We start from the raw sequence: 72,089 nt of genomic DNA, 5'->3' as shown, positions 1-72,089 counted from the left end.
GCTTCCAAGATCATTGAAGCGTATCGGTATGTTGAACGGGAACAACAACTGGATGTCATTGCACGCACCAAAGCCAATCAGAAAACAACATTCAAGGCCGTACAATATCTTGGATTTATGATTCAGAGTTAAGAGTTTGTATTTTCAATATCTTACTAACGTTCTCTCACTGCCGAGGTGAGACGTGCAGACGCTCGCCAATCGGCTGTTTATCAACCGTGGTGGAAATCGATTAGCAGGATGGTTTCATCAGCATAAGCTCTTCGAGGTCAACCAAGGGTTTAAATTCTTTAAACCGCATGTTCCAACCCGAAAGTATATTAATGAAGTCAATCCTCGTACGGGTTAGAGGAAATGTGTTCTTAAAGTTAAGCCGCCAAAGACAATGAAACGAGTACCGGTGAAGACTTTTCGTAGAATTTTCATCTATCGTTCAATCGCTTGTACTATGACAACATAACAGGCGAGGCGGTCATCGTGTTGGGAAAGGGACTGAATACTATTTTTATACGAGTCAAAGACCCAATGTGGCTCTTGAATTTATCTGAAACTGACATGATGTGTTATTCGAGAACAAGTCCTGTTTGAAAGGCAAGAAGATTATGACCGAGCTATGCAATTCCAACGTGTCTTACAGGTGTGTCATGCGTTTGGGATTCATAGTTTTCGTGATTGAAAGGCCAAAAGTTTCAAATAAAGTAAAGACAAAGAGCTCAAGATGATGGGGTGTTTGTTAGTGCACGCTTTTTGTCATCTCGAGTCTTTGTATTCGTTATGTAATTTATTATTATTTTAATGTCGAGGGAAATTTAGTAATTATATGTCCCATGCGTTATATAATGGCTCATTCGTTAAAGTTGTTTAATGAATGAGGCCAATCGTGCTTAGGGCTGTTCAAAAAGCTCGAGGCTCGAAGCTCGTGGCTCGCTCGATAAAAGCTCGAATAAAACTAGCTAAAAAAGCTTGATTTGAAACATCCTGAGGTGAGTTGGCTCATTTTTGTGACCGAGCCAAAATCGACCTAGGCTAAACTCAATCATGGCTCGGCTCGTTGACTCGATCTTAATCTCGTTTAACTTCAAAATCAAGCTATAGCCTTAGTTGAGTTGCCTCGTTTAATTTCGAGCCGGAGCTCAAAACCACCCTGGCTCGACTCGGGCTCGACTCGTGAACAACCCTAATCGTGCTTATTATGGTTCATTTGTTAAGGATGTTTAACGAATGAACCTTAATCGTTATTGTTATATGTCCATTCATTAAGGATGTTTAACGAATGGACCTTAGTCGTTATATATTATATATATTCGTCATGGAATTTTGACGAATGGGGTATAGCGAATGAGTCATTCGCTATACTATGACAACATAACAGGTGAGGCGGTCATCGTGTTGGGAAAGGGACTGAATACTAGTTTTATACGAGTCAAAGACCCAATGTGGCTCTTGAATTTATCTGAAACTGACATGATGTGTTATTCGAGAACAAGTCCTGTTTGAAAGGCAAGAAGATTATGACCGAGCTATGCAATTCCAACGTGTCTTACAGGTGTGTCATGCGTTTGGAATTCATAGTTTTCGTGATTGAAAGGCCAAAAGTTTCAAATAAAGTAAAGACAAAGAGCTCAAGATGATGGGGTGTTTGTTAGTGCACGCTTTTTGTCATCTCGAGTCTTTGTAATCATTATGTAATTTATTATTATTTTAATGTAGAGGGCAATTTAGTAATTATATGTCCCATACGTTATATAATGGCTCATTCGTTAAAGTTGTTTAATGAATGAGGCCAATCATGCTTAGGGCTGTTCAAAAAGCTCGAGGCTCGAAGCTCGTGGCTCGCTCGATAAAATCTCGAATAAAACTAGCTAAAAAAGCTTGATTTGAAACATCCTGAGGTGAGTTGGCTCATTTTTGTGACCGAGCCAAAATCGACCTAGGCTAGACTCAATCATGGCTTGGCTCGTTGGCTCAATCTTAATCTCGTTTAACTTCAAAATCGAGCTATAGCCTTAGTTGAGTTGCCTCGTTTAATTTCGAGCCCGAGCTCAAAACCACCCTGGCTCGACTCGGGCTCGACTCGTGAACAACCCTAATCGTGCTTATTATGGTTCATTTGTTAAGGATGTTTAACGAATGAACCTTAATCGTTATTGTTATATATCCATTCGTTAAGGATGTTTAACGAATGGACCTTAGTCGTTATTTATTGTATATATTCGTCATGGAATTTTGACGAATGGGGTATAGCGAATGATTCATTCGCTATACCATTTTGGTTGTTTATATAATGAAGACGAATGAAAGCCATTCGTTACGGATTGTGTAGAGAATGACATTCGTCTTCTATATATAGGCTATTCAGCCAAAGCATAATTTAAGTGTTTTTAAAGTTAATTTTCTGTGTGTCGTTACTCTGATAAATTGTTCTCTCAAGCACTTCGTTAATATTAATCAGATCCAATCTAATATATAAAAACACATATCACATAACTAGATCCGGTATTCAATTGATATGACGCATTTAATCAATTGAAGCTCTATAGTGTTCTCACTTGTTGTTAGAAGACTGGTAGATGGAATGTTGATTGCAAAGAGTAGCTAGGAATAATATGGGATGTAACTTGAAATGAGGCAAGTGATGGTGTTTGTGAAGCCAAAACTGTCATTGAATGGATGCATTAATGGGTATTAGTTAGTGAGTTGATGGAGCATGGGTTTCATTTCGTGAATACTAATATAAATTGATGGGTTATTATTTAGTATTAGTTTAAATTGATGAGTTATTAACTTTCATCTATAAAGATTAACTACTTGAAGTAAACATTTACATAACTTGGTAGTTTTTCTAAGGGACAATTACATACATCCCCGTAAGAACTTGATACAATATCATAATTACCAATTAAAAAATAATCGTATCAAAAATACCCATTTTCAAATTTATGAGATTTACAGTATTCCCAAATATTGCTCTAGGATATGAGAGTTTAGTATGTAAAGAAAAAGAAAGTAAGTAAAAATTCTGATTATATATAAGAGGTTTATTTGATATTAACTCTTTTGATCGACCAAGTATGATATTCTGCAATTTTGAAAGGTATATACGAAATTGTCACTTTCTTGAATAAACACATTTTAGGCGTGGGTTTTGGGCAAATAAATCGTTCTTGTTATCCAAAACTAATGACTTGACACCTGAATAATCATATAATTAACCAAAAACATAAAAAACTAATCACAACCATTTTAAGTCGTATTAATAAGAATAATTTGTTTAAATATGAAAAAAAATGTAAAGAAAGAAGGTAAGTATAAAATTCAAATTATATTAGAGGTAATTTGATATTAACTCTTTGGTCAAATATGATGTTTTGCAATTTTTAGAGGTATATATAAAATTGCCACTTTCTAGAATAAACACTTTAGGCTTGGGTTTTGAGCAAATAATCCTTCTTGTTATCCAAAACTAATGACTTGACAGATGAATATTTATATAATTAACCAAAAACACAAAAAACTAACCATTACCATTTCAAGTCGCATTAATCAGAATAATTTGTTTAAATTATGATAAAAAAATGTATAGAAAGAACAATACCTGCAATTTGAGTTGACACCTGAATAATCATATAATTAACCAAAAACATAAAAAATCAAAATACCCATTTCATTAATCGAAATAATTTGTTTAAGTTATAATAAAAATATAATAAAGAACAACACATGAAATTTGTTTTTCTTCTTTAATAAAATGAACATCAAACAATCTTCTGGAAGATGAATTGATGAAAAAAAAAGATTAATACAACAAAATTACACATTCATTAAGTACACATTGTATATGAAAAGGTATTGCATATTATTTTTCACCTCGTGTACCTCTTAGAATCAATTAATTACACTTATAATTATACACCCTCATCTTCAAGATCATCGTTATTATCATCATATTCATCATTCGCCCATGCACAATGCATAAAAAGACCCGAATTTAATATTTAATAGAATGTTTTTTGTGACATGGTGTGTTTGAACCTGTCTTTGCGCAAACTAATTTGCATGGACCATCTACTTTAACATGAAAATGTGTAACAATGAACATTTAATCAAATACATTTACAATATATTAGAATATAAATTTATGATTATGAGGAGCTTTTCAAGGGCGAGACATCAACAAAAAAAATGACTTACTAGTTACCACCATGACAAATAACAAAAATGGTATTATAATTTCTAAGTCCATGTTGGATAATATAGGTGACAGTTTTAACCTAATGGGTATATCTGGGTTAAGTATCATCTCTAAATTGTCGAACCAGTTAAAAAAAGGTTGAGAGTCACCCGAATTTGATTTTAAGGCATAAAACTCCCCGAATCACTTTAAGCTTCTAGATTAGCATACCCACTTTAAACGGAGAGACACCTTCTTCTCAATGGCAAATTGGCAATAGGCATCAAGACATGTAAATATGAATTTCCAAACAAAAATGTATAAGTAAAGCGTGTAAACATATATAAAAGACTAGTATATGCAAAAGTTCAAATGACTCCTCATATCAAGGAATACATTTATGGTCATAGAGATCACAGTTGTCTATTCTTCAACATCAACATAGTAAAAAAAAACCTTACGCTGCCCACATTCCTCAACAGATTCCTTAGATAATTTAACAAAAATTGATGTTAAAATTGTAAATGTTGTTATTCAAAATCAGAGTATTTTGGTAGTTGGTTTAATATCTAAAGTCAAATCAAACCTCTTGGTCAAGTTTTATTATTTTCCTTATTTTTGTTCGAAAGTGCAATAAATGAAAAATGGATCATCATAACATGACAAAAACGAAAAATATCACAAACCTTGAGGTTCATGTAATCACTACTAAGTGTGTATCTTCTAGCCCTTCCAATATATATGTATATATATATATATAGGGTGAGGTTAAAATAAGAAGTGTGAGAAGTAATATCGGGCATTGGATTTGATCATCTGATGGTGGATATTGTTAATGTGTTTTTTGTTCGGTGTGTTTTATTTTGTTAGTTCGGTGTGTTTTATTTTTTTAAGGGTAAAAACCACTTCTTACACTTCTTAGGATAGTTTTACTTCTTATTTTAACCTTGCTCTATATATATATATATATATATATATATATATATATATATATACATATATATATAGGGAGAGGATCATGAGAGAACTCCATTTTATGGAGAGAACTAGAGAACTACTAAGTTAAAGGGGTAAATATGTAAAACAACACAAACTATATATTTTCCCCAAATCTTGATTCCCTTATAACGATTTCCTTCCCTTATAAATATCTCCTTCCATGTCACGATCCCCTATTCAATCTAATCCACTAATACCCATATCAATTACTTGAATCGTCATAATATAATTGAAGAATCGAGGTCCATTGATCACGCACATTGTTCATCCCGTTCTTCCCTAACATGTTGATTGAAGGTTGTGTTAGGTTAAATTCGTTTTACTACTTTAGATTCAATTCTAATCGTGTTTTGGTTTTGTTTAATCAGAAATCGACTCGTCTGGAAGCATTGCTGCAATTAATGGTGCAATATCGGTTCAATTGAACGATTCTATGTCAAATAAATTTGTTACTGCAACAAACGGTGATGAAGATGCTGAATTAACCGACTCTGTATCAGAATCTCGTGTCAATCAATCAAGTATTTCACATTCAGTGTCATCTGGCGATGGTGCTTCAAGCTATTGTGTCCAAACCGAGAATAATATGCAATATGTTGGTGTTGAACATCGAGGTAACATATTGACTTACATATTGACTTTATGGATCTGCACACACACCTGTTATTCAATGCGTATATGATACATATTACGTATGTGTTTTATATTGCATATATGTATTATAACACCTATTCCCCATATTATGCAATACACATGTGTACTATATCTGTTAACACTTCGTCTTACATGCCGTGTTATCTAATTGTTAACACCATGTGACATTTGTTACAATCACGTAACGCATCTTAACTGTTAATGTATTTTTATATACGCCTTTGACACGTGTGATACATATGTGCTACGAGTGTTTACGTTGATACGTTAACATGCAGAATATTTCTGGAGGTTCAAAAGGAAATTTACAGAAGAATGAGACAGTGTTATATTACAAGTTCTTCAGAATTAGACGACATTAAAAAATTCAACATTGCACATACCAACAAAAGATTCAAAGCAGTCAACAATTATGTGGTACGTTTATTTATGTTTTTTCGGTTATTTTTATGTTTACATGTTAACGCTTACATTCATCGGCATTCACCTTATTTTTTCATTTTATATTTTTGTTGGTTAAAATATGTAAGTCGACTTTAATGCACAGGATACAACTGTTTCTTGCTCGTGCATGGGGTTCACGCGTGTTGGATATCTGTGCAGACATGCTTTTTGCGTGTTTAGGTACAACGAGGTCGAAATGATACCTAACAAATACCTGCCTGCTCGATGTATGAGAAACGTGCTTCCGGACAGGGTACATGACATCACGAACAGATATTCGGCTGAAGATGACGAAGAGTCCGTTATTAGACGCAACATGTTTGAATTATTAACCGAATGCGCTGACCGACTGAGACACAAACCGGATTGCCTCAATTCCCTTTTTGTCCAGCCTAAAGAAATAAAAGACAAGGTGTTTAAAGAGTGCCCGTCTGAGCCACTTTGTAACCGTAAACGTTCGATTAAAAGTGAGCTTGTTGGACAGCCCGACACGGTTGATGTGACTATCAAGCCACACACTGGTATTAAAAACAAGGGGTCGGGTACTAAACGTCAGGTCGGCGTAGTTGAAAAACTGCTGGAAAACTGTAACAAAAACCCAAGGTTGTGTCACAAATGCAACAAATACGTGATCAATCATGACTCCCGTAACTGTGAAAAAGTCAAGGCTGCTAAATAAGCCGCCGCCGCTGCTGTTAGCTGATATCGCTGTTGCCAGGTCATCCGCCGACCGTTCTATCAATCGTTGTGTCACACGGTCCAACCGTGTTGATTCTGCTTGATTTTATGCATTTTATATTACATGCACGCTTTATTTTATGCACTTTATATTACATACGCGCATTGCATTGTTATATATTCAATGAGCACATCTCACGTTTTTGTATTAGACGATTCTGCCTTTTAATAAATTTTGAAATGACTGTTGGTACAACCCAATGAAACTTACGTTTGTGTAATACATATTAATATTTTGATTTTTATACTTGCGGTTAAACCGTTTTAGACGGGTGCACTTGCGTGATATATATCGTTTGCGCACGTTTTTTAACGCTTGCATTATCATTGTGTGTTGTATGGTTTATATACCTGTGTTTTTTTACATTCTACGTTCTGAATATTGTATTGCGTATACGCATTTACACACGCCTTTTGACGCTACACCGATTATCAGGTTGCGTGTACACATTATAATGCGTATTCGCATTTTCATTATTTTTTATTTGCACCTCTTATTTAATACAACTATAGGTGTTTTTTAATCTCCAATTGTATAATGTAATGTATGGTCACTATTTATCCTTACTATGTTTTCGTGTTACATGTGTGCATCCCACATTGGTCCCTATCTATCCTTTTTTCATATTACACGTGTGCATCACACATTGGTACCTATATATCCTTGTTATGTTTTCATATTACACGTATGCATCACACTTTCCATGTATGTTGTATCAGTCACACATTCTATTTACATGTCGAACATCGTATACGTGCCCTCTACGTATACATTGCACATTCCCTATACATTTTTTACACACATTCAACTAACACATAAACACTTGCACCCATACCATTCAACTGTTCCATTCACTTGCAAAAATCAAAACAAACAAAGCAATCAAGACAAATGCTTTAAACCATACCATCCAACTGTCTAATTCACTTACACGTGTCAAAACAAACAAAATAAGCATGTCATAAACTACATGACACCATATGTTTTTACACGATTACCGTTTATTTCATTCTTAACTACCAAGTATCAACATTTATCTATCAACCCTCCTTAAAACGAACCTTTTTAACCACAACCTGCTTTGGTTTTTTGCTTTCCCAATCTCTAGCATCCGCCAACATGCCATCTCTTACATTGTTTACTCCCGAAAGCAATATGCGAGCTATGTACTTCATCCTAAGAATATTGATCTGCTTTACCTTTTGGTCTTCTTCCACGCTGAAGTCACACTCGACACGATGTCATCTTCTATAGCACTTCATGTGTCGCATCGTGAATACTATGCACAATCTGTTACGTTGCTTGATGTTTTCCATGGTAACTTCACTCTTGTTGGAGGCCATGCACGCCTACTCTCTTTAGCCTTTGGGTGTCCAACCAATCTTAGGTACCTGTTGAATATGTCAATCTGTGTAAACGAAAAAAAATCATTATAACATACCAATAACGGCATATGTTGCTTCGATTTAAGTGTAATATACCAATTATCCATGTAATACATATGTGCAATCGCACGTATACGATATATTATCAACATATTGTTACCCGATTTTCAGATATAGAGCATGAAAAACAAAGTATAATGCGTATGTGGAGTGGTATACACAAAATAATGTTTGATTTACAGCCAACACGCAATATCATTTGATTGCTTCTATTATGTGTAATATACTAATGATTCATGTAATAAATATGTGCAGTCACACGTATACGAGCTATTAACAACATATTGTTACCCGATTTTCAGATATAAAGCACGAAAAACAGAGTATAATGCGTACGCGTAGTGGTATACGCAAAATAATGTTTGATTTACAACCAAAACGCACAATAATATCATATGTTTGCTTTGATTATGTGTAATATACTAATGACTCATGTAATACATATGTGCAATCACACGTATACGAGCTATTAACAACATATTGTTACCCGATTTTCAGATATAAAGCACGAAAAACAGAGTATAATGCATATGTGTAGTGATATACGCAAAATAATGTTTGATTTATAGCCAACACGCAAAATAATATCATGTGTTTGCTTCTATTATGTGTAATATACTAATAATTCATGTAATACATATGTGCAATCACACGTATACGAGTTATTAACAACATATTGTTACCCGATTTTCATAGATAAAGCACGAAAAACAGAGAATAATGTGTATGTGTAGTGGTATACGCAAAATAATGTTTGATTTACAACCAAAACGCACAATAATATCATATGTTTGCTTCGATTATGTGTAATATACTAATGAATCATGTAATACATATGTGCAATCACACGTATACGAGCTATTAGCAACATATTGTTACCCGATTTTCAGATATAAAGCACGAAAAACAGAGCATAATGCGTAGTGGTATACGCAAAATAATGTTTGATTTAAAACCAAAACGCACAATAATATCATATATTTGCTTCGATTATGTGTAATATACCAATGACTCATGTAATACATATGTGCAATCACATATATACGAGCTATTAGCAACATATTGTTACCAGATTTTCAGATATAAAGCATGAAAAACAGAGAATCGGCTATCGAATGATTACCTTGTAGTGTTCTTCGGCTTCGATTATGTGTCCTTCGTGTTTAATCGGCTGGTTTTAATCCCGATCGCCTGGCTTAAAGAAACCCTAGGTTAATGGGGTTGGAATGAACAATGGAACTGTGTGAAATCAGGAAAGAGAGAAGAGAGGTAGAAAGCGATGGTTTTGAGCGAGTTTTGTTATATTTTGTTAATTCCTTAATTGCCCTTTCCTAATAAAAACAGGTTTTGTTATCAATCTTCTTTTATTTTTCAATTTTGAGTTGTGAGTTGGTGAAATCAATGAAAATAATAGAGTTCTCTAGTTCTCTCATTTAGAAGAGTTCTCTCTCTCTCTCTCTCTCTCTATATATATATATATATATATTGGTTTCCTTTAAAAACTCAATTTTGATTAACAACTTTAAGAACCAATCTAAACTACCCATTTTAATCTAGTCTTTAATATTTAATAATAAAATAGAAAGGCATAATTATAACTAATAATTTCTCTTTCTTGTTAATTAACAAATTATTTTATCTCATATTTTCTCTCTTTTTTACAACAATCAAACTACTTACTAATGCAATTATTTATTTGTTCTTCTAATCTTAATACTAATCATTTATTTACATATATCAATATCATTATTCTCACCATCGTTTTTTAACTTTATATCTATTTACATAAATAGAGATCTTTGTATTAATCAAATGTACTCTTTTACATAGTGTGTAAATCTTTTACATATGTGGTTATAATTTACACCTTTTGTGTAACTAAAAACATAGTTGCGTTTGTTTACATAAATGTACACATATTATTATTTACATATATGGAAATCTTCATCCGCGTCATTCATTTTCAAACTAATAGTTTGTTTACATATATTTAAATTTTCAACGATGGTTTATTTGCCATATTCAATATTTTGCACATACGTAACTATGCTGCCTATATGTATATAAATCTTCAAATCTTTGGTTCGACGAAGGAAGTGTAGATTCTGTAATTTTTTTGAATCAGTCATAAACTGTTGGTTCATGTGTAAATTACAAAAAATAAAAGAATTGCATAAATGAAAATTATCACTTAAGTTGAATTATCATAAATAAGGTTCATGAATCCTCCGTTAGACTTTTTTTCCAATAACTAACAAAATTAACATTAACACTTAACAGAAAAAATGCATAGTAGAGAATTGCCATTCACTACAAGAAAACTTGGCAGTTGCGACGACCTTTCCAGTCACAAAACGGTCGCAATTGCCCTGTTGCGACCGTTTTTCTACCGAAAGTGCCGTCGGAAAAACGCAGGTCGCAAATGCTCTGTTGCGACCATTTTGTTACAATCGTCGCAAATCTTGCAACCGGTGTTGCGGTCGCAAGTCCTGCAACCGGTGCTACGGTCGCAAGTCTTACTACCGCTGTTGCGGTCGCAAGTCTTGCTACCGATGCTGCAGTCGCAACTCTTGTTACCTCTGGTCGCAAATTTGCAAATCTTGCTACCTCTGGTCGCAAATTTGCAAATCTTGCTACCACTTTTTTGGTTTCAAGGCAGCCAAAAATAATTATTCTTCAAAATATACATTAATATAGATGCAAACACACAAACACAGATCAAACTATAAATTTGTATTAAAGACGTTCAATATTAAGAAAATGTTATTCGAGTTCTATAAACAAATATAAAAAATGTTACGCTGGATAAACACAAATCAAAACCAAAACTACCATACTTTCGAATGTAAGCCAATTGCATAACTTCTATGTCCAGTTACAAGCGGTAGCTTTATTTAGACTTATCAATCTCATACATATGAGCAACTCTTGGCACCAACTGGTCATCCGGGTTTGTGTATGTTAAGATGGAAAGCAATACCTGCTAAACACACGCTACACAGTAAACAACTATATAAAGTAGGAAATAAGAGTACAGATGAAAATTAGGGTTTGAATAATTACAGATGAAGATGAAGAGGCTCTAATGCAGAATCGAGAGCATGGATAGATGGTGAGGGATTCGGCGATTGTTCAAAGTGTGGTTAACTGCTCCGTGCATAGATAAATTCTTATTGATAAGTTATGTGAACCAAGTTTAATCATCTGTACATATCGTGTAAGCTACTTGTAAAAACTCCAATTGCTTAAAGTAAGGTCGCAAAGATTGCAACCGCCTAGTCACCGTTACAAAAGTTCCGACCGTCTAGTCTTCGATTGCAAAAACTCCAACCGCCTAGCCACCGGTTGCAAAAAACTCCCGACCGTTTAAAATAAACGGTTGCAAAAACTCCGACCGCCTAGTCACCGTTGCAAAAATTCCGACCGTCTAGCCTCCAGTTGCAAAAACTCCTACCGCCTAGCCACCGGTTGCAAAAACTCCGACCTCTTAGCTGCCGAAAAAAAAAGGTTGCAAAAACTTCGACCACTTAGCTACCGTGTCAAGTAACTACGCTTTCGGTAGCAAATTTGCTAAATCGGTCGCTAAAACTGCTACCGTTTTTTTCGGTAGCAACTTTTGGTAGCAATTGCTTAATTTTCTAGTAGTGATTTAATTACCTGATGAAGACATATTATTTTTACAAGGAAGCATATAAACATTAACCAAAAGAAACCCTAACTGGATCTATCTGGATTGGACGTGATTTAGGAGAGAGAAAGAGAGATGCATGAGAGATATCAGGAGAAGTTAACAAAGAGAATAATATCCATACCCATAATATCCTTTTCATATTTAGTTATTACCCAAAGTCTTTTAATTAATTACCTAAATGTCATTATTATTTAAAACCATTGATCAATAGATCTAGGGTCTAGATGAGTTCTTAAAGTTCTCATTATAAATAAGATTTCTTAAATGAAACTCACCCTATATATATATATATATATATATATATATATATATATATATATATATATATATATATATCATACGTAGAGGCTATATATTATTTCAGTGATAATATCTACTTTGTCAAACATCCAAATTACATTTACCATTATGTTTATGAAAAATCTCATCTTGAAATGTCTCCCAAATCATACCTCCTACAACTAAAAGATATTCTACAGGTATAAATAAGAAGAAGCATTATAATACGTGAAAATGTACCAAATCACATGAACAACATTCAAAGAGATACACATTATAGATGTTCATGCTACTAATTTCATACAATGAAAACGTCAGTATATTGGGAAACAAATGCAATAATCATTCATCATTTGAACATAAACCAATCACTATGCAATTCATAAAACATTGATAAGAATTCCTCAAATGTACACACACATTTATATATATAAAACATGATGCTATATAAGTAACTAATGTTAACATTATGAGACTTTAAGATGCTAGTATTGTAGATAATAACTTATAATAATTATCATAATTACTTGAACCTCACTAATGGTAAACCTTTGAGCTTCCTCCAACTTCATTAAGAAAAGGACGTAGGAGTAATTTCATAAATGGATGAAACTTTATCTAGTTGAACCATACGCTTTAAGAACGGATCCAAGTGTTGGTCATTTCACTCGTTGTATAAATCCAAATATGATAAATAATATGGACACCGGACTCAGACAACCATCAATCGTCTATATCAAGAGTTTCTGAAAAAAAACTCAAATTCTAGTTTGACTTTCACAAGTCAATATACTCAAAATCCATAGTTGACAAACAGTTTAAGAAAGAACATAAGTTTTATGTCAAAAAAGAAGATATTATAAATTCCACACTTACAAAAATAAAAATGAGCAGATATATGCAATAAGTCTACAATCATAATTCAAGAAAATATGAAGCTTTTAACACACCCAAATATGCTCTTAGATTTCTTCATCTTCAAAGGGATTTCGTTAAAGATAATCTCCAACCTACATTATAACCAAAACCATACACCATTTAACATAACAAGAACATTTTATAACATATTTAGGAAAATATATAAAAAAAACAACCATCGACTATTAACATGTCTTATACATTAGTTTACACTTTGGACGACTTTGGATTTGCTTGGCTCGTTTAATGCATTTGGCCATTTTTTTCTATTTGGTATATCGTTTGTTTGGCCCATTAAAGATACAACATAACCATATTTACTTCTTGTTAATTCCAAGCGGTGTTGGCAATGCTAATAAGGCAGTAATTAAGTAATAAAAGAATAAATAAAAAAGGCATACCTAAACATCAAGCATTTTCTAAAAGGGATTTCGGCCACTTCTTTCCCAAAGATACGGAAAATGCCAGCACATACAACATTAGAGCTGCACAATTAATATAACAAATTAATATAATTTGTGTAATAACAAAAAGTTTAAACAACGAAATGAGGTCTCATTTGACTGTCAATGTAGCACAGTACATCCCACCATAATCTTGTTGTTTTAAAATTCTCATGAAATGATGTCAATTTTCCAATTGGTACACAAGTTATCAACTACAAAAATAAGAGCTAACATGGTCACCTCGTTTCTGGTTCAAACTCGCACAATAGAAATGGTGAATTTCATTTTCAGATATATATATAGAAACTACATCGGTTATGCATATATTATCAAAGTGTATAGAGAGCATAATAAGTAGAGAAAATGGAGTTTCTTATTCATTGGTATGTATATATATCCAATACAAACACAAGAAGCCACGATATATAGGCCAATAGATTTAATACAAACATAATGAAACATGAGAGTTAAGAATGTGGATAGTCACCATAATAACATGTTTAAACCATATTAAACATTATGTAATGAAAATAATATATATATATATATATATGTGTGTGTGTGTGTGTGTGTGTGTTTTAAAGAATTTAGTTGACAACCTTTTGAATGGTTAAAGGATAGATGAGTAATTTAATAATGTATGAAGCTTCATTAAGTTGTACCGGAAGCTTTAAAAACGGATGAAGACATTGGTAAATTACTTTTCTTGACCAATTATGTAATAACTCGTTTGTCCTTATCATGTAATTATGAAATTACTTTGTTGCCCATCACTCTTCCTTTATAATATACTAGCATAAGTGCCCGCGCGTTGCGGCGGGATCGTATTAAAGTGTTGACGATGACGTGTTTGTTGGTATATCCATAGGACCAGTTGGATCAGTCAAACCAGAGTCAAGAACCGGATAAGTATATATATTTTTATATAATTTAGTATATAAAATTGAATAATACCATAAACTTTGTCTAGAGTAAAACTAACTAAAGTATTATCCTTGACTTCCTTGAGCATGAACTAACTTGATAACATTATCTACCATTGTTGGACGCATTGACGTTTTACCCAAATATTTTTAGTTACATGAATTAACAATCAATTAACTATAACTTAACAGAATGATTAAGCTACATTTAGTATTTTGGTTCAATATTTTTCAACCAATGACAAACCCATGAAAATGGTTTTCAAAAACTTAAAAACCAACAGAAAACCTGAACTTTTGTCATTCTCTCTTTTTTATTTTGAGCAAGCGTGACATAAAACGGTTTTTCCATTTAAATTTCAATGTTACTTGGTTTGATAACACCCATTTTCCTATTCATACCCGTAAATTATATATTAAATCTAATGTATAGTCAAATTATATTAATTACTTTGCACGGTTAAAAAGTATATTAACATTACACATTTTAGTTTAAAATGCCACTTAGAGTTTGAGAAGCTATTAAGAAGTTAAATGCAACAAAGAAAGACCCTCTACTATTTTTATTGTTGTCCAATATTACCTACTAAATTATCTCAAGTCATATAAATATAAAATTTAACAAAACCTTAAAAATAATTAAGAAACAAAGCGACAAACATTGCATGAGGCAATTGTACCAAACTCAAAAACAATTCTTTACATAATCTAGCCTGCCTTATGTGACATATTGTTGTAGAGATTATTTTCAACCGGCGTGCGAAAGGCGTCGTACACCTGATGGGTTTATGCTAATTCAATGTACATTGGGTTCGCCAATTATGTTTCAAATATCAACACCCTAAACTTCAATCTATTTATCGACTTGTATTCATTTTTATATGTTATTTAACTATTATCTCAGCAGTTTCTCATAGATTAAAAGATTAATGTGTGCAAAATTAAAGAAAATTAAAATCCACAAATCAAATTAACACACTTATAAAATAGCTCGTTTTAACTCGAACCAAGTTGAAAACTTTTTAAAATGGCCCGCTTTGACCTGAACCAAATTGATACCTTTTTAAAATCACCCATTTTGAGCCAAACCAATCGTTACGATTTCAAAAGGACCCGTAAAGACCTGAACCAAATCGATACCTTTTTATATTGATTTGTTTTAAGCCAACCAAATCGACACGGTTTTAAAATGACACATTTTAAACGAAATTTAAATTGACACCCTTTTAAAATGACCCGTTTTATGGTATTCGTATTAACACAATTTTAAAATGCCTTTCTTAAACCGGTAGCTCTTCGTGGCGGGGATACTAATAGTTTTGTGTACCTATATTCATAAATTGCGAATGTATATTTCCAACATAGATGTTGAAGGAAAGTGATGATAATAATAACTTATATATAGTGTAGATTAAATAAGAGGAGGTATTTTTGTAACTCAATTGCCATTTAATTGGCAATTGAAATGTTGAAGTTCAATGCATGCATAAATAGGTGTTAATTGGTAACTTCATGGAGTATGGAAGTTTCATTTCATGAATATAAAATAATGAGTTATTTATTTTAATATGACTTTAAGGATGGGTGGTATTGACACGCCCAATATCTTTTATATATGAATCATTAAACTATATTTGTTTAAACATTTGGGCATCTTATTATTACAACTTCAAATGGCAAAGGCACATGCAGTATCTGTTTAATTCCTTTTGATTTCCAATTTTCATGTAGCTTCTTTTTAAACTCACATCTAAACGTTGCCTTAATTATTTACACTTTTGTCACAGGTCATGCATGGACATCTGACTTTGGCTGTTCAGATATAGAAGAAGAGTTTCAATGGTTAATCAAGTGAGCAATTTAAACCATTAATCCTTGTGCAATTTGTGGTTAATATATATTTAATACAACTTAAAATTTTGGAGCTTTTTAATTGTTATTGTTTAATCAGGCACGCACCACTGCATAATGTTAGGTGACCATTGGAGCAATCTAATGATCGCTATCGGCAATATCCTCCGACCTTATTGTTGATAGTCGATCACGATGACAGGGTTATGCCCTTGCACACCTTGAAATTATTAATTGGCGGTACGTATTTCATTTTCGTGTCTATATGGTTGTTGGGATAATATATAGGTAACCAACTTTGGTAAAAAAAAAAGAAGAACAACAACAAGCCACATTATATAGGCTAACAAAGTAGTTAATAGAAACATAATGAAACATGGTGTAAGGCCCCGTTACCGGTGCCTCACATTTGGACGTTGGATTTACTCATAAACACAGTTCCAATTATCAGAGTTAATTAAAACATTCGCGGAATATTAAAACTTTCATGAAACATTACATCCCAATTCATATCTTGTCTTAAATAAACACCTTGTCTTTCATTTTATAATATTAAACATAAAACATTTTGAGTCTTCGGATGCCAGAACCTTATTCTTCTGCCATGTGCCCCCGCTCAAGCCAGCTATCTCATTCTACTCACCTGCGTGCATACTAAAAGTCAGCTACGCTGAGTGATTTCTAGTTAATCATACGACATACGACACATTCATAACTACTTACTATCATACATACTTTATACTTTCGTGTATAATATACTTACTTACCTTTATACTTTCTTTCTTTCATATTCATACCTTATGTTTTAAAGAGCATGCAACCCTTTAACATTCGCATATATTATTAGGGTATGCAACCCTTTAACCTTCGCATATATTATTAGGGTATGCAACCCTTTAACCTTCGCATATTATTATGGTATGCAACCCTTTAACCTTCGCATGTATTATTAGGGTATGCAACCCTTTAACCTTCGCATATATTATTAGGGTATTCAACCCTTTAACCTTCGCATATATTATTAGGGTGTGCAACCCTTTAACTTTACCTTACCTTTCATTATCATCTCCGTTATCACATTCATACATATCTTACATAGTATCATACACATCATAGTCATCCATACTTCTTTATTCACATACTCATATCATACATGCTACACTATACTTTCCTTGACAATACGTGCAATACCCGAAGGTCGTTCACGTATTGTCAAGCATGCATTCATAATTAAACATAGCTACTTCCTTATTCACATACTCATATCATACATACTACACTATACTTGCCTTGACAATACGTGCAATACCCGAAGGTCGTTCACGTACTGTCAAGCATACATTCATAACTATCACATTCAGCATTAAGACATACATTTACCATTTAAGGTAAGTGTATTAACATTCACATCGAGTATGCACACAGCCCCAAAAACATAACAAGGAAATGGGGCTAGAAACTCACACTACGTGAATATTGGCTTTTGGCCACACACATGCTCTGGGCGGTTTTCCACACCTCGGTCTAAACGTGTGGCTAAAGGTCGCTTTTGTCACACATTGGTTATTCGTGTGACTAAAAACGCACATGTTAGAACTAAAAACACACATGTTAGAACCTTTAGCCACATATATTAGATTCGTGTGACAAAAAACACACATGCTGGAACCTTTAGCCACTCTTATTCAATTTGTGTGACAAAAAACGCAGCTGTTAGCCACATTTTCACAAAAAATGTGATATTTATTAGCCACACTTAATAAACTGTGGCCAAATGTTATCTATGCTTACAGTAATTTGTTAATGATGTGGCTAAAGCTAATATATATGGCCAAACTTACGGGTATATGTGACCATAGAGTATTGTTTGTTAGCCACTTATAGTTTTATGTGTAGCTAAAAGTTAATGGTGACATTAAGACAAAGCGTGTGATTATTAGTAGTTAATGGTCACACTTTAATTGTTTCATATGTGGCTAAAAATTAATAAATATGGTCACACTTAAAGGTTTATGTGACCATATAACATTGTTTGTTAGCCACTTATAATATTTGATGTGTGGCTAAAAGCTAATAGTGACAGCAAAACAACAAATGTGACTATTATTAGTTAATGGCCACACTTTATGCTTCATGTGGCCATCATCTTCACCTCCTCCCAATTACAAACCTAATTCATAAACATCGATTGAAGCTCAATACTCTTCTTCATCACTTTGCTTCTTCCTCCAAACTTCATCAACCATCATGCGATCAAATCTAACGGGGTTTTAAACATGATTAATTAGAACCCTAGAGATGTGATAAACATGTTATGGTTTGAGTTTTGTTGAGAACAGTTGGCTGACAGATTCGTTCTCGTTTATTGATTGGTCTGTACCTCGATGTTAAACAATTATTATTGATCGATTCTTGATTTTTGGATATAGTATTCTGAGTCTAGTTTCTAGAAAGGTAAATTTTGTAATTTTTGGATGAGTGTTGAATATCTTTTATGATTTTACAAAAACATATGTCAAAGCTGATACGGGAAGTTATATTCTAGTCCATTTTTCGGACACCATAATCCCTAATGACAAACCCAAACGGGTTGGTTCCACTTCTGTAACTTAGTATTATGGGTTTAAAAGATAACCCAATTGGTCTTACCCAATTTGGTTTAATGAGTTGATAGAACCATTAAATTAGTTTTTGTTGCGAAATCTGCTGAACTGTTAGTACCTATCTGTAATGGTTGAATTATTTTGAGTTTTCTATGCTTGAGAAAAATATAATAAAAATTGTTTGAGAAACCTGATTCATATGCCATACTGTGGTAAAGTTTTTAGAATTTATCCTTAATATTTTCTTTGTGAATAAAATCAGTTTGTACATGCCAGAATCTGTCTCGCGAACTGAATGACCATAAGTTAAGTTGTATGATGAATATTTGGTTGCTTTGCCATGATATGATGTGTGGATACATGTTTGGACTTTCGGTACAGTTGACATTACTTATTATCGCCAACGATTCGTCGGGTCAAGTTTGTGTTTGTGTGTGAGTTCATACGTGGGTCTTAGAGTCATGTGTTGTTGAACATACTCTCATAACTTAAAACACTTGTACTAGGTAACAGTTAGCGAGTCAAATGCATTCATTTGATTTTAAGAAAACTCTGTTACACGCGACACCAGGCTTTGGATTGAAAACACGGACATACTTGCATACTGATTTTGAAAACACTAAACATTTTCCTATACTTGTTTTCTGGATTGAAAACACAAAACATTTTGAAGTATTGGTTATGTAACCTGCTGAAACGGGTAAAAACGAGCTGAACTGCTGATTTTTTATTGCTCAATTGCTGCAAAACTGGTCAAAACGCGTTGAAACGATCTGTTAAGTGCTGAAACGGACTGAAAAATCGCTGAAACGAGCTGTTTAACATGATGTTTGCTGTAAAATTGAGCTGTTACGTGCTGAAACGAACTGAAAACTTGCTGAAACGAGTTGTTTAACATGTTGTTTGCTGTTAAAACGAGCTGTTAAGTGCTGAAATGGACTGTAAAATCGCTGAAACAAGCTGTTAAGTGCTAAAACGAGCTGTTAAGTGCTGAAACGGACTGAAAATCGTTGAAACGAGCTGTTTAACATGATGTTTGCTGTAAAAACGAGCTGTTACGTACTGAAACGAACTGAAAACTTGCTGAAACGAGCTGTTTAACATGCTGTTTGCTGTTAAAACGAGCTGTTAAGTGCTAAAACGAACTGAATTATCGCTGAAACGAGCTGTTTAGCATGTTGTTTGCTGTAAAAATGAGTTGTTAAGTGGTGAAACTAATTGGACTGGAACATGAACTTTAATGATAAAACTAAAACATTTCCTCCGTTGTCCTTGTTCAAAAAAAAAAAGACTCAAAACCCGTTTTGACCCGTTCCGACCTTGACCCATTTTGACCCGGACCCGTTATAACCCGAACCTTTTGACCCTGACCCATTCCGACCCGAACCATAACAACCTTTTTTTAGTTGACCCGTTCCAACCCTGACACGTTTCGACCCTAACCCGTTCCGACCCATAACCCGTTTCGACCCAACCCAACCCATTTGCCACCCCTATGTTTAATGTATATCGACGGGTTAGGCGAGTTGTACATCTTAAGACACAATTTAAAATTATATGCATAATGGACCATTAGAGATTTCAATGCCCAATATGGCCCATTAGGACATGTATGACTTGTTTTTATCTATTATGGTCTAATATGACTCCCTATAACACGATATAACCCTTAAATATCTAATGTTACATATCACATGCCATAATAGGCCACTAAGAGATTTCAAGCCCTAATATGGCCCATTAGAGCGACTATGACATGAAAAAGGCTATAATGGGCCATTAACACCAACAAGGCCCAATAAGACCTATTGATGAAAGTATCACACGTTATCGGCCATTAACATCTAACTATGACTAATGACATTCCTATACAACCTTCAAGAGCAACTATGATGTGATAAAGGCTATAATGGGCCACAAACACCAGTTAAAGTCCAATAAGGCCCATTGATGAAATTATGACATATTATTGGGCGTTAACCAAACTATGACTCACTAAACTCATATTCAACCCTTTTAGAGCAACTATGATATGATAGAGACTACAATGGGTCACTAACAACAATCAAGGCCCAAGACGGCCCATTAATGCAAAGTATGACATGCTACTGGGCGTTAACACCAATTAAGAGTCACTACACTCCTATACAACCAGTTAAATTAACTATGACATGATATAGATATATTGGGCCATTAACAACAATCAAGGCCCAATATGTTCCATTAACAAAAGTATAACATGTTATAGGGCGTTGACACATGACTATGGCTCACTACACTCATATACAACCTCCTTGTAGCGACTATGACATGATAGGTGATATAATGGGCCACTAATACCAATCAACGCCATTTGATGAGACCAACTATGACTCATTACACTCCTATACAACCTGTTAACGTAACTATGACATGATAGAGACTATACTAGCCATTAACAACAATCAAGGTCCAATAAGGCCCATTGATGAAAGTATGACATATTATTGGGCGTAACCAAACTATGACTCACTAAACTCATATACAACCCTTTTAGAGCAACTATGATATGATAGAGACTACAATGGGTCTCTAACAACAATCAAAGCCCAAGACGGCCCATTAATACAAAGTATGACGGCCAACTATGACTCACTACACTCCTATACAACCTGTTAACGTAACTATGACATGAAAGAGACGATATTGGCCATTGACAACAATCAAGGCCCAATATGGCCCATTAATAAAAGTATGACATGTTATCGGGCATTGACACATGCCTATGGCTCACTACACTCATACGCAACCCTCTTGTAGCAACGGGGACATGATAGATGCTATAATGACCACTAATACTGTCACACCCCCAAATTTCCACTAACGGAGTTTTACCGTAAGGCGAGTGACAAACTAGGATCCGAACACATTAATCACACCAAACGACATCTATATGGTCTTAAAAGTTTTAACAAATCAAAATAAAATGTTCAGAGTACTAAAGTGCTAGTGCGGAAGCTAAACAAAGTGCGGGAGCCATCTCCCAAAACAAGTTTAAATAATTCATGGCGCTGCAAGTGCAAAACCAATATCAAATAATTGTTTTCAAACTTAAACCAATGCGAGTCCATGCATGCAATGTTATCCTAATCCAAGTGCTTGCTAGTGACCTGAGGAAAACATGCTAAAAAGAGTCAACACATATGGTTGGTGAGTTCACAGGTTTTCAAAGTAAGTTATGCTCTATCAGTTCATAAACATTTATAAATAAAAGTGGCCCATGGTTAACTACACTTAGTTAACTCGTTGCCGCATAGTGTTATGTTTCCATCACGACCGAAGCTGACTAGTTATTGCCTCAAGTCAAGTATTGCCAAAACTTAACAATGTTTGTTGGTGCATTTTGTGACCGTCGCTATGCAATTCTGTTCAGCGTTGTGGAAGTACGAAGTTAGAGCAACTTCGCCATAGGCGAAGTTGTAACAACTTCTGCCATAGGCGAAGTTAGAACAACTTCGCCATAACAACTTCGCCTACAGGTCCAAGCCCTCGAAGTTTATATATATATATATATATGTGTGTGTGTGTCTTGTTTAGGTTTAGAGATCCAGAAATTAAGAGTTTTGTGTGTTAAATTCAAGTAGCTAGAGAGAAACCGAGAGAGAGAGTCGTGTGGGACGACTCGAGGTAGAGCTCACCTCGGGTCGGCCGTGTCATTTGTTTTCATGTTTGGTATGTAAGTGTTTCGGTTATTATATAAAAGATCTGCAGATGTGTTTATCCATTCGTGTGTTTGTTCGTGTATGTGTTTGTGTGTAATCGTGTTCTTCGTCTTCTACACCATAAACGAGTCTAGGAGGATTCCGCACTCCTAGACATCGTGCGGATCTCGTATCGATCGGCGACGCCCCGGGGCGGGGGACTTACAAGTGGTATCAGAGCCTTAGGCTCTTATGCTATGGTTCAAGATCTTCGTTTTGGTGTTTCTGGCACGTTTCTGATGCGTTTCTGGCCGATCAGCGCCGCAGGCGATGTTATTGGGTTCAGGCGAAGTTGTCGCTTAAATTTTAGGGTTTAGGCGAAGATATAAGGTTAAGCGAAGTTATCCACAACTTCGCCTACCTCACAAGTTCGCTTATCAGTCAGGCGATGTTATGGACAGGCGAAGTTATAGCCAGGCGAAGTTATGGACAGGCGAAGTTGACTTTAGGCGAAGTTAACGAGAAAAAAAAAAAAAAAAAAGAGTGTTTTGGAGTTTTCGTCTGTATGGCCAGGTGTACACGATTATTGTGAGACCGGAGATGTTGTTCCGTCAACGAGTGAAACTTGTTATCTCTGGGTCTTACGTGTGAACAAATACGTGTCAACTCTGGATATGGAGTTGAGGTTGTGAATGGGATATTGAGTGAAACTACATATTGACACATATTTGGGTGTTTGTGGGCAAATGAAATAGTTGTTGTTCGAGGTTGACCAACTGAAGAAAGTCAAATTGAACTGAAGGTTTTCGTCATTACTGGATTGCGGTCAGAGCATATTATTTATGTTATTTTCAAGGCGTTCGAGAATTGGATCCTGAAACGTGATGCTTATTTATTAGAGTGAAAATTCTGGAACAAGTTGGATTTAATCGGGATTTAAAGTGTTTATGTTCTTGATCGTTATCCCTGGTGATTGAAGATGCTTCAGATTAATTAATGGTCATGTAGTTAGATTCTGTCAAGGTGGTTTTGTGATGAAATTGATCACTTGATGTTGAGTAGTTGAAGATTAAACCTTATCGTATGCCGACTTGTTGGTGAAGTTGTGGAGGGAGCCCAACTTCACGTGTTGGTGAAGTTAGAAGAACCTCACGTGTTGGTGAAGTCAGAAGGACTTCACGTGATTGGTTGAGATGATCAATTAGGCACGGGGATGTATGCATTTCAAAGACCTCAATCTATATAGTCGGAGAAGCTTACACTGAAGGGGAGATCTGATATGGAAGACGCTGGGTGATTGGTAGATTTGTGAAGCTACATGAAAGTTTCAGACACGGCTGGTTGAAGAGCAAACAGAAGATCATCAGTTAAGAGGGAGTCTGTTGGTGCATGTTTTGTAACAGATGATCTTTCGTGTTTGTTAGAATTGAGAGCAACGGTCAAAGGGGAGTCTGTTGGTGCATTTTGTGACCGTCGCTATGCAATTCTGTTCAGCGTTGTGGAAGTACGAAGTTAGAGCAACTTCGCCATAGGCGAAGTTGTAACAACTTCGCCTACAGGCCCAAGCCCGCGAAGTTTATATATATATATATATATATATATATATATATATATATATATATATATATATATATATATATATATATATATATATATATATATATATATATATATATATATATATATATATATATATATATATATATATATATATATATATATATATGTGTGTGTCTTGTTTAGGTTTAGAGATCCAGAAATTAAGAGTTTTGTGTGTTAAGTTCAAGTAGCTAGAGAGAAACCGAGAGAGAGAGTCGTGTGGGACGACTCGAGGTAGAGCTCACCTCGGGTCGGCCGTGTCATTTGTTTTCATGTTTGGTATGTAAGTGTTTCGGTTATTATATAAAAGATCTGCAGATGTGATTATCCATTCGTGTGTTTGTTCGTGTATGTGTTTGTGTGTAATCGTGTTCTTCGTCTTCTACACCATAAACGAGTCTAGGAGGATTCCGCACTCCTAGACATCGTGCGGATCTCGTATCGATCGGCGACGCCCCGGGGCGGGGGACTTACAATGTTTGGTCAAAGTTACACCCCGTTCGACCTCCAGTCGAAAATAATGCAGGGTGGGGTTTGTCAAACCCAATAGTACTATTTAAATTTACCACGCCAGTTAACCTTAGTTAACGGTCCGATGTTTGTGAGGACTTTCCATGGCAAAGAAACACTACGTTATAAGCAACCAAACGGTTGTGTAAAGTTTTAGAGCAAGTAAAGTAAAACGGTTTTGCATGTTTCCTCCCCCAAAGGAAAGGTATAAAAGTGGGGCCGTAAACTCACCTTGTTGGTGCTTCGGGTATTACACAAATCCGACCGAAGTAAATGCGTCACGTGCTAAGACCCTAAAAATGCAAGTATGTAAGTAACTTGTGGGATGGTTCCTAGAACCACTAGTATCCAACAATCTCCCATTGTTTTTAAAAAAGACTTTTGACCAAAGTTTGACTTTTGTTGACTTTGACAAAAGTTGACTTTGACTAAAGTTTTGACCTTTGACTAAAATATTGACCTTTGACTAAAAGGTTGGACTTAGAATGTTTACCTTATAATTCTAGTCACACTTAACCAATCATCAAGTATACACACTTAGCCATATTCCTTGCAATTCTATGATCAATACACTTTCACAACATCACAAGCAAGACTAACTATTTAGTCAACTAGTTCTAAGTTGACTTAAAAAGTCAAAGTTCTAATTTACCACAACTAACATATCACAATTTGCAATTATCTCAATTCAACCAACACCTTTATCACCTTTAACAATTTATACCACCTAAACCGATTTTTCTCATCAATCAAAACTCACAATTAAATTACCAAATAAATCACACATGTACACATCAGTATTAGGTTCAACATATATTTTTCTCACAATTTTTGGATTTACCAATTCGTCCAGAATATTCATATACTACAACAACATGATTTATATTTCTACAACAACACAGCAGTAATCAAAAATTTGTCAAAAATTACATATTTGTCCAATTGATGCAAGACCAATTGGACTAGATTCCTAATTCAATTTACAACATCCTAGAAGTAGAATTATATCCATATCTATTTTTATCATCAAGTTATGAAATTTACAACTCAACTCAGAAATTATTATCCCTAAATCAGCTTTGCATCCTGATTTTTATAAATTCATAAAAAGTACTCAAACAGAGTCCAAAAATTAAGATTCCGAACTTTCTGAAAACTAGATTCAAAGTACATGTTCATAGAATCAAAAATCGATCAAAAACTCAAACATATCATCAAGTTATCCACAATCCAAATCCGTAACATCTAATCTGCCAATAAACAGTTTTAACCACAATCAACTACAAAACACAACTTTTCTATCCTTTTGATTCAAAATCATCAAGAAACATTTATGATTCAAAATCATCAAGAAACATTCTTACCAAATCAAATTTCATGTCTTATTTTTATCCATTTGATTTCATAAGAAAAGTAAAAACACATGTATTTATAAAAGACTCAAAATACTAATCAAGACACATACAAAAATCCTTTTTACTTGTCAAACTTTGATCATCCCCTTTCATGATCCAACCATTTGGATACATGGTTCATATGAATTAAAAGAAAAAGTAAACATAATAATCTACTCACTTTGCTTGATCAAATTCTTAAAACCTTGTTTACCAAAATCACCAACTCTTGTGTTATGAAGAAAATACTAGAAGATGATTGTTTGTATGAAAGAAAATGAGAGTATGTGTGTGTGTGTGAGTATCACGGCCAAAGAGAGAGGAAAAGGAAAAGGAAAAGGTGTTGGCATCCAATAGTTGTAACCTCCTTGTTATTAACAACCCTTTATGATTGATTTAATGAATAAAATTACTTAGGTTAACTTTTATTAACTCGTGTGTGACATGCTACATATTTTAATAAACATTTCCTATGTAACATAACCTAAGGTTCCATTTAAATAATAAACATGTTACATGACATAAAATATAACCTATTTAATCATTTAGCTTACTTACAATCACATCATCATGTAATAACCATAATATAACATATTAATCACATAGCACATTATACTTTTCATACATGTTATATGACATGTTTATTATAACATGCAAGACGAGTTTATTATCCTAGTTATAATTAGTCACTTATCCTTGTTTAAGTCACCAATGACACGTTGACTTAAATATACGCATACATGACATCACATGTACAAGAGTTCATACTCATAGTTAACAGAACTAACTGAGTTTATAGACATAGTCAACAGGGTTTAACTGGGTTTAGTTAACAGAGTTAACCTAAAAATGCCGGATGTCCCATCATCCCCTTGTTGAAAGAATTTTCGTCCCGAAAATTAATGTGATGTCACCACTAGACTGTGACATGAAAGGGATAGAAAAGAAAAATTTTAGGTTTGTCACATCATCCCTTGTTGAAAGAATTTTCGTCCCGAAAATTTAAATCATACCTATGGTTTGGCTTCAGGTTTGAATAGGTGCGGATACTTTTCTTTCATCTGGTCTTTGCGCTCCTATGTGAACTCTGGTCCACGCTTAGAGTTCCAACGAACGCGAACGATAGGAGTTTTACTATGCCTACGGGTCTTTACGTCCTGATCCATGATTTCCACCGGCTCTTCGATGAAACGTAACTGTTCGTCCACTTCTAATTCCTCCAAATGAACTATCAAGTTTTCGTCAGCCAAACACTTTTTAAGATTTGATACGTGGAAGACGTTATGTACCCCGCGGAGTTGTTCCGGTAAGTCCAACCTATAAGCCACTGGACCGATTCGTTCCACGATTTCGAATGGCCCTACGTAACGCGGGCTCAACTTTCCCGTTTTCCGAAACGAATGACACCCTTCCACGGTGCCACTTTTAATAAAACTTTGTCCCCGACTTCAAATTCCAAAGGCCTTCTACGCTTATCAGCATAACTTTTCTGACGATCACGTGCTGCTGCCATACGGTTTCGGATCTGGACTATCCTCTCCGTCGTTTCATGAACTATTTCAGGGCCAGTTAGTTGGCTCTCACCCACTTCCGCCCAGCAGAGTGGTGATCGGCATTTACGCCCATACAGAGCTTCAAAAGGGGCTGCTTGTATGCTCATATGGTAACTGTTATTGTAAGAGAACTCAACCAAAGGCAAGTGCGTCTCCCAACTGTTCCCAAAATCGATGATGCACGCCCTTAGCATATCCTCCAATGTTTGTATTGTTCGCTCGCTCTGTCCGTCTGTTTGTGGATGATAAGCCGTGCTCATATCCAGTCGTGTACCCAACGACTTTTGCAACGATTTCTAAAAGTTTGAGGTAAACCTAGCATCACGGTCCGAAATAATCGATATCGGCACACCATGACGGGAAACGATTTCTTTAATGTAAATGCGAGCCAGCCTATCCGTCTTGTCCGCTTCCCGGATGGCTAGAAAATGTACGGATTTGGTCAATCGATCCACTATGACCCAAATCATGTCGCAACCGCTGGGTGTCTTGGGTAGTTTGGATATGAAATCCATGGATATCTGTTCCCATTTCCCCATAGGAATTTCGGGTTGTTGAAGTAATCCCGGCGGTTTTCTATGTTCTGCTTTCACTTTGGCACATGTCAGACACTTAGCCACGTACCCAGCAATTTCCTCTTTCATACTCGGCCACCAGTATAGCTTTTAAGTCATGGTACATCTTATCTGATCCCGGTTGTACTGAGTATCGGGATTTGTGTGCTTCGTCCATGACCAGTGTTCTTAGATCCCCATAACGCGGTACCCAAATTCGATCATGGTAATACCGAATGCCATCCGACTTAACCTCTGAGTTCCCGTCTACACCGCGCAAAGATTCGGCATCGAAATTCTCGGCTTTCAGAGCTTCTAACTGGGCATCCCTGATCTTTTCGGGTAGACCAGAGTGAATCGTTAGTTGTAAAGCCCTAACCCTCCTGGGCTTTAAAGTTTCTTTTCGGCTCAAGGTGTCAGCCACCACGTTGGCTTTACCCGGATGATACTTAATAGCACATTCATAATCGTTAAGCAACTCGACCCATCGTCTCTGCCTCATGTTCAGTTCTTTCTGCTCGAATATGTGCTGGAGGCTCTTATGGTCAGTGTAGATCGTACACTGGGTTCCATAGAGGTAATGCCTCCAGATTTTTAGTGCAAAGATGACGGCTCCAAGTTCTAAGTCATGGATCGTGTAGTTCTTTTCAGCGGTCTTCAGTTGTCGAGAAGCATATGCGATGACATTTTCCCGTTGCATAAGCACACATCCAATTCCTTGCAGTGAAGCATCGCAGTAAACAACAAAGTCTTCTACTCCTTCGGGTAGTGATAGGATTGGCGCACTACACAGCTTGTCTTTCAGAGTTTGAAATGCTGTGTCATGTGCCTCGGTCCACTTATACACAATGCCCTTGCGGGTTAAGGATGTGAGTGGTTAAGCAATCTTGGAAAATCCTCCAATAAATCTGCGATAATAACCAGCTAATCCCAGAAATTAACGGATCTCGGTGGGAGTTTTCGGGTTTGACCAATCCTTGATTGCTTCAATCTTGGACCGGTCCACTTGGATTCCCTCCCCACTTACCACGTGGCCCAAAAATTTTACTTCACACATCCAGAACTCGCACTTCGATAATTTGGCATACAGTTGTTCCTTCATGAGTAGCTCCATCATTAATCGCAAGTGCTCTTCATGTTCCTCCCTTGTCTTCGAATATATCAAGATGTCGTCTATGAACACAATGACGAATTTATCCAAATAAGGCTTACAAACACGATTCATGAGGTCCATGAATACGGCTGGGGCGTTTGTTAACCCAAATGGCATAACGGCGAACTCATAGTGTCCATAACGAGTACGAAACGCTGTTTTCGCAATGTCTTCTTCCCGAACTCGGAGTTGGTGATAACCCGACCTAAGGTCGACCTTCGAGTAGTAACTGGATCCTTGCAGCTGATCGAACAGATCATCAATACGTGGCAAGGGATACCGGTTCTTGGTCGTCACCTTATTAAGTTCCCGATAGTCGATACACATGCGTAGAGTTCCATCCTTCTTCTTCACGAATAGGACTGGGGCTCCCCACGGGGATGAACTGGGGCGTATGAAACCCTTATCTAGTAGTTCTTGCAACGTCTTAGACAATTCCTCTAACTCCTTCGGAGCAAGGCGATACGGTGCACGAGCTACAGGAACAGCTCCTTGTGTCAGGTCGATTTGGAACTCCACTTGTCTGTGAGGCGGAAGGCCAGGTAGGTCTTCGGGGAAAACCTCAGGAAAGTCTCTAACAATAGGGATCTGGTCGATTGAGACCTCCTCCTCCACAGCCTCGTCGGTACCTTTGTCGGTGATTAGGGCTAAGATCGCAGTATGGCCTTTACGCAGTAACTTCTGTGCCTTCATAAGGGAAATGATCCCAACTGTAGCACTCTCTTTCTCACCATGAACAATGAGAGTTTCTCCCCCAGGGAGAGGTATGCGGACGATCTTCTCGTGACAGACAACCTCGGCTCGATGCTCGGACAACCAATCCATCCCAAAAGCTAAGTCGAAGCTACCAAGTTCAATCGGCATAAGATCTATGGGAAACAAATGACTAGACAATTCTACTGTACAAACCTTCAAAATATGGGACACTTGGATGGTTTTACCATCTGCTAACTCGATAGTGTACTTAGACTCTATGGCAGATAGGGTGCTATTAACCATTTCACAAAATTTAGTTGACACGAAACTTCGATCGGCCCCGGTATCAAATAAAGTTAGCGCATAACAACCATTCATTTTATATTTACCGGTAATAGTTACGGAGTCGTTAAAAGTCTCACCTGAACCACCACCAATAACGAAGGCTCTTCCCCTGCCTTCACCTCCGTTGTTACCATTCCCATTGTTACCATTCTTCCCGTTGCCATTTGCCCCTCTGTTACCAGCATTCTTCAGTATGGGGCAGTTTCTCTTAAAGTGACCCTCATGTCCACACTCAAAACACCCTTTCGGGGCCTCTTGAGGTGGGGCTTGTTTCTGGGGGTTGTCTGCTCGGCAAAACTTGGTTTCGTGGCCATGTCTGCCACACTTGCTGCAACGGTACTTATCACATTTCCCCGCATGATGGAAGTTACACTTGTTACACTTTGGGAGTTTCCCCTGATATCCTCCCTTTTGTTGGTTCTGGCTCGGGTAATTGTTCTTGCAAGGAGACTCAAACCGTCTCTGTTGATTGTGGCCTGAAGAGGTGCTCTTGGTGTTGGAGTTGTTGTTGCCACTACTCTCCCACTTGCGTTTATTATCGGATGTGCCAGTAGTAGACTTCTTGGACGGGAGAGTGCCTTGTTTGACGGCTTGATCAGTTAACTTATGAGCTAACCGGACGGCATCGTGAATGTTGGCGGGATTTGCCGATGTCACCATACTCTGGATCTGCGGAGGTAAACCGTCAATATACATTTCGACCCTCTTATAAGCAGGATCGACCATTTGAGGGTACAGTATCGCTAACTCATGGGATCGTGTCGTATAAGCCTCAATGTCGGAACCCTCCATCCGCAAATTCCAAAACTCATGCTCTAACTTCTGCACTTCACCACGCGGGCTATACTCGGTCTTGATCAGATTTTTGAATTCTTCCCATGACATAGCATTGGCCGCATTTAGACCCAACAACTGAACTTGGGTATTCCACCAAGTAAGTGCTGACTCCTCGAGAGTCCCTGTAGCAAACTTCTTCAGGGTCCTCCACTGGGTCCTCTGGAGGTGCCAGCCGGTCCTCCAGATCCCGAATACGGTTACGAGCAATGTTCAGTTCGTTAGTCAGATCTATCACCCTGTCTGCAAGCATCTGCATCTTCTCACCTAGCCTCTCAACTTCAAAGGTTAACTTGTAGTGCATCTCTGACCTCCGATCGCAGAGCTCCCTCAAGAAATCCATCTTATGCTTGGCTCCACTCTGTTTCTGCGCTAGCTTAGCAATGTCCGACTTCATACCCTGTTTCCCACACTGCGCCTTATCCAGGCCAAAAACAAGTGCAGCTATCACCCACTCAGGAGGGCATGGCAGGGCGGGTAGAGTAGGGCAAGAAGGACCTACAACAGCTAGGGGTGGAACCTCCTCCTTCTCAATCATCATGGTCACCACCTCTGGGTACCATTCCCAGTCGCACTGGGGCTTAGGCAAGAACGTGCGCTCGGGTGAAGACTCCTCAGCAGTAGATGTGCCAGCATCAGGGATGGTCCGCTACCTCTTCAGTCTCGGGGACGCAGGTGGTGTGCTCTCCTCAGCGATGATAGGTGCTTTCTCACGGGCGTGATCAGCTGACGACGAAGACATACTGTGACACAAGGGTTGGGGTTGGGATGAGTGAGTGGTATCTCATGTATATATGTGCAGTGTAACTAATGCATCATGAAAAGCTATAGACCGGACTGCAACCTATATGAAATGGTATGCAACCTGGTTCGCTATAACCAATGGATCTGATACCAATCTGTCACACCCCCAAATTTCCACTAACGGAGTTTTACCGTAAGGCGGGTGACAAACCAGGATCCGAACACATTAATCACACCAAACGACATCTATATGGTCTTAAAAGTTTTAACAAATCAAAATAAAATGTTCAGAGTACTTAAGTGCTAGTGCGGAAGCTAAAAAAAGTGCGGGAGCCATCTCCCAAAACAAGTTTAAATAATTCATGGCGCTACAAGCGCAAAACCAATATCAAATAATTGTTTTCAAACTTAAACCAATGCGAGTCCATGCATGCAATGTTATCCTAATCCAAGTGCTTGCTAGTGACCTGAGGAAAACATGCTAAAAAGAGTCAACACATATGGTTGGTGAGTTCACAGGTTTTCAAAGTAAGTTATGCTCTATCAGTTCATAAACATTTATAAATAAAAGTGGCCCATGGTTAACTACACTTAGTTAACTCGTTGCCGCATAGTGTTATGTTTCCATCACGACCGAAGCTGACTAGTTATTGCCTCAAGTCAAGTATTGCCAAAACTTAACAATGTTTAGTCAAAGTTACACCCCGTTCGACCTCCAGTCGAGAATAATGCAGGGTGGGGTTTGTCAAACCCAATAGTACTATTTAAATTTACCACGCCAGTTAACCTTAGTTAACGGTTCAATGTTTGTGAGGACTTTCCATGGCAAAGAAACACTACGTTATAAGCAACCAAACGGTTGTGTAAAGATTTAGAGCAAGTAAAGTAAAACAGTTTTGCATGTTTCCTCCCCCAAAGGAAAGGTATAAAAGTGGGGCCGTAAACTCACCTTGTTGGTGCTTCGGGTATTACACAAATCCGGCCGAAGTAAATGCGTCACGTGCTAAGACCCTAAAAATGCAAGTATGTAAGTAACTTGTGGGATGGTTCCTAGAACCACTAGTATCCAACAATCTCCCATTGTTTTTAAAAAAGACTTTTGACCAAAGTTTGACTTTTGTTGACTTTGGCAAAAGTTGACTTTGACTAAAGTTTTGACTTTGACTAAAGTTTTGACCTTTGACTAAAATATTGACCTTTGACTAAAAGGTTGGACTTAGAATGTTTACCTTATAATTCTAGTCACACTTAATCAATCATCAAGTATACACACTTAGCCATATTCCTTGCAATTCTATGATCAATACACTTTCACAACATCACAAGCAAGACTAACTATTTAGTCAACTAGTTCTAAGTTGACTTAAAAAGTCAAAGTTCTAATTTACCACAACTAACATATCACAATTTGCAATTATCTCAATTCAACCAACACCTTTATCACCTTTAACAATTTATACCACCTAAACCGATTTTTCTCATCAATCAAAACTCACAATTAAATTACCAAATAAATCACACATGTACACATCAGTATTAGGTTCAACATATATTTTTCTCACAATTTTTGGATTTACCAATTTGTCCAGAATATTCATATACTACAACAATATGATTAATATTTCTACAACAACACAGCAGTAATAAAAAATTTGTCAAAAATTACATATTTGTCCAATTGATGCAAGACTAATTGGACTAGGTTCCTAATTCAATTTACAACATCCTAGAAGTAGAATTATATCCATATCTATTTTTATCATCAAGTTATGAAATTTACAACTCAACTCAGAAATTATTATCCCTAAATCAGCTTTGCATCCTGATTTTATAAATTCATAAAAAGTACTCAAACAGAGTCCAAAAATTAAGATTCCGAACTTTCTGAAAACTAGATTCAAAGTACATGTTCATAGAATCAAAAATCGTTCAAAAACTCAAACATATCATCAAGTTATCCACAATCCAAATCCGTAACATCTAATCTGCCAATAAACAGTTTTAACCACATTCAACTACAAATCACAACTTTTCTATCCTTTTGATTCAAAATCATCAAGAAACATTTATGATTCAAAATCATCAAGAAACATTCTTACCAAATCAAATTTCATGTCTTATTTTTATCCATTTGATTTCCTAAGAAAAGTAAAAACACATGTATTTATAAAAGACTCAAAAATACTAATCAAGACACATACAAAAATCCTTTTTACTTGTCAAATTTTGATCATCCCCTTTCATGATCCAACCATTTGGATACATGGTTCATATGAATTAAAAGAAAAAGTAAACATAATAATCTACTCACTTTGCTTGATTAAATGCTTAAACCCTTGTTTACCAAAATCACCAACTCTTGTGTTATGGAGAAAATACTAGAAGATGATTGTTTGTATGAAAGAAAATGAGAGTATGTGTGTGTGTGAGTATCACGGCCAAAGAGATAGGAAAAGGGAAAGGAAAAGGTGTTGGCATCCAATAGTTGTAACCTCCTTGTTATTAACAACCCTTTATGATTGATTTAATGAATAAAATTACTTAGGTTAACTTTTATTAACTCATGTGTGACATGCTACATATTTTAATAAACATTTCCTATGTAACATAACCTAAGGTTTCATTTAAATAATAAACATGTTACATGACATAAAATATAACCTATTTAATCATTTAGCTTACTTACAATCACATCATCATGTAATAACCATAATATAACATATTAATCACATAGCACATTATACTTATCATACATGTTATATGACATGTTTATTATAACATGCAAGACGAGTTTATTATCCTAGTTATAATTAGTAACTTATCCTTGTTTAAGTCACCAATGACACGTTGACTTAAATTTACGCATACATGACATCACATGTACAAGAGTTCATACTCATAGTTAACAAAACTAACTGAGTTTATAGACATAGTCAACAGGATTTAACTGGGTTTAGTTAACAGAGTTAACCTAAAAATGCCGGATGTCACAAATACCAATCAAGGCCCATTGATGAATGTATAATAAGTTGGGCATTGACCCAAACCAAGGCCAAATAAGGCCTATTGACGAAAGTATGGTGTGTTTCAGGCGTTAACACCTAACCATGACTAATGACCTATGACATGATAGATGCTTTAATGGGACACTAACACCAATCAAGAACTAGTATGACCCACTAATGTGTAACATCCCAATTTTTCGTTCGGATAGTAATAATAATAATAAAATATGATAGGATAAGTAGGCTTTTAGATGGACTTAATTATGGACCAAAAGGGAAAGATTGGCCTTAGGTCCATGGGCTTAAGGGAGTATAAATACCCCTTAAACCCTAATCCTTTCCATTTTTATCCTAATCTACACACTAGCCTATACCTTAGAAAACACACACAACACCGTCTACAATCCGAACCAAGATCCAAAGGCGAGAACCCGGGGTTGTTGGTGCTAGATCGTCGTGACGAACCAAAGCAACATCAAAGACCAGCTCGTGTTCGTAGTTCGACTCGATCAAGGTACGTTTATAGTTAGAAATCCTTTGTATAGGTTCGGTTTGATTTGGGAAATCATAGATCTATGTTAGTTTGTTATAAACGAACCCAAAACAACAAATATTACTGGAATTGATTAGCATTTGATAGGTTAATTGTTAACCTAAAGAACCCGTAACCTATATGCCTAAATCGCACCCCTTAAACATCGATGTTAGGCCGATTTGATGGTTGGGGTTTGTAGGCGCTGGTCAGACGATTCCGTTGATACCAAAATTGTGATATTTGGTTAAGAAACGAAGGTTAAATTGCAGATCTAAGATCTGTTGACTATTTGTTGTTCTTGACGATTTTGACTTTGACCCTTGAGTCAAAGTCTGGATAAGAACTATGGGTGATTCGTTATGGGTGATTCTTTAGCTAGTTCGTTATGGGAGCTTAGCGAATCAGAGGTGATTCGTTATCTAGTTCGTTATGGGAGCTTAGCGAATCAGAGGGTGATTCGTTAGCTAGTTCGTTATGGGAGCTTAGCGAATCAAAGGGTGACTCGTTAGCTAGTTCGATATGGGAGCTTAGCGAATCAGAGGGTGATTCGTTAGCTAGTTCGTTATGGGAGCTTAGCGAATCAGAGGATGATTCGCTACCCAGTTCGTTAAGGGAAAAGTAACGAACTAGGAGTTTAACATAAAGACAGAATGGTCCCTGGACTTAGAAAAGAATTATATAATTACATAACAGCCCTTGGAGTTTGGCAATTTATGAAAGATACCTTTAAAGGTTAATGAGTAACGATTAACTAACCGGTAATGATTCAATGAAGTAAAACCGGCTTAGACGCGTAAGACTGATTAAGTAGCAATGAGAGTGGCTAGAGTAGTATTTGATATTCTATTATTAAACAGTTAGACGCGCACAGCTCGAGAAGGAGTAACCGTTAACAAAAGAAGTAGCTGAGATCAGGTGAGTTTCTAGCCCCATTTCCTTGTTATGTTTTCGGGGCTGTGTGCATACTCGATGTGATCAGTTAATACACTTATCCTAAGTGATAATACACTTATCCTAAGTGATAAGTGTATGCCCTATGTGATATATGTGTGCGGTATGAATGATTGCTTGTCGGTACGTGAACGATCTTCGGATACTGCATGTACCGTTAGGTTATAAATAAAGATATGGATATTTTATGAAATGCAGGGATGATTACTTGTCGATACGTGAACGATCTTCGGATATTGCATGTATTGCCAAGGATAGCTATGATTGTCTCCTTATATGGATATTAAGTGATAAATTATATACAGAGTTCCCTATACGGATAATATACAGAGTGTTCCTTTAATGGAAAGCATAGTGTTCCTTTAATGGAAAGCCCTGTGTTCCTTTGATGGGAAGCATAGTGTTCCTTTAATGGAAAGCATAGTGTTCCTTTAATGGAAAGCCCCGTGTTCCTTTGATGGAAAGCATAGTGTTCCTTTAATGGAAAGCATAGTGTTCCTTCTATGGAAGTATATAGGATGTTCCTTCTATGGAGAAAATATATATAGAGTGTCCTTCTATGGAGAATATAAATAGTAGGGTAATGGTAATAGTTTTTTAATATATATTATGTGACGTCCTATTATGGACAATTATACCAGGATAAGATATGTATGTATGTAATATATGTGTATGTATTGTATGTCGCCTGATTAACTAGAAGTCACTCAGCGTCGCTGACTTTTAATATGCACGCACCTATATATGTTTATCGAGAAGGCATGAGGATGACACATGGCATGGATTGAACGGCTGGCATCTGAATATGGAAGAAAATATGTTTTAAATATAATTATTTGTTTTATGGTATCAAAGAAGAGATTGAATGTTTTGTAACGAATGCTTCAAGTAAACGTTTCCGCGAAAGTTTTAATTAACTCTGATTGCAAGAACTGTGTTTATGAGTAAATCCGATGCTAAAGTAGGGCTACCGGGAACGGGGCCTTACAAGTTGGTATCAGAGCAAAGTTCGAGAGATTTAAGCATCCTATATGCTTAGACTCGAACAGAGAATGGGATTAAAGTAAGAAAAGAAAGAAGATGCCAGTTCAAGATTGCCATGTGTCACTCAAGCAAGTTCAGTAAGGGTAAAGAGTATGGTAAATAATGTATGTTAATGTTAGCTTAATTGCTAAATGAAGAATGAGCGTAGGTTAGGGATAGGATTAATTGATTTTGATTGATTAACTGTTTAAGAGTAGAAACCAGCACAAGTGAAATCATAAAGGGAAGTATTTTGAACCTGAGGAGTAATGCAAATAGTTAATTACACTTGATCAACGTCATTAACTACTTACCTTACGAATCACGTGCTAAATAATTCCTCGAGTGATGACGTTTGTGTTTTCACTTTTAGAATCGATGGCTGGAATGGGAGGAAATGTGGGAAATGGAGGTCGCACTGGACGTCGTGGCAGGCCTCGTCGTGTCCAGCAACCTTCGGTGGAAACAGCTTCTAACACCGAAGATGAAGGAAGCGCAGCTGGAGGAGACCAGAACAATAACGAAGAGGTTCAACTTAGCCCTGCAGTTCAAGCAGCCATTGTTCAAGCTGTAGTTGTTGCTGTGAAAAACCTGAATCCCGAAAGATCTGCTGGAAGCCTTGAACGAACTGCTGAAGGGGCGGGTGGTGATGGTAGGAAGGATGGGGAAGGAGAAAGAGAGGCCTCGAGTGAGGATAAGTCTGTGAAGGTCGATGACAGGAAAAGATGTCGAGATGGGTGCAACTATAAGTCCTTCAAAGGATGTGACCTGCCAAAGCTGACTGGGTTGGGAGACGCAATCGCTACTCTCCAATGGATAACCACAATGGACAAGAAAATCCGTATTAGCGCCCGTCCAAGCAGTGGGTTATGCCACTAAGTCATTTGAAGATGAGGCTATGTACTGGTGGGAAACTGTGGAACAAAGGAAGACCCGAGAGGAGATTAAGGCAATGAGGTGGGATGACCTGAAGGAGTTAGTGATGAAAAGGTTCTGTGCTGATGCTGAGGTTGAGAGGGCCGAGATGAAATTTCTGAATCTGAAGGCGGACAAGATGACACATCGTGAGTACACCACTGAATTCAACCGCATGTCTAGGCTGGTTCCTGACATGGTAACACTGAGGCGAAACGGATCAAGTGCTATATCAGGGGACTTCCCCAGAAGGTCCGCATGTTAGTCAGGACTAGCAAACCTGCTACCTTTGACTCTGCAGTTGACTTAGCACAAGTGGTTTATGATGATCTGGCGGCAGATGATGTGGAAGTGGAAGATGAGGAGGTTGAAATGAAGAAAAGGAACCCAGCCCTAAAACCAAGTGAAGCTGATGAAGAGAACCCACGGGAGAAGAAGGCAAGGTAAGAGGAGTTCACTGTTTGTGAAAAATGCGGGAAGAAGCACCCAGGAGAGTGCCGAATGGGGTTAGGTGTTTGCTACAGGTGTGGAAGAACAGGACATTCCTATTGGGAATGTAATGATTACCATAGGTGTCACAACTGTGGAGGACGTGGGCACCTAGCAAGGGATTGCAAGAAGCCGAAGGAAGGATATGAAGCAGAGAAGAGTGCTTGAGGTTTAACAGTTTCCTTGTTATGCTTAGAAAGACCGTTCAAGAAGGCTAGTTACTAGCCATAAGTTTTAGTATGTGTTTTAATTATCAATGACTTAACGCGTGTTTTTATGTATTATTTAAAGCTTAGACTGGCGTTGTTTGAATTAATTATGCTAAGAAACTATTATGAGTTGATTTTGATTATGAATGATTATTGTGTTGCGATAAAAGTTATTTTTAGACGATAGTGTTAAGTAGAACGAAACATGGTCCCATGGAAGGACGAAACAAGACTTGTAATACCGGGGGGTCTCATGGACAAGCTACCTTAAATAGCTAAAGCACATGAACACAGCTCGGTAACTGCAAGTTAGGAGTAAGAAGGGTGACCCATAAAGCAAAGACGATCCAAGAAAGTGCGTGAATGCAAGAAGTGTTCCTCCTACAAGGAATAAGCTAGGTTCCGGGGACGAAACCTCTTTAAGGAGGGAAGACTTATAACATCCCAATTTTTCGTTCGGATAGTAATAATAATAATAAAATATGATAGGATAAGTAGGATTTTAGATGGACTTAATTATGGACCAAAAGGGAAAGATTGGCCTTAGGTCCATGGGCTTAAGGGAGTATAAATACCCCTTAAACCCTAATCCTTTCCATTTTTATCCTAATCTACACACTAGCCTATACCTTAGAAAACGCACACAGCACCGTCTTACAATCCGAACCAAGATCCAAAGGCGAGAACTCGAGCTTGTTGGTGCTAAATTGTCGTGACGAACCAAAGAAACATCAAAGACCAGCTCGTGTTCGTAGTTCGACTCGTTCAAGATACGTTTATAGTTAGAAATCGTTCGTATAGGTTCGGTTTGATTTGGGAAATCATAGATCTATGTTAGTTTGTTATAAACGAACCCAAAACAACAAATATTACTGGAATTGATTAGCATTTGATAGGTTAATTGTTAACCTAAAGAACCCGTAACCTATATGCCTAAATCGCACCCCTTAAACATCGATGTTAGGCCGATTTGATGGTTGGGGTTTGTAGGCGCTGGTCAGACGATTCCGTTGATACCAAAATCGTGATATTTGGTTAAGAAACGAAGGTTTAATTACAGATCTAAGATCTGTTGACTATTTGCTGTTCTTGACGATTTTGACTTTGACCCTTGAGTCAAAGTCTGGATAAGAACTATGGGTGATTCGTTATGGGTGATTCTTTAGCTAGTTCATTATGGGAGCTTAGCGAATCAGAGGGTGATTCGTTTGCTAGTTCGTTATGGGAGCTTAGCGAATCAGAGGGTGATTCGTTAGCTAGTTCATTATGGGAGCTTAGCGAATCAGAGGATGATTCTTTACCCAATTCGTTAAGAGCAAAGTAACGAACTAGTAGTTTAATATAAAGACAGAATGGTCCCTGGACTTAGAAAAGAATTATATAATTATATAACAGCCCTTGGAGTTTGACAATTTATGAAAGATACCTTTAAAGGTTAATGAGTAACGATTAACTAACCGGTAATGACTCAATGAAGTAAAACCGGCTTAGACGCGTAAGACTGATTAAGTAGCAATGAGAGTGGCTAGAGTAGTAATTGATATTCTATTATTAAACAGTTAGACGCGTACAGCTCGAGAAGTAGTAACCGTTAACAGAAAAAGTAGCTGAGATCAGGTGAGTTTCTAGCCCCATTTCCTTGTTATGTTTTCGGGGCTGTGTGCATACTCGATGTGATCAGTTAATACACTTATCCTAAGTGATAAGTGTATGCCCTATGTGATATATGTGTACGGTATTGTAACATCCCGAAATTTCCAAAATGATATTAATTATATTACTTAATAATAGAGGGAAAGTTTACTCGGATTATCGGGAAATAAATAAATAGAGTAGGAGTTGGTATGGGTCGGGCTAGTGTTGGGTAATGGATATGGGTTATGGACTTGGGTTATGAAAGAAGAAAGGAGAGTCCATGGGCTTAAGCCCATGATCCCTAAATATAAATACCATTAACCACCATTTAATCCTCATTTCCATACACACACACCCAAAACACACACGACCCGAACCAAGATCCGAAGGCAAAAACCCGAGCTTGTTGGTGCTGGAACGTCGTGACGGACCAAAACAACATCAAGGCTTAACCGTGTTCGTAGTTCGACTCGTTCAAGGTACGTTTATTGTTAGAAATCGTTCGTATAGGTTCGGTTTGATTTGAGAAATGATAGATCTGAGTTTGCATGGTAAAAACGAATCCAACAAAGCTAATCTTACTGAAAATGGTTAAGATTTGATGGGTTAATCGATTGATAAAAAGAACCCGTAACCTATATGCCTAAATCGCACCCTTTAAACATCGATGTTAGGTCGATTTGATGGTTGGGGTTTGTAGGCGCTGGTCAGACGATCTCGTGGGTACCTAAATCGAGTTATTTGGTTAAGAAACGAAGGTGATTAAGGGATTTAAGAACGAACAGTAGCTGCAGACGACAACTTCGCCTGCAAGCTAAGTTCGCCTGATGAACTTCGCCTGCAAGCTAAGTTCGCCTGATGACAACTTCACCTAAAGCCAAGTTCGCCTGATGACAACTTCGCCTAAAGCCAAGTTCGCCTGATGACAACTTCGCTAAAGCCAAGTTCGCCTGATGACAACTTCGCCTAAAGCCAAGTTCGCCTGATGACAACTTCGCCTAAAGCCAAGTTCGCCTGATGACAACTTCGCCTAAAGCTAAGTTCGCCTAAAGTCAAGTTCGATTAGAGAATAGATTAAAACGATAAGTAAAAGTAAGTTAATACTAGGCCACCAGATTAGATCAGGCGAGTATTGATACATGTAACTTATAGAGTCAGCCGAGCTCAGTTAAAGAAGGGATTTACAACTATCAGAGGAAGAAGCAGAGTTCAGGTGAGTTTCTAGCCCCATTCCTTGTTATGTTTTCGGGGCTGTGTGCATACTCGATGTGTTGTTAATACATTTATCCTAAGTGATAAGTGTATGCCATATGTGATATATGTGATGGATATGAATGATTGCTTGTCGGTACGCGAACGATCTTCGGATATTGCGCGTACTATCAGGTTAAAAATAAAGGTACGAATATTATATATCGAGGATAGTAAATTCCAAGTGGTTGATAGTGTGTACGAATGTTATGATGTGACTGGTTTATTACGTAAATACCGAACTGATATGAAGTGTGATATAGGCAGGTAGAGGTAGAGTGTGTTAAAAGTGGCAAGAGTCTAGCAAGGGTGTTAGTGGCATAACGTGAGCGCGTGATAGGGAAAGCCTGTACGTGCCATCGTTATTATGTGTGTATGATTGTTGATGTGACATGCTTATTATGTAAATGATATGAAGCGTGTTTTAGACAAGTAGAGGTAGAACGTGTTAGAAGTGGCAAGAGTCTAGTAAGAGTGTTAGTGGCATAACGATAGTACGTGGTAGGGTAAGCCTATACGTGCCTTCGTTATTAAAGTGGCAAAGTGGCATAACGTTTTATGTTATTAAAGTGGCAAAGTGGCATAACGTTTTACGTTATTAAAGTGGCAAAGTGGCATAACGTTATACGTTATTAAAGTGGCAAAGTGGCATAACGTTTTACGTTATTAAAGTGGCAAAGTGGCATAACGTTTTACGTTATTAAAGTGGCAAAGTGGCATAACGTTATACGTTATTAAAGTGGCAAAGTGGCATAACGTTTTACGTTATTAAAGTGGCAAAGTGGCATAACGTTTTTCGTTATTAAGTGGCAAAGTGGCATAACGTTATACGTTATTAAAGTGGCAAAGTGGCAAGGTGGTAGGTGTAAATAAGAGGCTAAGTGGTAAGTTAAGCAGGTTAGGTGCGAAAGTGTGAATACACTTACCTAAAGTGGTAAGTGTATAGATGTTATACAAGTAACTATTATGTAATGCTTGTCGGTACGTGAACGATCTTCGGATATTGCACGTATCGTCAACGAGAGTGATTGTCAAGTGGTTGTTAGTGTGTATGTATTCTATGATGCGACTTGCTTATTATGTAAATATTGTATTGGTATAAAGAGTGCTGTAGACAAGTAGTGATAGAGTGTGATAGAAGTGGCAGAGTCTAGTAAGAGTGTTAGTGGCATGACGATAGTACGTGGTAGGGTAAGCCTATACGTGACTTCGTTATTAAGGTGGCATCAAGTGGCATATAGTGGCATAAGTGGCTAAGCTGTAGGGGTAATTAAGAGGCTAAGCTATAGGGGTAATTAAGTGGTTAAACAGTGGCATGTTAGACAGTGGACTATGTGTCTTCGGATACGTATATATTGTATGAAGTGGTTGTATGATAAGTTGCTTGATTAACTAGAACTCTCCCAGCGTAGCTGACTTTTAGTATGCACGCAGGTGAGTAGGATGAGGCAGCTCGCTTGAGGAGACACGTGGCACTGAATAAGAGGCTGGCATCGGAAGACTCAAGACGTTTAAGTTAAATGTTTCGATTATTTTGAAAGACAAAATGATGTTTTAAGACAAGACGTGTTTTGTTATGAAATGTTTTATGAAAGTTTTTATATTCCGCGAAAGTTTTAATGAACTCTGATTTGTACGAACTGTGTTTATGAGTAAATCCGACGTTAAAGTAGGGCTACCGGGTTCGGGGCCTTACAGGTATGAATGATTGCTTGTCGGTACGTGAACGATCTTCGGATACTGCATGTACCGTTAGGTTATAAATAAAGATATGGATATTTTATGAAATGCAGGGATGATTACTTGTCGATACGTGAACGATCTTCGGATATTGCATGTATTGCCAAGGATAGCTATGATTGTCTCCTTATATGGATATTAAGTGATAACTTATATACAGAGTTCCTTATACGGATAATATACAGAGTGTTCCTTTAATGGAAAGCATAGTGTTCCTTTAATGGAAAGTCTCGTGTTCCTTTGATGGGAAGCATAGTATTCCTTTAATGGAAACCATAGTGTTCCTTTAATGGAAAGCCCCGTGTTCCTTTGATGGAAAGCATAGTGTTCCTTTAATGGAAAGCATAGTGTTCCTTCTATGGAAGTATATAGGATGTTCCTTCTATGGAGAAAATATATATATAGTGTCCTTCTATGGAGAATATAAATAGTAGGGTAATAGTAATAGTTCTTTTAATAGATATTATGTGACGTCCTCTTATGGACAATTATACCAGGATAAGATATGTATGTATGTAATATATGTGTATGTATTGTATGTCGCCTGATTAACTAGAACTCACTCAGCGTGGCTGACTTTTAGTATGCACGCAGGTATATATTTTTATCGAGAAGGCATGAGGATGACACATGGCATGGATTGAACGGCTGGCATCTGAAGATGGAAGAAAATATGTTTTAAATTTAATTATTTGTTTTATGGTATCAATGAAGAGATTGAATGTTTTGTACCGAATGCTTCAAGTAAACGTTTCCGCGAAAGTTTTAATTAACTCTGATTGCAAGAACTGTGTTTATAAGTAAATCCGATGCTAAAGTAGGGCTACCGGGAACGGGGCCTTACATAATGAAAGTATGGTTTATTGGGCGTTAAGACTGATTACTACACTCTTATACAACTGTTTTAGAGCAACTATAAATATCACTTGTATTTATTTTATATGTTTTTATATTTATTATACAATTTCTTATATTATTTAAGGTTTAATTAGTTGTTATATATATATATATATATATATATATATATATTTACACTAACAACTCTTTATTTAATTATTAAAAACAAATTAAATTCATATTTAGTTCATATTAATTTTACTTCCCTTAAAATTTCAAATTAAATTCAACCTCCTCTTTTCTTCAAAAAATTTTGAATTACCCTCCCATTCTTAAATTTAATTTGACCACATATTTAACCTACCTTTTTATCTTTCTCTTCATTCCTTCTTATTATACTTCTTCTTCATCTCTTTACACCCACCATAATCTTTAATTATTAATTCTCTAACTCACTCAATTCTTAACCAAATCCTTTGATTCCGGGCTCTAATCTAACTATTTTTGCGAGAGGAATTCACGTGTGGTGTCGGTTTCCGTCAATTCTATCTCGATTTTTGCCAGATTCGTGTTGAGTGTGAAGAACCCTAAGAACCAAGTTTGGGGATTTTCAATTTTAAGTGTTATTTCTTGTAATTGAAGCTTAGTACATCTTCTTTCATCGCTAAAAAGGTATGTATTTCACTTGTTTGATGACAACAGTTTGCTGATAGATTCGTTTTCGTTTATTTATTGGTATGTAACATGATGTTAAACGATGATTACTAATCGATTTTTGATTCTGGGATATAGCACTATGAGTCTAGTTTCTAGAAAGGTAAAGTTTATAATTTTTGGACACGTTTTGAATAGTTTTTTATGATTTTACAAAAACACTGGTCAAAGCTGATTCGGGGAGTTATATTTTGGCCTGTCTTTCCGACACCATAACTCCCTAATGACAACAAAACGGGCTGTTTCCAGTTTTGAAAGTTAGTATTATCAGTTTTGAAGACAACCCAATTGGTCTTGCACAATTTAGATTAATGAGTTGATAGAACCATTAAACAAGTGTTTGTTGTGCAATCTGCTGAACTGTTGGTACATATCTATAATGGTTGAATTATTGTGAGTTTTGTATGTATGAGAAAAATATAATAAATTTTTTTTGAGAAACCTAATTCATATATTCAACTGTGGTAAATTTTGTATAATTTATACTTAATCTTTTCTTAGTGAATAAAATCAGTTTGTACATGCTATAATCTGTCTCATGAACTAAGTGATCATAAGTTAAGTTGTATGATGAATGTTTGGTTGATTTGCCATGATACGATGTGTGAATACATGTTAGGACTTTTTAGTACAGTTGACATTGATTATTATCACCAACGATTCGTCTATTAAAGTTTTTGTTTGTGTATACATTATGTCTAATGTGACTGTGCGTGATAGTCGTCATGCTTTCAGGTTTCGCCTCACATTAACCCTTTACTAGTTATGATGCTAATATTTTAACAATTTTAGGTTCAAAAAGTTAGAGCCGAAATGGAAAAAGATGAAAGGGAGTCAAGAAACGAGTTGGAAGAAAGAGTGAAACGAATGGAATAAATGGAAAACGAACTTAAGGAAAATGAAGAAAGGAGACAAAAACAATTTGATGAGTTTATGAGAAAGTTTGAGGTCTGTAGTAATTAGTATTAGTTTCAAATATTTTGAATTCATAACGTATTAGTGAAGGTTTATTAATGTAAACTTGTTTTGAATTTATGTTATTGGGTTTGTTAAACTTATGAAATAGCCACATTTATCTATGTGTGACCAAAAGTATGATAACAGCCACACTTTATATTACAAAAGCATTATGTGTGACAAACGGTAAGACAATGGCCACACCACAAACTACAAAAGAGTGTTTGAGTGGCAAGTTCACATTTTTAGCCACATTGACAATAACCTCCAGTGTCTATATGATATGATTGGCCACACAATACATCACTATGTGTGACGAAAAGTTTGACAATAGCCACACTTTAAATTAAGAAAAACATTATGTGTGACAAACGGTAAGACAATGGCCACACCACAAACTACATAAGAGTGTTTGATTGGAAAGTTCACATTTTTAGCCACATTGACAATAACCTCCGGTGTCTATATGATATGATTAGCCACACAGTACCTCACTATGTGTGACGAAAAGTTTGACAATAGCCATACTTTAAATTACGAAAAGCATTATGTGTGACAAACGGTAAGACAATAGCCACACTATAATCTACAAAGGAGTGTTTGAGTGGCAAGTAAACATATTTAGCCACTTTTAATGTAATATCCAGTGTCTATATCATATAATTAGCCACTCTATTATTAAATTTAAGTGGCCATTTCTTTGCTATATCCACACCGTATAGGTCACAATGCAAGCTTAACACAACCCTATTGGCCACATTATTGTAAAATTCATGTGGCTGAAATAATAATTCATGTGGCTATATACGTGCAATGGTCACTCATAGGAAATAGTCATGTGGCCATTTTCTACCGTTTAGCCACACTTATTGGAGAGGCTTCTTGATGGCCAGCAACTAATGTTTTTACCCTTTAGCCACACTTATTACCACATAAGGCCACTAAAAACTGTGTGTGGCCATATCATACCCACGGTGTCGCGACCTTTGGCTACATATGACCTAAATAAAATGTGTGTGGCTAAAGGCCTACGGCCACACTTTTTTCGTGTGGCCGAAGGTCAATTTTCACGTAGTGTCACCTGGATCCTGTTTCTTTCTCTGTTTATCGTAATCCCTTTCTTTTAACTGAGCTCGGCTAACTGTATATGAGTTTCACGTATCAATACTCATCCTATTGTATCATATTACTTTTTCTTAGATTTTAAGCGAACTTAATTTAAGCGGACTTAAACATTAAGTGAACTTAGCTTTAGACGAACTTAACTTAAAGCGAACTTAAACATTAAGCAAACTTTAGCTTTAGGCGAACTTAACTTTAAGCGAACTTAAACATTAAGCGAACTTAAGCTTTAGGCGAACTTAACTTTAAGAGAACTTTAGCTTTAGGCGAACTTAACTTTAAGCGAACTTAAACATTAAGCGAACTTAGCTTTAGGTGAACTTAACTTGGCGAAGTTGCCCAGCAGCTTAACCCTCAAAATCATCTTCGTTTCATCGTGAAACTCTTGGATATGATATTAACCAAACCCATGATCATTCCCATGGTCTTTTTCGGGTAAAACTTGACCCGGGGAATCGTAAAGTTTGGATCTTTAGGCTTAAAACGTTCAAAACTAGATCTAGGGCTTTCTTTAACGAGTCGTACATAGCCATGGGTTTGTTAAGTTCAATTTAAACATCAAGTTTGCAACTTTATCACATAATAAGGTCCGTTTCACTATCCTACTAAGTTTCATGCAAAACCGACTTCGTTTACCCGTTCTTTTCACAAACCGAACACTACTCGTTTTACCTGAAACGAACCAACTAACCCGTTTACTATCAAGTTCATTACTTTATCAATTATCATGACCCGGTCAATCATCCTACTAATTTTCATGTAAATCCCTTCATGAAAAGTAAGCATTTTTAACAAAAACGTACCTTTGAGGTTTTTGGCTGAAATCACTCGAGAGGCTCAAAACCATATCAAACGAACTCTGATTCGAGTGATTCAAGCGGCCACGGAACCGTCTTGTCCCGATCTACAAACCCATCAGCTCAACTTCTCCGGAAACGGCCGCTACAGTCGCCGGAATAGTGGAACGGTGGCCGGAAATCTTCATTTTGAGCTACTACGGTTTTTCTAACAAAAACCGTACTTCCCGACCTCTGATCGAAGATCTAATCGGTGGGAATCTTCATTTATATACCGTGAACACTCAGTTAAAATTTGGGACCGATTCGACGGCTAGATCTTCGGGAATATTTGTGTCTTTGTGGGTGGTTTTCTCAAAAACGGGAATTGGGTTAAGTGTTTGTTTTGATGGTGTAGGCTATGGTGTAGAGATGTATGAAAATGGAAAGGATTAGGGTTTAAAGGGGTATTTATACTCCCTTAAGCCCATAGACCTTAGGCACATATTTTCTTTTTGGTCCATAATTAATTACATCTAACTAGGCTACTTATCCTTCCATCTTTATTATTTTACTATTTTTCTGTTAACTCAAGTAAACTTTTCCGTCTTAAATAAATAATATATTAATTATTTATTCTTGTAAATTTCGGGATGTTACACATGGGAGTTAAGAATGTGGATAATCTCTATAAAAATAATAATAATAATAATAATAATAACATATTTAAAGCATAGCATTTTGTTCCGCAAGGCTATAAATAATAACAATAACAACCCGGTGAATTAATTCGTGAAAGGTCTTTTTATTTTCAAAATAGGTATGAATTTCATCACCGTGATTATTTTCTTAAATTCAACTTGCACTATCATGTTTACTATTTAATTTAATTAGTTGTTTTTTAGTTAATTTAATTAGTTGTATTTTTTTTGTTCGAATCCGTACTGATTTAGCAGTTTTTTATTTTATTTTTGAGTTGTTGAGTGTTGTAGATGTGTTGTTGGCTAGGGTTTAATGACTAAATCGGAGTAATGTGCTTCATGTTTGTTTGATTGATCGTGTGCATTCACAAAGGGAAGGACACTCAAGAAATAAAACCAAAAACCATTTATGGTTCATACATTTTGTATTATCCATCGATTTTACAAATTTCCAACACTACCGCTTAGTTTAGTCCGAACTTTACACTATCATCTTCTTCTTCCCTAGCCTAAATCACCTCAACATTTCCTTATTACATCCTTCGAACCTAGAGAAATAGTGTATAGAGATCATGATAAGTAGAGAAAATGGAGGTTGTTATTCATTGGCATGTATGTATATCTAATACAAGCACAAGAAGCCACTATATATAGGTTAACAAAGTTAATAGAAACATAATGATACATCGGAGTTAAGAATGTGGATAGTCACCATAATAATAATAATAATTATTATAATATTAGCATATGTAAACCATAACTTTTTGTTTTCTAAAGGATTGAAGAGTAACCTTTTAAAAAGTGAAGCTTCATGATGTTGTACCTAAAACTTTAAGAATTGATGGATACATTGACAAATTACTTTTCTTGCCCTATTATGAAATGTCGGTTTTGTCCTTCGCATGCAATTATGAAAAGACGTTTGTGCCCACCACTCTTCCTTTATATATATATATATATATGGTAAGGATCCTAAGAGAACCCTTTGCAAATTGAGAACTTTGAGAACCATTTTAGACTAAAAACACCTTTAAAAAAATATTTAGAAAAATCATAAAACAAAAAATAATAAAAATTTTAAAAAAGTAAAAAAAAAACAAAATTCTTATATTTCATTCCGGTTTCATTAAAGAAATAAAAAAAATAAAAAAAACGTCATATTATACACATATGTATAATTTTATATAATCTTTAATTACGTAATATACACATATATAAGTATCATTTATCTTAAATTATACACATGTGTACAAAAAAAACATGTAAATGTACATATATGTATATATTATACATATGTGTATATAATTTAGCTAAACCGAGTTTTTTTTATGAAACCGGGATGATAAAATAAGAATTTTGGTTTTTTACTTTTTTGATTTTTGTGTTTTTTTTTATTTTATGATTTTTTTTATTTTTTGGTTTTTTGTGGTCCAAAATGGTTCTCAATTTCAAAAAGGTTCTCTCATAATCATGATCATATATATATATATATATATATATATATATATATATATATATATATAAGAGGATTGAAGGGCCTCAAAATTGAGATTCACACCATCTAATCCATTCAAGATCCTTACATCTTCCCCGGTTCTTCGTCTCAGTTCTCCTCTATGATTATTTGGGTAGAAGTTGCTTTGCAATTAGGGCTGTAAATAAAGGAAGCCACTCGTGAGCTGCTCAAAATCGGCTCGTTAAAAGCTCAAATCGAGCCAAACTTAAACAAGTATGAGCCCCAACTTCAGTTATCGAGATCGAGTTGAGTCGCTAGCCTAAACACACCTATCATTACATAACTTTTATTTAGTATATGATTACATATAATATTGAGAAAATTATATATTACCTCTACTAGGTTATTGTGTAGTGGGTGCCACGGGTGGAAAAATATAAATCATGTAACATCCACACGTTTCTAGCATCAACTAATATATAAATCATGTAAAAACATAAGATTCAACTAAAATAACATCCATTTTACAATTATAAATTAGTAAATAGTTCCTTATAAACCACATTTGTAGTTTTATTTGTAACTTTGCCTTCCTTGTCTAATATAAGCATTTTAACACCGTCTCTGCTCTTCACTATTGATAAAACCACATATAGTTGACCATGTGTACTTGTGTAGACATCGGTAATCGTAGGTATATGCCAACTCTTGCTAGTGATTGGCCTCGACTTTTATTAATGGTCATTGCAAAACAATCCGCAACAGGAAACTGTCTTCATTTCATTATGAATGACAGTTTCTTATCTGAAGGAGTTAGACTACTACGAGTTATATAAGTACGAAACTCAATGTTAGTACCTGAAATAACATTTACTTCGATAAAACGCATCCCCAAGTTAATTACTTGTAATATGGTTTCGTTGCATAAACCGTTCTTCTTATCAATATTCCTTAGTAACATTATTGGCACACCAACTTTTAGAATCAATCTATGATGAGGCATACCAGACATCTTTAAACCATTTAGAAAATCCGGTGAGTGTAATGCTAGATCGAAACCAGGACTAACACTATCAGACTTGTCTATACTATCAAAACTGAGATATTTAACTTCTTCTTCGAGAAACAAAAAAAAATTGTCATTAATATCTTGGACAACCTCATTTAAAGGTGCAAGCATGGCTCTTTCTTGAAAATAGGAAATATCATTAAACTTTCTATAATGTTGGATATACAAAATCAATCATATCATAAATAGGATCGGATGAATCACAAATCAAAAGATCATCTGGTATATCTACAATGGCGTTGTTGTATTTATAAATAATGAAATGCAAATGTTGTATTTATAAGTAAATGATAATTTTATATGAATTATAAGACATCATAGCGTATTTGAATCAAATACAAAAACATACAAAGATTAACAAAGATAAATGAAAAATTAAAATATTTTATAACTTATATCATGAGTACAATAATAAGCAAACAAAGAAATTAGTCTCTAAATCAACAAAACAATTTTACAATTTTGATTCAACAAAACTTCTATCTCAATGTTGATTCAAAAGATGACCTTTATTTAAAACATTTGTTACACATCAATAACCGTAATGTTTATTACTCTAAGATAGTACCCGTGTTTATTTACACATCAATTTAAATATTTGTTTCATATCAATGTTATAAGATGAACAATATCTAAGACATTTCTTTTTATAAGTATATTTTAAATTTATTTTATAAAACAAACTGTTATGACAATCTAAAATCTAAGTTTAGTATTTCATAATACTATAATTAATTAATTGATCTTCAAAATAAAGTCTTAAGAAATATATTAATTTTTATTCAAGTATAGTTGGCATATAGTTAATTCCTAATATATATCATTTAAGAAATTAGGCAAAATTTCTCATCCATTTTTTTATAACTCCTTTGTGGATAAGTTATGTTAAATAGTTATTGAATACATATAATAATAATAATAATAATAATAATAATAATAATAATCTAATATTGTTTTAATAGATTGTGCTCTGTAGATGTATTGTTTTACCCATTTACACAAATTGCATCTACTCGGGAGATTAAACTTTTCGCCATATTTCGCGCATGCTAATTTGGTGGTGATGAAAATAGAAATTTAGTTTTGTTAAAACTTAAACATATGGTCAACTATATGCTGCTTTATCACGAGTGAAGAGTAGATACGGTATTAAAATGCTTATATTAGACAAGGAAGGAAAAATTACAAATAAAACTACAAATATCGTTTATAAGGAACTATTTTGTAATTTATGAAATTCTCATTTTTAATCTATCTAATGATTGTAAAATGCATGTTATTTTCATTTGAAAGTTATGTTTAATAAAGTTTTTATTTTGTTATCGACTTTATTAACAATTGTATATCATATTCACGTCTCTACATGTATGTATGAAATTTTGTTTTCCACTTTCATATTACCGGTGGATGTTACACGATTTATATGTTTCCACCCGTGGCGCCCACGGGTCAATTACCTAATAGATAATATACATATTTGATTCTTTAAATGCATAATGTATGAATCTTGCAAGTTATAAAGCAATGGTATATTCACTTTAAAAAGTGTTGCAGGTAACAATATGACAATCAAAAACCTAAATTTAGTCTTTCATAATACTATAATTAATTGATCTTTAAAATAAAATCTTAATCAATATTCAATAACATATTAATTCTCATTCAAGTGTAGTTGACATATAGTTGATTCCTAATATATATCATCCAGAAAATTAGCCAAAGCTTTCACATCTAGTTTTTTATAACTTATTTGTGAATAAATTATGTTAAATAATTATTATATATATATATATATATATATATTATAATAATAATACTATAATATTGTTTTAATAGATTGTGCTCTTTAACTTTTATGTTTCTTTCAATGTGTATCAATTTAACCCGTTTCCTTTGTAGCTATATTTTTTTACCCATTTAGACAATTGTATCTACTCAGGAGATTAAACTTTTCGTCATATTCCATACATGCTAATTTAGTAGTGATGAAAATAGAAATTTTAAGAATTAATTAATACCAGTCAATTTAAAAGTGTAACATAATTTAAGTAATTTTATTTAATATAACGATAAATTTAGTAATACGATTATTATTGATATAAAACGAACAAATGAAAGTTTAGTATATTTAAGGAAACGCTTATTATTGATATAATCGTTATTATTGATATCTCTATAGAGCCCGTGTTACACAGGGTTGAAAATATAAAAATAATAACATAAGAACTTGTAAAAAATACACTTAATTTTTTCAAACACGGGTCATAGTTCCAAATCCAAAATAATCTAGCTAGTATTTAAACTAACAATACACCAAAACATATTTATAATATAATAATACAAAAGAATAATATGGTACCAAACTACCAATTAAAAGTAAACTATAACCCACAACCTTCATCTCCTTCAAACAATATGAAATTTGAAAAGAATAATCAAATTTGTCTTGTGAGTCTCTTGGACTTGCTTGGCTACTACAAATTCAATTATAAGGTATTATGTCATGAATATTAGTTAATCGGTAATTGCATCATTTGAAATTAAAAGTACAACTCTAATATAATTAATATGTTATAAACAAAATGGATTCATATGTTATAAACAATTACAAAAGTTTAAATAAACATATATGTTATAATAATAACATATAAAATGATTCATAAGATTTTACTTCCGATCCCAACATCACCTATAACATCTTTTGTCTTAGACTTAGTAACTAACTTTGAAACTGCACCGTTAACACTCTCATAAATATCCTCGATGTTCCTCTTTAGATTTGTTAACAAAGTTTGTCTCAACAATTTTCATATGAGTAGCACTATTCTTACCAAATGATATCATCTCCTTCATAACAAAAGAGAAGTTAAAAATACAAAAGTAACAGTCCCATATCACATATATTAAACATACAAATTAAAAGTTTCCAATATTGCATTGACGGTGTCTTAGGATTGGATATCACCATTGCTAATCTGGTTTAATTCGGGAATTTCAACCATTCAAGTAACAAAAAATAAGAAAGTATTTTAATCTATCAAAAAAATAATATGATAACATTTATAATATTACTAATACCATTTCGTTGTTAAACCTCTGTTCCAAATAGTCCAGAAACAATACATCATTAGCAAATTATCAATATTAAAACACGTTGCTCTTTCAAAATCGTAGTCGACCAAGAGGAGTAAATATTCCTTTCAAAACATAGTATTCTCAAACTGATGTAATTTCATATAGTTTAAAAACCGTGTGAGTTCTTTTTGAAACAATATTACGTAGCATTAATAAAAGAATCTAATTTGTGAATTATGAAAATGTCAGAAGTCATTTATTTAAAAATCTCATATATAAAATTAAATTTAAGAAAATGTTTAATTATGGATTATGTATTAAGTTAATATATAATAAATAATTAACTTGTTTATTATATATTAAAATTTATATAGTTAGATAGTTTTATAAAAATAATACTTTAATTTTAAATTTTAAAGTGTCATTAATTTATATGAATATTTTGATAAATATTATTGATTAACATTTAATAATATTAAATGTGGGTGATGTGTATTATAGAAAGTTTTAAAAATATCATTATGTATTTTGAAAAACTGTAATCTATATTTATAGAAATTATAGAGACTTGGTTATCATATTAAAGTTTGAGAAAATAGTCTATATTAATATTGAATAAAACTTAAACGAATAATAATGCAAAAAAATATATATTAATAATAATGTTGTGAACCATATATGTAAAGTAAATAATATGAATGCATAAAAAACATTGTAATGTTTTTCGTTACAAATATTCCATTAAAATGGATTTAGTTTGAATTTAAGCTATTTAAGTTATTCAAATTCGGTTTTTTTAACAAATATGGAAAGTCAAACTATATAATTGTAATAATGGAATCCTTAGACTAAAGTAAATATATATATATTAAATTGTACATTTTCATACTAAGATATAATAATAAATTTTTGTAAACTAAGTATAGATGAGTAATAATCGGTTTCTATAATACCATATTAAATGTGTATAAATCTAAAAATGTAAATTAATATAATATTGGAAAGTATAACGATGTTTTAAATTGGACGGAATATTTGTGACTTAATTGGACATTGACAAAAACAATAGAGTAATGATTATGCTACTATAGGTAATTTAATGCACATTATAATCTAACTTAAATGTATTATAGAATAATCAATTAAAATTCATTTCCGGAATATAATATAATCATTTAACTTACATAGATTGTGAAAAAAAAAATATACACCAATATTAAAAAAGAAATATACATGAATATTAAAAAATAAAAAAAATACATCTTATCAAGTAATACTCAATCCATGAAATCTACTTTCTCATCCAAAAAAATCCTAAGATTAAAAAATTCCTAAGATTCTCACCAAGCCACACATCAGGCTTGGGGATGCATGACTTTCTTACAAATGCTTGAATTATGTTACCCTGAAACATTATTATTAACATTAGTACAAAATTGTATGAAAAATATACTAAAATTAATGAATGTGTAACACTACCATTTCATCTTGCACAATCATTAACAAATTTCAGCCCATACAAGTGACCTTCAAATTCGTAGGAATTTGAGAGATGGGTCTCAGCTGTGAAACAAAGTTTGTGTGGGCAGTCTATGTATTTGTAAGTAGACATATTTGCACCGAGTGAGGCCTTCCGAACAATCAAAGATTTATTCTCCGCAAGCCAAACATCATGTTTAGGAATGCACGCCTTCCTTACATAGGCTTGCATTCTGTTGCCCTGCAAATTATTATTAAGATTAGTAAAAAGTTGTATGAATAATATAGTAAATTAATGAATATATTAACAATACCATTTCGTCTTGAACAATCATTTCGATGGACCAACCTTGCCCGGGTTTTGAGTTGTACTTCAGCCGCCAAAGTCTCAAAATACGCACCTTTAGGATACACTCACTGTTTTGAACATCAAGTTGGTTCAACATGGTGATATTGGTTGGCTCCATATTGCTAGTGGTGAAAAATTTTAAAAAACAAACATATCATTTACGAACAATAAAAAATTTAACCAATAAAATTAATAAGAAAATGGAAGATATAAAAACAACAAAAAGTAAAAACCTTCGCACAAAGGTAATCGTTTTTAATAAAGAGGTTATGATGGTGTAAGGGTTAGGCTATCAAATGTATATATTTATACCAAATGAATTAGGGTAGACAAAATTATAGAAGGAATGTAGTAAGATAATTGATTGCAAACATAAATTTAGTAAATTTGAATATTTTGAAAATAAATTATGGTAAGAACGATTACAAAGGATTCCGTAATGAATGTATTTTCAAATTTTGAAGTTTCTATTATTCAACAATTCAACAATTCCACTAAAGTCTTAATTTATCTTTTCGTATAATTAGTATATTATATTAGTATAAATATAAATATTAGATTAGTATAAATGTCATATTTTTTAATTTAAATGTTGACTATAATCTCATGTAAAATATAAGTTACTAATTATATTATTTATAATAATATAATTAATCATCAATTATAACACCATATATTATTTAATGTAATTCTTATAAGGTTTGAAAATAAAAGTTAATAATTTTGTTATATATATTTAAGTAAATTGTGAATTATATTATTGTAATTATAAGTAAATCGTAATTATAAGTCATGGGTCAATGAGTCAAGAATGGATTTGTAACTCAAGTGTTATTCTTAAACAATAATAAGACAATGGATTTTGGTTATAATTGTTAAAACTTAATGACCGAAATTAAGTAAATGGGTCAATGGGTGAACATCCATAATTATAGTAACACTAAATCATTGTTAATTAATCAAATTTACATTCAAATTGACACCATAAGTTATACAATCATTAATTCAAATTTACAAATTAATTACATTCAAAGAATATACAAAAATTTATTTAAATTTACAATTTCCGTAATTAAACCATTCCTTAATCAAATCGGTCATCATTTCCTAAATTTAACATGAATGGTACAAACATTTACAATTTTATGAATTTGATAAATTTAAATTAAAATAAATATAATATTTTAACAAAAATTCACAATTTAATATCGGTAATCTCTATATACTATATATATTCACTCTATACGTAATCTCTATATTAAATCCGTTATCCTTTCTATTGATTATCATATAATAATCTAGATTATATATTATATACTATCTAAGAAAATAATAAAGGTGGTGAATAAAATCAACCAAAAACAATAAAATATTCAAAATGATATTTTGAATATTTTATTTTGGAAACTATAGCTACGATTTTAAATATTCAAAATGAAATGTACCTAGAAATGTCACTTAATAGAAATATCTTGAAATGTTCCTATATAAATGACAATTTTAAATATTCAAACTGAAAATGAAAGATAAGACTTTAATAGCATTGATGAATCTAATTTTAATATATTTTTGATTAATTTAATTAAGATGAAAATTAGAGAAACCCTAGATATAAATAGAAAATATGAGAATCAACCAATAGAAAGGGAGAATTTTGACATAAAGCTTATTGCTTTAATAGTATAGTTAGATGTACAACATAAAATGTATGTTATACAACATCCTGATACAAATAATAATCCAGGTTTCAATTTTTATATTTAAAGGTACATACAACTTGTAGATTCATTTAATGAATTGATTTATTGGGTTTTATACAAAATTATACAACATGCTTCCCATCTGCCATAAATTAAAAAGATGACACCATTCTTTTGGTGTTATTTAATAATAAAAGATTAAAAAACCTATAAAAGTGCCTTCAAAATTTGTTAAATGACAAATACTTTACATTATCTTCACTTAATAAAAAAAACCAACACAGCTAAATTATTTCTAGAACCAACTAACTGTTTAAAAAGATTTCAACAAAGTAAACAACTTTAATCAAATTCTTGAAACATATTCAAAATCCAAGTCCAGACAAGCAAGACCTCCAGCTGTAGCATCTTCTGTTTTCTTTTGTTCAATCAAACGCCATGTGAGGGGTTGAAAGATCTGGGTTCAGTTTAAAGTTAGAATTTTACTTTATATAGCAATCAAAATGAGTGTTTCTTTAACTGTAATGACCTTCAATCTGCTTGAAGATCAGCCTGAAGATGGTCCAAATTGCTGGGATAAGAGGAGAGATTTGTGTGTGAGTGTCATTACTAGTTACTCACCGATCATACTCTGTACTCAACAAGGTATGCAGATCTTCAACAAACATAATCTTGATTTATTGATTCATTTGTGTTTTTCTTTTTGTGATTTTGTTGATATAAAAATGGAAACTTTACTCTGTTGTTGATAGGTGTCAAGTCTCAGTTGGAGTATCTTCAACAATGCTTGCCAGGTTAATTTTTCTTATTACTGTTTTATTTTGAGATTGATCTTTGCTGCAAGGGTGTATCTACTATCTTTTGTTATGTTTGCATATGATTTAAATTAAGCCCATATATAGCTTAAACATTTGGTCAATGTGAAGTTTGGACTATGATACTCGATGACGTTCGAGACCATGTTGAAATGATTGCGATGGTTGTTAGATAGTATTTGAACGTGATGTGTCATGATAGTTCTCACTTATTTTTCTAGTGGACCGAAACAAGTTATGCATAATGTTAGGATGAGGATTTGATTCGAGTAAATTAGGCGTTATGAAATCTTTTGGAGTAACCTTAAGGGGTGGAAAAGTGGTAAGCCCGAGTCCGTTAGAGGTATCATAATAGTTGCAACTTTTGACTTGAGGCATAGTTTGATAAACGAACAAACAAATATACCCAGTAATATCTCAGGTAGAAAGCATCGGTTGTTAGATCTTGACTCCCGAATAACCTGTTCCGTTGACCCACCTTTTCAGTTTCCTATAAATACTAGCAACACAAAGCATGATTTGCTCATCCCATGTGAGGGTTTAACAACAAATCCTTCTTAATTTGGTTATCCCATGTCAGTTTGGGTTCGCCTCTGCTCCTCCTCCCCTCCGCTATGAGGGTTTCCATGCTTCTTACAGGTGCCGTCATATGCGTATAACCATTTCTATCGCCCGTCCTTTATCTTACCCGGAATGTGTGCCACCCCCAGTTTGTCCCAACTCCCAAGGTCCAACCTTGCGTGCTCACACATCCACCTCAACATTCTAATCTCTGCTACGACCAACTTTCGTGCTTGTGTCTAACAATTGGTTCCTTATAACATAGCTGAGCGAACTCTAACCCTATTGAATTTCCCTCTTAATCTTGTCAAGTACCTTTTGCCACACAAAATCCTTGTGGCTACTTTCCACTTGCACGAACCTGGCTGAACTTCTACATACCCATGACTTTGTTTATTAATCGAAGATTTAAAACAACTCTTGACAAATAGGTAAATAAGACAAAAATAATAATTTTAGTAAAATAGCAAAGAAACTTGTGTATTCTTGAGACAACCCAAAATACAAAGTAATGTCTTTTCTAGGAGGACATAGGAGTGTGAAGAGATTGATGTAATATGTATCCCAGTCTATATATTACTGAAACCGTGATAAAAATATTGCAAATGATATCTTAAACGTAACTAAAATCGGGATTATTTTTGTTAAACATACTAGGTTATGATCAATTCGGTATTTCAAGGAAAGGATCCGAAGATGTTGCAGATCAATGTTGCACCATTTTCTATGACAAGGAAAAGGTAATAAATGCATCATGTACTCACTCTACAAAAAAAAACCTTAAATCTTTAATAATGATTACAATCGTTTGATTTTTATCTTATATTTTCTTTTATAACAGGTGGAGTTATTAGAAGGCGGGACGTTTTGGTTGTCAGAATCACCTTCGGTCCCCGGAAGCATGTCATGGGGAAGTGTATCCCCATGCATTGCAACATGGGCAATATCCTTTTCTAGCATATTTGTCATTATGATCTTTAAAAACACATTTATATATTTTTCTTGTGGCGTTTTGTTGCCCAATAATGTTTTTTCTTAACAAAAACTGTACACGTTTCAACTGAAAGGAGTTGAGCCGCCTGGTTTTTCGTTTCAAATAGTGAACACGAATATGGACGAGTTTAGTCCTCGCGCTCGCAGACGAAGTGCGTTGCTGACATGGCAGCATATTGCATCGCTGCCTCCTAGCTTGCCAGTTGTATATTGTGGAGGTTTTAATACACAAAAAGAGTCAACCACCGGACGCTTTCTTCTTGGGAGATCAAGGTAATTATAAAAGTACAAATACAATTTAACTTAAAAGTCAAAGTCAATGCTGTGACTAAGTACTAATTCCTTTTTCGTACACGGTTTTCAGAGAACATGGTGCTGTGGGTGATATGAGAGATGCGTGGCCTAATGCTCGGTTGAGAAAAAATATGTCACTAATACGCACGTATCATGGATTTAAAGGTCCGTTTCTTTTCAGTGAAGTATAGGTGGAATTTTGAAGAATTACTTCTCTATTTGGATTATGTTTTTAGGTTCTTATGGGTCAAACGGGTAAAATTGTAAAATAGATGGAACCAAATAACTCGACCCTTTTGACCCATAGCAAATAACCTGTTTTGACCTCCGACCTGTTATCCAACCTGCCTTTTTGACCTTTTTTAGGTAACAAACAAGGAGCTATGGAGTTTCTAAAGTTGATATTCCGGGCCCTTTGCTTGTGCTGGGATCGGCAAACACAAGATTTACACTTAGACTGGATTCTGTTCAGAGGGCGATCATTGGTGCCCGTTTTATGTGAAGTAGTGAACGATAACATTGACGGCCAATACCCGTCTTCACATTATCCAGTTTTTGCTGAATTTGTGCTTCCAAGAACGGTACGCGCGCTTGATCCGCCGCCCGTTGAAGATGGAACAACACCTTCCACGGTTTCTTGATGTTTGTTTTTACATCGTCTGTGTTTGTTGTGTTTCTTATTCTTAAAAGTTTCATTCAATTGAGTGTTGTAGCTCCATTTTGACCTTTTTTTGGTGTAACATTATGAATTATGAAAATAAGAATATAAGCTTCTGAATAAAAGGTGATATATATAATCTTTGATTGTTTTATAATAATTTGAGGGACTAGTCAAAGCCCAGGGAAAAGGAGAAAATGAAAACATGAAAATATAAATGCGAAAGCGAACACCAAAACTAGAGTCTAGAACCAAAGAAAATGAATGGTGATGTGTTGAACCAACAAAAGGAGACGTTAGTGGGTTGGCGAGAGAGAGTGGCGCTATGGGGGTGTAATGGTTTTAAGGTTGAATGCCGGGTAATGTGGCGGGTGGGTGGCGCCCTCCCCACCTTTGCAACACTCACTGCCCTGATCTGTAGTAATAGATATTGAATAATTATGGACATGGAGAAGAGGATGGGGAGTGCACCTAGAAAAATACGATATATGTTACCATACTTAGACTAACTGCTACTGTGGGTGTGGGTGCCGCTTCTTAGACCAAGTTTATCAATAGCCTCTTATGAGGTCATTACATTGTTTAATAATTAAAAGAATAGATTAAATCACTTTGATCTAACAACCCGGTCGCGAGCACAACCTAAGTCATGGCCCACATTTCATTTAAACATTATTTTTTTTTCTTTTCTATATAATTTGACTTTTTTTAATAATTTAAATTATTTCACTTATTTTAAAATTTTAAAAACACATTCTTGTTTAGTTTATTTTTATGAATATTTCGACATAAATTTTAATAAAAACGGAGCACTTTTAAAAACAAGTATTTTTTTCATATTATTATATGTAAAAATTTTGTTTTGTTAAATACTAAAAATTCAAGGTTTTTTATTTTTTATTTTTTACAAAATTATGATATTATCTAATTTGCCATTTGTCCGCACTCTATTAGTTTATTAGATTTTTTTTGATAAAAATTGTCATCTAGAAATTTAACATTATCTACTTCTAATATATATTTGATAGAAAAAGAATGTATTCACATCAACTCCTAGTTTTCTATCTCCGTTTAATTTTGATTCTTATTTGCTACAATGGATCCCTCGTTTTCAAACTATCATATGAGTCTTGGAGATGGAGTTTACCCGGATGGTCAATATTATGAAAACACTTTTTATTATTCAAACCCGAGTCAAGGTCCGGTCACTAAAAATAGTCAAACCTCACAAAATACTGAGGAAGCTGCACGAGGTTTATGGGATGTTGCTGAAGATGTCGCTTTAATGTCATCATGATGTATTGTTAGTGAAGATAAAATTTGTGGCAAAAACCAGAATTATACAATAATGTGGGCAAATGTAAAGAATCTGTATGAAGAAGCTGAGACAAAAAGACCAGAAAAGCTTGGTAAGAGGAATATTCAACTAATGAAAGGTCGTTATAAACAACTTTGCTAAAGTGTCTAAAAGTGGGTTCGTGCATACAAAGAAGCACATCGTCGCGCAAAAAGCATAATGAGCCAAAAAGATATTGAAAGTGAAGCTCATAAAATTTATGAGCAAGATGTTAAAAGCAAGTTTACTGATATCGTTGTTTATAATGATGTTATGTGTAAATACCAGAAGTGGGCGCTACCAACATATCGTGACACAAAACGTTCTCGTCCTGCATGTGAAGTGGAGAATGGAGAAAGTGGTGGTAGTACAAAAGATCGAGGAGTACTGAAGAATGGGACTGTTACAACCCAGAAACGCCAATACCGATTGTTCAACAATTCAACGTTCAACAAGTATAGATGCGGTTAAAAAAAGGAAAAGGTAAGGCTTATAATGCAATTGCTGAAGGACTTCATGCACTGAAACTTACTAAAGAATGTGAGGATGAGCTTTTCAAAAGAAAACTCGACATGGCCAAGAAAAGCTACATCGAAAGGAAGAAAATGAGCTAAAAAAATGCAACTCATACATCTTAATACATTGTTACGAAAGGAGAACTTCTCATCTATTGAAGTAGACATCAAAAACTAACTAGCTTTGAAGTATTATGGAAAGGGAGTCTAGTTTCAGGTTTCATGTGTCTGCAAGATTATCTATTATGTGTTTTATCTTTAATTTATTTTTAATTGGCGTGTAAGATGTTCAATTATCATAGAAAGTGTTATTTCATGTTTCGGTCAAGAGTACCTTAGAAAGCCAAATGATGGTGATTTAGCAAGACTACTCCATGTTGGGGCAGAACGTGGATTCCTAGGAATGGTAGGCAGCACTGATTGTATGCATTGGGAGTAGAAAAATTGTCCCACCGCTTTGTTTGGGCACTATGCTGGTAGAAAGGGTAAACCAACGATTATTTTTAGAAGTTGTTGCATCATATGACTTATGGATATGACACATATTCTTCAGAACACCAGGTTCGTGCAATGACATTAATGTCCTCCAACGATCTCCTATTTTTGATGATGTATTGTCTGGTCGAGCACCAAATGTGAGTGGCGTCGTGAATGGCCAGGAATATAATAGGACATATTATCTTACTGACGACATATATCCTTCATGGGCTGCCGTTGTCAAGTCCATAACTTCTCCACAACTTCGAAAACATAAGTTATTCGCTCAACATCAAGAGTCTGTTAGAAAAGATGTTTAACGTGCATTTGGAGTTCTACAGGCTCGTCTTGCATTTCTTCGACATCCATGTCTTGTGTGGAACAAGGATATGATGGTTAAAATTATGATTGCATGTACAATCATCCAAAATATGATCGTTGAGGATGAATGAGACACATACCTTGACTATTATAATCCATATGAAATTCTTAATGACAGTCCTACAAATCGACAACGAAGAAGCTCTACTGAAGATGATGAACAACCTTTCCAATACTCTACCGAACGAATTGCAGACCAATCAAGTTATATGACCAACAAAGCACAACTTCGCAATAGAAAATCTCTTAAAGCTCTAAAAACGAGTGGAGAGCATATATGGCAACAATATCCCCTTAATGAATAATTATGTAGTCTCCATCTATCTTATGTACTTGCAATTTAAAATTCAGTCATGTTTAACTTGAATTATCTTTTTAGATAAATATTTTTAATGAGTGTAGTTCTTTTAATATTTTTTTATATTTAAAATAATACTGTTTAAAAAAATACACACTTTTTTTAAAAATTTTAATAAATTTTATAGAATAAACTAAAACCTAAATAAAATATGCATGTATTAAAATAATGGGGCTTGATTGGTTTATGAATGAAAGTGAAATGTTTGGTTAGGTTAGATTGTGTATGTGAAAGAGAGAAAAAATATTTTTTTTTATTAAAAAGGTGGGTTGAATGAGTTGTGAATAAAATTAGAATTACCACCTCATCCAACCTTCAACCAACACACCTATAGAGCCACCCTTCTCTCTCTCTCTCTCTCTCTCTCTCTCTCTCTCTCTCTCTCTCTCTCTCTCTCTCTCCTCAAATCCTCATTTTGCTCACAACCCAATCAAAAAGACCTATGTAGAGGGTAGGGGTATTCAAAAAAATCCGAATCCGTATCCGAATTATCCGAAAATTCGGATATTGAAATTTCGGATATCCGAATCTCGGATATCCGAATTTTCGGATTCGGATTCGGATAGTAATTTTGAAAATTTTCGGATATTTCGGATATCCAAATTATTTATTTATATAACTTTTACAAATCTTATTTCTAAGGCTATGCGTAGTGGAGGGGCTATAAACAGGGGTGAATAGTGACACGTGGCATCCAGTCAGCAAATGTTGAGAATTTGTTTTTGGGGTGTAATGGTGTAGGGGCTACAAGTTGGGCCCACAATATCTTTTTTTATTATTTTTCTTTTTATAATTAAACTAATCAAATAAAAAACCAATTATTTAAATAACTAAATAAAAATGCATTAAAATTAAAAAAAATATATAACTAAAAAAAAATACATAACTAAATAAAGATACATAACTAAAAAAAATACTAATATCCATAATATTCGCGCATATTTCAACCCGTCGCCGTTGCAACAATGCGGTCTCTTCGTGTGACCCGGCCGCTTTGAGGGATTCGTATTCTTTACTTATTTCCCGCAACTCCATCATAGTGGCAATCTTTTCGTGTTGTTTGTTGATTTCTTTCATGGTATCTTTGAGTTCCTCGACAAATTTTTTCGTGTTTTTTGATGATTTCGGTCATGATAGCGGTGAGTTTCACGGGTTTTGGTTGGTTCGGGTTGTTTGTAGGATTCATTTTGCTAGATTTTTTGAAGAATTTTGGTATAAAATTGTGTATGAAATGGAGAAGAAGGGTATATGTTTATATATATATATAGTGTTTTAATTAATTAAATTTTTTTTTATTGTTGAACGTTGTCAAACGGTCAAATTATTAAAATATTATTATTTTCTCACAACTTGGGCGAGCGACAATAACAATCCGCCCCCGCCCCTTTTCGCCCAAAAAATCGCCGGGGGAGGGGGGTGTTCTAGCCCCCTCCGCGCCCAAAAGTCGCCTAAACCCCACGCCCACTTCATATGGACTAATACAGCCCTCATTCAGTTCTGATCATTATCTATTTCACTAACTCACATCTCTATTCTGACCCCTACACTTCTCCGACCACCTACACCACACCTCTTCGGCCGGCACCACACTAAAAATGGAAGCAACCCACAGATCCAGAACTATCACCACCAAAAATAGAACCAGCCGCCACAAACAGATCTGGATCCATTATCATCTCATATCGTTGTTTACCGGATAAACGAAGATGGAGACGGAACGAAGATCTACAGTTCGATCTTCATATGAAATGGAGATGGAGAGGGAGGCAACATAGTGACGGTGACTGGTGGATGCTGGTAGTTTAGCCGACGTTATTTCGTACCCGATGGTGGTTTATGGCTGGGCGGCGGACCAGTTTTCATCACAGTTTCCCAATTATGAAACAAATATATTGAGATTTTAATAGTTCTGATGATGTACAGCTAACAAAGAATTGTTTTCATCACAGTTTTCCCTATTATGAAACAAATATATTGAGATTTTAATAGTTCTGATGATATACAGCTAACAAAGAATTATATTAGATTTTTTTTAAAATAACATATTTGGAATTTGTTATTCAATTTCTTTTTTTTTCATATTTTCGGATATCCGTTTGACTATCCGAACGGATATCCGAAATTTCGGATATCTGAATTTTGGATATCCGAAATTTCGGTTACGGATTCGGATAGTGAAATTCACTATCCGGAAAGTTCAGATATCCGAAACTCCAGATATCCGATTGTCACACCCCGACCAAAAGGCGGAACATGCCGGGGCGTAACGTATTGATTGGACAGTGACAATAATTATTTAATTCATTAATATCAAAACAAGTACACAAGTATAATAAATAAAACAATTACATCATATTTATTGTTTTGGATAAATATCCTAAGGTAAAAAACTAATATCTTCAATCTTGATCAATGTAAATTACTTGTACCTGTAGCATGTATAAAAAATAGAGTTTGTCAACACGAATGTTGGTGAGAATACATAAATTTTTAGTTATATATATAGAGAGAGAGAGATAAATCATAATTCATATGTAAAATGATGAGTATTGCAATTCTTATGAAGATGTAAACAACTAAATAGATGTGGACCCGTTCTTATTGATACGAAATCAAAGTACTTGGGTAAGTGTATGATCATACTAGATGAGGATGAGATACCAACCACCAAACATAGCATAAACAATTAAGCACATAGAGCATTATCATAGAGCATGCAATAATCACACATAGACATATTTTGAATGTGTTTTGAATAGATGTGGGTATAAGATATAAGTGAACTTGAATATGGTATACATGCTACCCTCAAAATATAAAAGATGGAAAAAAGGGGTATGTAAACTCACCTTAGAGAATAAGCAAATTAATAAATACATTAACCTTTGTAGGAGAATAAGCGTCACGCTCGAGAGATAGCAAGGTCAAATCCTAACAAGCGTAACAACGGGAAAAAAAAACTACAAGTTAACAATTGGACTAAGAGAGAAACAAGATATGAACGGGTATAGAGAGTATATCGTTTTTATTTAAAGTTTATGATTAATAAAGATTACTATATAAAAATATAATTGTTTATAAAATATTCGTACTTATATTATTAAAGCGACAACCATATATGTATAAAAAAAGTCATTCGTTTATAAATTACTTAGCCAAAAATAATATTATATACCTTAATTTCCGTATTCTAATTAAACAAAAATCTTTTTAAGTATTCATTACAAAAACCCTTATAAACTATTAATAACTATTATACATATGTTATATATATTTATATATACATAGATATATGTATATATATATCTAGTTTTAACCGAGATTTGGAAAAAACAACGAGTTAATATGATGGTTTTAATAAAATATAAATTATTTACCATTTATTTAGGTTTTAAATCATTGGAAATAATTTGTTTAACAAAATACAAAAAAAAAATAAAGGTAAAACGGGGTGGCAGAGGATCGAACTCGCGACCTCTGCCCCCAAATGTTCATGAGTTTACCCAGCTGGCCAGATGGCGAAGTGCATCTTAACCCATTTTCAAACCTTAATAAACACAAACTGTTTATCCATAATTATTTATATGAACCCTAAATCTGATTTGATTAAATCTGCTACAATTAATCAAAGCGAGGTTAGGGGTTTTGATCCTTATGAAATCGCGATCTAAACCATACCTTTTAATTGGATTAGAGTGTTTGCTAAGAGGGTGGAATTGATCAAAAGGGTTGCGGCTAGGGTTTGATATCGAACAGGTACTTGACAGCCTTGTAAACTGAAATTAAGTTAGGGTTTAGTGTCGTAGGGTAGAGAGGGATGTGTGAACGAGTTTAATCGAATAATGGCGACGTATTTATAGTGGTTTAGGAGCTTGTTAGCCGCGGTTCGTTTTAATTTGAATTAGCTGTCAAATTACTACCGTTTACTATAATTAGGTCGTCAGTTAACGCGTTTATGGGTCAAGGAAAGATTTGGAAAGGTCAATTACACCGAAGATTGAGGAACAAGCAAAAAAGGGGGGGGGTATAGCTCGATGGTAACAGAGAAGAAGATGATGGGTTTGGTAAGTTGGCATAACCGGTCCCTGACTTATGGCTATTATTTAAAAGTTAGATATGTTAAACTATGAAGGTGAAAATACATAAATTAGATAGTCCTAATATTTTATTAAATAAACGAAACATTTACGAGTGGTGTAATTTAAATAAATGATCAATGACCAACCAAACCAATAACTTATTGGTTTTAATACATAAAAAAAACATCCGTTTAATATTAATAAAAATTGAAACGAGTCGAATTTCGGGCTTGAAAAATAGCGAATGTTACAGTATTTACAACTTTTTGGAAATTTCGTCCCGAAATTAAAGAGAAACATAACATAAAGAAAGAAAGTAAGAGTCTAAGAAGGAAGTGATTTTTTTAAATATAACGCAGACCTTCGAATGACCCGAAAAACGCTACAAATGGAATATGATAAGGATATTTATATATAGGATGTACCGGCGGCTTATCCACCATACCCTTATCACATCGACATTTGTATCGTTATCCAAGATCATTCTCGGTTCTGAGTTATGACACACAACCGTATTCACCATAAGTTCCATGCGAGGATTTCGATAATTATGCGTGCACTCATAATTATTTAGATCGTCGCATGATGCACATGTTTTGTCCCGTTGTGCGGGTTTGAAATCATGGGTAAAAGAAAACTCCCTTTTTTATATTTAAATAGAATCATTTGATCAAAAGCAATGAACATATATATAAATATGGGAAATTTAATGATCATAAATAACCAGTAAATAATCTTGAGAATAACAATAAATAAATGAAGTAAAAATTAACGAAATTGTTGAAGTTAACCATCGAAAGTGATAACCACAAAATGAAATAAATAGAGGAAGATTATAAAAGTAACTTACACATACGATGTAGATCACATAACTTATGAATATAATAATAGTTGAGGGTTGAAATCAAGATTATAAAATAGATGGGATGAAATAAGAGTACTATGAGAATGTGGTGAGTTTGGAGGGTTTGGTTAGCCACGTATTAAGTATTAAAATAAAATTTGTACATGTGACTCCTATTAGATAACTATGTACAACACATGTTCATAGTCCCAATTTCCAAAACTTTTGTAGGAAATCGGTCATAGGTAGTTTATGATACAAATACGGTACTATTAGATAACTATGCACATCACCATGCACATAGTCCCGGTAAATAACCAGTCATAGACCACTTAAATCAAGATAATAAATTGTGTAACATTAAATAGTGCACCAAACGACATAATAGGAATAATTGAGAGATTGAATACCATTATAATTAACCAAAATTCTCATACATAATAAAACTGGAGATTTAATGAAGTTAATACATAGATTTAAATGAAAAGAACTAAATAAAAGAAACGTCTTTTGTGTAGCATGTCTTCGTAAAGGGTTAGGCTTAGACTTGGGAACCGTTGATGTAACACGCATGTCCTTGAGTAGCTTGGTCACTTGAGGTTGATTGGTTGATTGGGGTTTGGTTGACTTGAATTGGTTGAATGGGTTGGGCTTAAATTGCTTGGATGGGTTGAGCTTGGATTGGTTGAAGCTGATTTACTTGGGCTTGGTAAGCTTGATATTGAGCGATTTGGGTTGGGTAGGATTGAATTTGGTTCACGTGTGTGAGTCTTGGGCATGCATTGCGATAATGGTTAGGGTCTCCACAATTGTAGCAAGCTCTAATAGTTGAGGGTGATTGAGTAAACGGTTGAGCATAGGGTAAAGTTTGGGGTTGGGTAAGTGGTGAGGTAAATGGTTGCATCAAAAGTTGGTTGCTTTCACGACATGTGGTAAAGAGGTGACCAAATCGATTGCAATGGGTGCATTGTTGAAACTTGAGGTTAGGCGAATGGTGAAAGTTACATGTATCACATAATGGGTGGGGTCCCATGTAGGGCTTTTTGGTGGGTTGGGTTTGCGATTGGGCCAAGACATAGTTTTGGGAATTGGACTTCCTTTTTATTGTTGCGATAGTGGGGAGAGTCGTTGTTGTGCTTGAAGCATTCAGGCTTAGAAGGCTCGGGTTTGGGAGATTCAGGCTTGGGTTCTTTGGTGGGCTCGGATGCAGGCTTATCATTGGGCTTCTTGGAATTTTTCCGAGTCAAGGTCCCGGCCTTAACGTGGTTTTCGGTGAGGGTACCGGCTAAGGTGATGGCATCATGGAGGGTTTGAGGGTCACGACTTAGGATGGAATCTTGGATTTGCATAGGCAAACCCGAGATGTACTTATCGATTGCACGTTCAAGGGGAGTGACCATGTGAGGGATGAGAAGGCTCAGTTCATGGAAACGATCGTTGTAGATGGCGTCATTTCCACTTTCTTGTTTCAAATTCCAAAATTCCTCTTCCAACTTCCGAAGCTCATGTTTCGGGCAAAACTTCGTGAGCATGAGTTTCTTGAGGTCATCCCATGGCAAGGCCATGGCAACCTCAGCGCCAAGCGTGCGCTTCTCACCGTTCCACCAATTGAGGGCATTCTTCTTGAGCATGCTCGAGGCGTAAGTGGTTTTCTTGTCCTCGGGACATTCATAATGGAGGAATATGCTCTCCATTTCTTCGAACCATTAAAGAAGAATGGTAGCACCGTCGATACCGAAGTATTCGGGTGGGTTGGCACTCTTGAATTGTTTGAGGGGGTAAGCAAATGGGTTCGGAGTTATGGATGATGTAGGAGCATTCACAGTTTGGAGTTGAGAGATGATTGTTGAGAGGGCTTTCACGATTCCCTTAGCGATGCGGGATGACATGCTACGGCCTGAGTTGCCGGTGCGACGGTCACGGTTAATAAGGCGGGAAGAAGACATGCTACAATGACGACATGTGAAAAATTTATTATGTTTTGGAAAGAAAGAAAAAGAAATTTATAACTATGTGAAATTTTGAGTTTTGTGAAAAATTCATGAAAATACAAGATAAGATTTTTAATAACCTTAACTTAGAATACAAAATAAAATTTTAATATCTTATCTTAAAGTATTGATGAAATTGATAATTTGAGAAAATATTCATTCTTAACAAAATAGAAAAATTTAAACAAAAATCTCATCGTTGATTTAAGAGTGTGATCGTCACATAACCATGTTTGATACAATGAGGGTAGCAGATTCGGGTACGTTTGGTGTGATATGCTTTGGCCTAATAAGTTCCACACCCTTACCGAACACTCGAGGAAGGCAACCAGATCTCGCGGTTGATTGAGATTTATGCGCATTGCACTTTCTTAGGCTCGCAAGCCTTGGTGTCAAGGGTTCAGTAAACAAGTGCGTCTCTCTTACAGTTACTACATATCCGTCCCATGAATCATTCTCAAGGATGGAGGTGAAAAGGGCGGGATTTCTTAAGGAATTTCCCTTTTTTTTTAAAAAAAATTTGTCTTAAAGTTTTGAAAACAGTTTTGAGAGTGAGGCATAGCCTCGGATTAAG

At 34.8% G+C, this 72,089-nt stretch overlaps 1 protein-coding gene across 1 annotated transcript; it reads left to right on the top strand.

Moving 5' to 3' along the window:
* Window positions 1-58,643: 58,643 nt before the first annotated feature.
* Window positions 58,644-61,517, top strand: LOC143570017 (uncharacterized). The gene is made up of 7 exons (XM_077055783.1): window positions 58,644-58,858; window positions 58,966-59,007; window positions 60,247-60,329; window positions 60,431-60,533; window positions 60,642-60,855; window positions 60,947-61,041; window positions 61,243-61,517. Exons 1-7 carry the CDS (start codon window positions 58,717-58,719, stop codon window positions 61,515-61,517), a joined length of 954 nt encoding a protein of 317 aa, XP_076911898.1. The 5' UTR covers window positions 58,644-58,716.
* Window positions 61,518-72,089: the final 10,572 nt, after the last annotated feature.

This window comes from Bidens hawaiensis, unplaced genomic scaffold (genome assembly GCF_021521415.1).
Source record: "Bidens hawaiensis isolate Kalapana, Puna unplaced genomic scaffold, B.hawaiensis_p1.1 tig00024816_1, whole genome shotgun sequence".
Classification (NCBI taxonomy): Eukaryota; Viridiplantae; Streptophyta; class Magnoliopsida; order Asterales; family Asteraceae; genus Bidens; species Bidens hawaiensis.
The sequence above is the reverse complement of the archived record's forward strand: the minus strand, read 5'-3'. Positions and strand labels throughout refer to the sequence as shown.

Bases quoted from the DNA above. Each gene is read 5' to 3' on its own strand.
- LOC143570017 (XM_077055783.1), top strand. From the start codon at position 58,717: ATGAGTGTTTCTTTAACTGTAATGACCTTCAATCTGCTTGAAGATCAG. The intron at 58,859-58,965 runs GTATGCAGATCT...TGTTGTTGATAG, and splicing joins CATACTCTGTACTCAACAAG to GTGTCAAGTCTCAGTTGGAG. The intron at 60,330-60,430 runs GTAATAAATGCA...CTTTTATAACAG, and splicing joins TTTTCTATGACAAGGAAAAG to GTGGAGTTATTAGAAGGCGG.